The sequence below is a fragment of the Sciurus carolinensis genome, chromosome 11, assembly GCF_902686445.1.
Source record: "Sciurus carolinensis chromosome 11, mSciCar1.2, whole genome shotgun sequence".
NCBI classification, from domain to species: domain Eukaryota; kingdom Metazoa; phylum Chordata; class Mammalia; order Rodentia; family Sciuridae; genus Sciurus; species Sciurus carolinensis.
This window is the reverse complement of record NC_062223.1, coordinates 112170081-112242169: the sequence shown is the minus strand read 5'-3', so window position 1 is coordinate 112242169 and position 72089 is coordinate 112170081. Positions and strand designations below refer to the sequence as shown.

General features: G+C 40.0%; 1 long non-coding RNA gene across 1 annotated transcript; it reads left to right on the top strand.

Annotated features, from left to right (window-relative positions):
* The first annotated feature begins 34628 nt into the window (after positions 1-34628).
* On the top strand, positions 34629-69995 carry LOC124958228 (uncharacterized). The gene is made up of 3 exons (XR_007103849.1): positions 34629-34824; positions 68979-69098; positions 69716-69995. It is a non-coding gene; the product is annotated as an uncharacterized LOC124958228 (long non-coding RNA).
* The last annotated feature ends 2094 nt before the right edge of the window (positions 69996-72089 follow it).

The window sequence follows — 72089 nt, the reverse complement described above, 5'->3', positions numbered from 1 at the left end:
AGTATAATGAATCAGACATTATCATGCCATGTACATATATAACTATACAACTTGTGGGATTCTACATCATGTACAACCAGAAGAATGAGAAATTATACTCCATTATATATGATGTATTGAAGTGCATCCTATTATCATGTATAAATAATTAAAACAAATTTGAAATTTTTAAAAAGAAGAGCTTTGTCTTAGTCAGGGTTCTCTAGAGGAATAGAATCAACAGGAAGGATGATTATAAAATGAGGATTAGTTAGATTGGCTTATACAACCAAAAACTGGATAGTCCACAATGGCCATCTGCAGCTGCAGATCTGGAAGAACCAGCAGCTGCACAGTCCAAGATGCAGAAGTCCCCGAACAAGACAGATCAACAGTGCTACCCTAGTCTGAGACCAAGGTTTCTGGAAACAACCTGGAGAATCACTGGCAGAGTTCACTTTGGAAGAGTGAAGAAGCGAGAGTCCTCCTCGGATAATCAAAGCAACGATCAAGAACCTGTTTAAGAAGAGCAGAGCTTGCATCTGCATGTTTCCTTGCTCTTCCAACTTTTATTCCATCCTATTGGGCAGTGCTGCCCACACTTAGGGAGGGGCTCCACTTCAGTTCCTATCCCACATTCCAATCATTCCTAGACACGCCCTCATGGACACACCCAGAAGCCTCTTAATCATTGGCATCTCTTAATCCAATCAAGTTGACAATTCAAATTAACCATTACAAGCATCTAGCTCATGTATCATATTTCTCAACACAAGGAAAGGTCTTTTTTAATCATTGCATCACTAAGGTGCCAGATGACTAACAGCTGTTCAGTTACAGAGTGAACATCCAACCCTCTGAGGTCAACTGGGCTCTCAGGAGAGCTGGTTCTTTTCTGCTTCCTCATTTCTTCAGACTCTGTAGTGAATCAAAAGATAAGGCCACCTGGAAAGTGGCCTTTATGACCAGTCGTGCCTTGTCTTAGTGTGAATAAACGTAACATACTGATTCTTCATATAGAGAACCATTTTAATAGAGGAAAAGCTAAAGAATTTGGGGATCAGATTCTTAAAGGCTTAGAGATATGATAATATATTCTAGATTTTATAGTTCAGTTCTTCCACAAGTTTCTATGACTTTGGGCTCTAATGTCAATATTAACCAACATATTTAATGCTTTCCAGCATCCACTATGTGAACAATATTACTAAGTAATAAGTTCTAACTCAGCTAAACCTTATAACCACCCTGTGACATGGATCCTATTATTTAATAGATGTGTAAATTGAACCCCAGAAAGGTTAAGTAACTTGATAAAGGTCATATAGTCCATAAATAGTGAACTAGTATCTGAACTCAGCAGTTTGGAGCCAGAGGTCTTTCTTACAACTCCTTCCATACACCACCTCTTACTAGGGGTTTGAAACCAAGGAAAAACCTAAACGAACCTTGTAACCTCATTTGCTTTTATTAGTGCTTTCAGTTGGCTTTAAAAATCACTACCCTATGTAATGTATGATTATGCAAATGGTATGCTGTTACTCCATGTACAAACAGAAACAACATGTATCCCATTTGTTTACAATAAAAATAAATTAAAATAAAAAATATGTATAATCACATTATTGCAACTTTAAAAATCAACCATAAAACAAAGGGCAATTTTTAAGGCTAGATACTTATTACCAAACTACCATTCGGAAGAGCAGCTGTGAGTTCTCAACTCACCGCACCCTTGCCAGCCCTGGGTGCTGTGAGAAATGGATTTCTACAAGTAGTTCAACCTAAACACCAATAGCTGAACCTTAAATTCCAGGTTCACATGGTGAAAGGAGGCAGCCTTGGAAACACATTCTGCAGAAAACTCATCACAGGCCTCCTTGGGGATCAGGAAGTGTGAGACCTGTGCTGGGACAGCACCTGCACTTCAGGTCTCAGGACCGTTGTTGGGCCCCAAGTCAGCAATGGAGGATCCTAGAAATGGGGGGTGGTGAGTCCCCCAAGCCCTTGCTGGGTTAGAGCAGGTACAGCATGGGCCCAGGGAGCTCAGCCCCAGCATATCCTGTGCCCCTGTGGGCCTTGGTCAGAGGGGCAGATGAGAAAGGGCTTCCTTGGAACCTGGAGATTCCAGAAACAGTCTGACAGAAACAGAGAGAAAGATCATCAGGTGCTCCCTTCTGTGGTCAAGTTTGCCTGCCAACATATTCCCAGTGTAGCATTAAAGAGTTTTTCCTATTTGAGCTGAAACTCAGGGACTTACTGTCTTGCCTCTCCTCAGCCTATTCCCCTCCCACAATGACTCATTGGCCCCACATTCATTCAGGGACCTAGGATATTGGTGGAGTGAAAAAAAAAATCACTAATGGGGGGGGAGTCACAGAGCTGAGAAATGTGTTATTAGTCTCCTAGTTTTGCTGTAAGTAAGGCTTCTGTGATCTTTTCCTGGAAAAGGTCTATGCCTCCATGAACACACAGCCCTTGTTACTACTTAGGCAGTGTTTTTTCAAAGGTAGTAGCACCAAGTTGATTTCCCCAATCTCTGATTCTCCCTTCAAGGATGATGACACCAGAATAAGAGTAACTGAGATATTTTCAAGATTTACAGGGACATCATGACTGTGTACCAAATCAGGAGATCATCAGCACCCTGTTTTGCAATATGTCATTCCAGATCACCAGAGAGACACCAAGGACAAAGACAGTCACCAGTCATTTCATTACCTAAGCCCCACTTCTTCCCCTTGTCTAAAGATGAAAGGAGTGTTTGAGATTTGCACTGAGTTAAGAGGCCCTTCAGGATACCATTCCACCATCTTCTTAGTCTTGCTGGCTTGCAGAAGATACTTTTTTCCTTGCTCCAACAACTTGTCCTCTGTTGTTGGGCCCTTTTAGAGCCACAAGTAAATGGACTTGGGTTCAGTAACAGGTTCATGAGTCAAAGCTCCTGACAAAGGTGCCTGACTGTTCTCCAAGTCAGGCCAAAAAATACCTCGTAATAAAACCACATAATTCTTGTGCTCCTCAGAAACCACAAGAAACAGAAAATAAAATTGGACATAAGGAGGGAAATCATTATTTTTGCCACTATTGTAAGAATCAGAGAGAATCAGCTAAAAACATATCCCAAACAAGATTCTGATAACTTTTTTAAAATTAGTATATAAAAATCAATAGTTTTTCTATAAACAACCAATAACCAGAAAATACAACAGAAACTTCCATTTAGAATTGCAATTCAAAAGAAAAAATATCTAGAAAAGATTTATGTAAAACCCATATATAAAAAAATGTGTAAACCCATATGAAGTAAACTGAATAACCACCTAAAGGAAAAAAAGAAGAAATTATATAAATCAAAAGATAGTCCCTCTTTGGATATGGGGAAAAAAGGTACACTCATACACTGCTGGTAGGGTTGCAAATTAGCACAGTCACTCTGGAAAGCAGTGTGGAGATTCCTTAGAAAATTTGGAATGGAAACCACCATTTGACCCAGATATCCCACTTCTTGGCCTATACCCAAAGGACTTAAAATCCGCATATTACAGTGATGCAGCTACATCAATGTTCATAGCTGCTCAATTCACAAAAGCCTGATTGTGGAACCAACCTAGATACCCTTCAACTGATGAATGGATAAAGAAACTGTGGTATATATATACAATGGAATATTACTCAGCCATAAAGAATAACAAAATTATGGCATTTGCAGGTAAATGGATGAAATTGGAGAATATCATGCTAAGTGAGATAAACCAATCTCAAAAAACCAAAGGACAAATGATCTCACTGATAAGCAGATGATGACACATATAGGGGGTGTGAAGGGGGCAAGAATGGAGGAAGGAGGGACTGTATATAGGGAAAAGAGAGGTGGGAGGGGTGGGGGAGGAAAAAATAACAGAATGAATCAACACTACTACCCTACGTAAATGTATGATTACACAAATGGTATGCCTCTACTTCATGTACAAACAGAGAAACAAGATGTATCCCATTTGTTTACAATAAAAATAAATTTAAAAAAAAAGATAGTCCCTCTTCTTGAAGAGAAAGACTCCATTTTTCTGCATTAATCTATAAATTTAAGTCAATACAAAAAGAAAAAATTGGGGGAAAGTGTAGAGGGAGGATAAAATCATCAATTGGACTATTAAATTCTTTTAAAAATAAAATGCAAAATAATTCTATTAAATATGAACATGGAGAATGTATTAACCCTACCAGATCATACATTGTGTTATAAAATCATAGTTAAAATAAACTTATACTTGCACAACAATTAACAGTCAAATGGATGGAAGTAAATTTTAAAAAAACTTAAAGTAGACCCTATATAAATATTTGATTATGTAGAGATAGCTTTTCAACACAGTGGGGAAAGATGGATTATTCAATACATGATTTGTGATAACTGGCCTGTCCCTACGAAACAAAACAAACAAAATAAAATGCCATCTCCACTTCTTTATACCAAAATTAATTCCAGAAGGATAAAATATTCAAATGTAAAAAACCTAAATCATAAGAGTACTAAAAGAAAACATGAGAGTTTTTTTATATTAATAGGAAGGACTTAAGTATAAAACTAAACCCAGAAAACACACAAAAAAGTAGATAAAGCCCACCAACATAAAATTTAAAATGTCTTTATGAAAAAAATACCATAAACCATGGCAAAAGCAATCAATAAGAAGGAAAGATAATTGCAGAAGTATGACAAAGAATTTCCACAAAGAGTTCTAAACAAGTCAGTTGGAAAAAAGCCCAAACCCCAGTAGAAAAAAGTTAGTGAAAAACGTTACGGGGGTGGGGTGAGGGGAAGGCAGCTGATTTTTAATCATCAGAAAAGATATTCAGTTTCATTCATATTAAAAGAAATGTAAACTAAATTAAAATCACAAAGAGATTGTATTTTTTTCCTAGTAGGTTGACAGAGCAATAAGTTTGATAAGGCTCTCATTGGCTAAATGGGCATGTTATTGTATTATTGTTGGGAGCTCCAATAGCACAACCTCTTTGGATAGCAACTTCGCACTTCAACCAAAATTTAAATTTTACTTCTAAAAATTATTTACTAGCTAGTATACACAAGAATGTTCACTATTATATTATTTATAGGAGCAAAAGAAAAAATATGAATGTGTATTAACAGGAAACTGATTATATAAATTCTGATATATATGTATAAAGTGAAATATAAATTAGATATTAAGAAAAATAAAGCAGACCTACATATACTAATATAAAACATTCTCCAAAATGCTAAATACAAAATTAAAAAATGCCTAACTATGTGTATAATATTTTATAATTTATTTTTTAAAAGAAATATATGAATCCATATTTGTATATGCAGTAGACTGGCATTTTTCAAATTAGCAAATCATTCATAGGTTAAAAATCAATTTAGTGGATTAAGACCAATATTCCTTAATATTTGCATTTTGTTTTGAGATTTCTATGTTCATTAAAACATTGATCAAATATTTGATAACGATTTTTATTGTTTCTCCTAATCATATAGTAAAGGTAATAATTTCGTGCAGATTTTGTTACAGTTATGTATTGCATAGTGGGTGATAAGTATATTTTCTTACTCTGGGTTATAGACAAAAGGTTTGAAAAATCTTGATATTAACTATCTTTGGAAAGATAAACAAGTTGGTAAATAGCACTTACGGACTAAAACAAAGAACCAAAATCATGTCAGAGTGAAAGTAGACAGGTTTTGCCCATATATTGTTATATTATTTGTATTATCTATTCAAATTTTGTTTTGAAAAAGCAAAAGGAGAGATTATTAAATTTTAATTTTTTTTTTTTTTTTTTTTTTGCAGTGCTGGGGATCGAACCCAGGGCCTTATGCTTGCAAGGCAAGCACTCTACCGACTGAGCTATCTCCCCAGCCCTAAAGTTGTTTTTCATAGAAAGGAAATTGTTCACACTTCTATTAGGTACATGACAGGAAAGTTGAGATCTGGAGCCTATTATTATAGGCCCATAGTTTTACCCCTGACTCTGAAGACATTTTGCTCCATGATTATCAACGCATACATTCTCTCTTACTTACATTCATTATATTATATTGATATATTTCCAGGAAGAACATTATTTTAACTATGAACTCTGGAAAGTGGATTAAATCCTCAGTTTACATATGTCACTGTTGAACTATTTCCAATTTTGTGTCTATTACTTTAAACAAAAGTAATATTTATCAGAATTATTTTCCATATAACATTTTAAACAAATATCTGATTCATTAATCATGTTTTGACCCTATCAAGTAATGAAAAGTTATTATTTCTGCCATTAGGAAATTTCTTTACAACCATTTGAACAATCCCAGTTTCTTGAATCCAGTATCACATATCAAATTGTACTATGTGGCTCCCTACCAGTAAACCATTGTGGCTTTAGTTGCTGTCAGTTTTATTCTGTGTTGATTATTTCAACCACAGATATTCATTATGATTTGGCTAAAGTACTGTGTATCCAATCCATGAAAAAAATGGTAAACACTTTTTCAAGCTTACTCTGTGGTCCAAGAATGTTTTTTTAGATTTTTAAGCCAATTCTTTGGTGTTGTTTTGAATACTTTGAAAGATGTAAATTACTTCCAAGCCACTGAAAAAGCCAAGAACAAACTTCTGATCACACAGTGGTATCAACAGCTCTCAATTTGATTGATGGTGTCAAAACAATGTCTGACATCCAACAAAAGTGTCATTCATTACCATGGAATCAAAGTAGTAGGGTCGAAACATTGGAGCCAACACTATGCTAGGGCTTAGATTGTACAGATGGGAAGTCCAACTTCTTTCCGTCAAAACATTTATTGTCTTATGGAAATCCGATATATAAAAAATAGCCATACTGTAATGAGTGATGTGCTGAAATATCATAAAGGATGTTTGTGTCTTTGGGACTCTAAGAATAGGAATTAATTTTCACAGTGAGCTGATGGAGCTTGATGCTCCAAGCTCTGTCCTGATAGAAACTTTCCTTTGACTAATGAGCAAGTGTGCGGAAAGGAGGCAATAACATGTTGGTGATGGAATAAACAAATTGAAGCATCCAGAGTCTTTGGTGGAAAAATCAAAGTTATATTTCCTTCCATCTGTTTCTTCTCTTCGGCTGCCATTGGGACTTATATCTAGAAGTCAAATCCCCAGAGATTCTAGACCTGATTTTCCTTACTGTCCCTTTCATGGTCTGCATCCACCCTCCACCCTACTTCCATTGTGTCTGAGAAAAATACTTGCTGTACTAAGTAACAGTTGCCTCAGGGAGTTGAACTCCTAAGAGGACAAGGACCACAAGAGGAGGCTGGTGATCCACCCTGCTTCAGGAATTACAATGTGCCATTTTGAAAACCTGATTGAAATTCGACATTGTTCTTCCTTCCTCCAGGGGACTTTGGTTGACTTGACTCTTAAGCCATTTTTTTTTTTTAAACAATGAATTTGTGTCCTTGGCAAATACTAATGCTAATCACAGCATTAATTCCAGGGTTTATTTAAATGCATCATGTTGGGCTTTGGTCAAAATGTGCTTTTGTCTGCAAAGTTATAATATTAATTTTCCTCCTTGGACAGAATGTTTGACAAGATAGTAATTGTTTTAGCAGCAAATTCACTGCCTAGAAACAGTCAGATTGAAATGCCCACCACTGAGGCATACTGGCTTGCCAATCCTCTGGCTTGCTTCTTCAGAACTAACTTTGATTCCTGCAGCCCACTGCCTGGACAAATTAGGAAGGACAGAGGCCAAACAGGAGGGGAAAGCTCTCAGCAAGCATCCCTGCCAATCCCTTTTTGGCCTGGACCAAGGCCACACTCCTCAGCAGAAAAGGAGCTATGGAGCCAGAGGGAGCCCACATAGGCACCCAGTGGTCACACATCCAACACACACACAGGCCACTCCGGAAGAGAGAAGGCTGAGGAATCAAACGACACTTTGTAAGGAGCTGATTCCAGGCAGGAATTAATGCTGTGAAACATGGTATTATCGGATTGATTTTAAATAGATGTTTTACTTCACTTTAGTGATATAAATTGTGCACTGTTGAAGGGAGTCCAAAGAAATCAACGAAGAGAAGAAATAAGAAAAAAGAAAAACAACTCCAAAAAGTCTTCTTAGGTTATTGCTCTAAAGGATCTTTAAAATTCAGTTTTCGAATTGCTAGGTCTCTGACAGCACTATTGTGATAAACTGATGAATGTCTATTTATACCAAAACATAAAACATATGGATGGTTATTTAGAAGACAAATGCATTTTGACAGATATCTAATTTCATTCCACTGATAGGATGTACTTTGTCAGACTCCTCATTTCATTTGAGACACAGTTGCTTTTGGTTTCCAGCACCTTGCCATGGTGGAAACGCATTTGTCAGGCCCTCCAGACCCAAGATGGGCTTAAAATACTGCCATCACAACTCTGCTTGAAACCAAGGGAAATTGTAAATATCTCCTACACCCACTCGCACAAGAAATATCACCAAGTAAATACTTTTATGCACTCAATTGGATAACAGGGAGAATTATTCAAAAGTCTACAGCATAGATTGTTGGGAAATTTCAGCCATCCATGACATATTAAATCACTTATGAGCATAAGAAGAAAGGAGGTCAATTCCCTCAATGCTCAATGGACCAAAGATTGTACTGGAAAAGTTCTATTCCTCCTTCATGTTTTCAGTTCAAGAGTTCCCTTCCATGGGAAGCGTTTCCTAATGCATCTGTGGAGTCCTGAGCTTTCTTCATCTCCCACTGTACCTACCCACACCTGCATAGACCCGTACATCACTCTACATTTTAATTTTTCTGATAAAGAACTTGACTTCTCATTTTTGCATTCTCAGTCTCTAGAAGAGTGCCTATTACATACTAGGTATTCCCTAAGTCTTTGTTGGCTGAACAAATAAAAAGAATGATTATTTCTGTTACAGCATCTATCACCTGAAATTATTAACTCACCTACCATTGTCCTCCCCCCAATCGTAGGTTCCTGGAGTGTGGGAACTTAAATATTTATATCTCTTTCCTCATCTGTGAGCACAGTGTCTGGCATATAGCAGATACTCAATAAAACAGAATGAGTGGGTAGATGGATGATTGTTTGAAGCCAGGGGATACTCCAGTATTTCTCCAAGGTACCAGAATTCCCTTCTCTCGGATCCTAGTCTTTCAAGATTGAACTTTGAACTTCATTTTTCTAAGAATAGGAAACATTTTTTAAAAACTTGTTTCCTGAATATTTCAAGAACAAATGGGGAGTTTTTAAAAAATATTCTGGAGAAAATAGCTTGTGTGTCTGTTGGTGAAATCTCTTAGCCATTCCCAAATACGTGCTTCCCTACTCTTTCTTAGTGATAGAACCCCCACATTTTAGCACAGCACAAGCTGCCTGGAGTAATAAAATAACAGTGGTCCACCTCATGCTTTGAATATAAACCTTACTGCTGTGCCACTGAGTCTCATTTTAAAATGGACATTTCCTCCTCCTTCTTCTTCTTCTTCTTCTTCTCCTCCTCCTCCTCCTCCTCCTCCTCCTCCTCCTCCTCCTCCTCCTTCTTCCTCCCTCTTTCCTTTCTAACCTGGGGGCAGGAAAGAGGATTACCTTTTTCCTATCCTAGCCCAAATTATCTGTCTTTGAGCACACACCCACTGCAGGAACCAAGTAATTCAGACTTCAGGTATGGCACCAGAAGATCTAAGAAATGCCTATCTCCCAAATTAACAAGTGAATCACGAACCCCCAACAGGAAACACCTGTAATGAATCTCTTCTTTAAAAACCTTCTGTTCTCCCTGATGGACAGAATCACAGCCTCTGGAACAGGAGTCCCCTATACTTCTCCTTTGCTAGCAAAGTAATATAACTTCTTTTTCCTTATTCTCAAAATCCTGTCCTCTCTGTTAAATTGGCACTGGTGACAAGGACCAAGCTTTTGATAACAACAATATTTTCCAGCCTCCCTTGCAAATAGATGTGATTATGTGACCAAGTTCTGACCAATTAACTAGATTTAAATGGAGGGATATCATGTGTAACTTCCCAGAAGTGTCCTTGAAGAAAGGACTTCTACCCTTCTTCTGCTAAAATACAGATGTGATGGCTGGATCTCAGGCAGGCATCATGACTCATGCCACATGCTCAAGATGTCAGAATAGAAAGATACAGTGCAGGTTCCTGACCACTTTCCAACCTGCCCCATAAGCCCTAGATTCCCTGACTCTATTGGGGGTTTTCTGTGCAATCCTAATGAATAGAAGCATCTTAACAGGATAGAACATGAGAAATATCAAAAATCTGCTATAAAATTGAATGGAATTGAGTTGAATTGGACTGAACTGGTACTCAGTAGACTAAAGCAATGACCTTTTAGATAACAAAAACTTTTCTATAAGCTCAAAATAAGAAACACTGAACCAGACAGCACAACCAAGATTACAGTTAGCTCCATACTCCTTCTCACTCTGCTCTGGGGAGGTGCCTGACTGACACTCATTTCACCAATGGGAAGGAAAAAATCTACTATTGCTATGGTTACAAGAGTCCCTTTTCTTCTATCATACACAGTCCAACCTGCAACTGCAGATCAACCAATAAGAGAAATCCCACAGAGAGGACTTTTCACCTGGGGTTGAGAGTTCCCACTCCCGGCCTATAACTATGAAACATCTTGATTCAAATAGGCCAGAGCTCAATTTCCATCTCCATTTAGAGCACTTTGACTGTGGTCATTTTTCTGATAATGTCTGGAAATTTCATGGCTTTTTAAGCAAGATGAGGTAGAACGGTTGGATTTACTGCGGGTGAAATGCTGGCAGAAGAAACTTCAATTTAGCAACTGTTACCATGGACTACTAATCGGGGACTCCTTGGAAGAGTGATGCCACTGAAAACAGTTATTACTCAATGTTAATAAAAAAAATTATGGATCTAATAAAAGTTAATGGGGACATATCATGTGCCATAAAAACTGCAGTCAAAGCAAAGAATGCTGGGTTGGGGGAGAAGACTCCACTATCATTCTATTGTCTGGGAGCCAAAACTGGCCATGTCCATAATGCTTCTGAAGTGTTAATGGTTAAGCAAATCAAATTAAAGTGTAAAATACTTAGAAATGGGATCACCTCCTTTTGTCAAACTGGAAAGGAGTGAATGAGGTATTATCCAGCAAATCTAATTCTTTAACAACAAGGAAAATCTTGGTCCATGATTAGCTACTTTTTGTGGATAAGAGTAAATTGGCTTAAGAACTCTGTATGTTTCCCAGCTAGGACACAAGCTTGCTTCCTCCAATGGGGCACTGTCTTGAGTCAGAACAGAGTGTCTATGGTTCTCAGGGAGGTAAAGTATATACTGCCACCCGGATACCTATTGAGAGATGGAAGTCAGAGAGATCAAAACCTTCTCCCCACCCTTCAGCTGTCACCCTAGTCAAGCCACTACCGTCTTCCACCTGGACTTCCTTACAGACTCCTGGCTTCATTCTTTTGCCACCCAGTTGGTTCCATTTCCCACACAACAGCAAGAGTGATGTTTTCAATTTACAAATGTAATTTTACCACTCTTCTGTTTTAAATTCTTCAGAGGCTTCCCTTGGCTCCTAAGATAAAAAAACTGAAATCTTTATCAAAACTCAAAAGGCTGTTGCACAGTTTGAATCTGACCCAAGTCTCACTTTCATCATGAGACTCCCCTGCCCTCACCCCCTACATTCAGCCATAGAGATAAGTACACACTACACTGTGCCCTGTCACTTCTGAGAGTTTGCATTTGCTGCTCCCACTCTCAGCCTGAATCATTCCAACGCTTCCTTCATTTCATTTCCTCTGGAAGGGCTTCCCTGGCCCCAGATTAGACTAACTTCTACAGATACATGCTCAAAAGGCAATCTCTGCTTGTCCCTCTTATAAAACTTAGTCTATTATTAATTATGTGCACAATATCTGTTTTCCACACTACTTAAAGCCTCTTGATCATAGGTTCCAAATCCATCTTTTTCACCACTTTCCCCAGGACCTAGTACAGTACATGATAATTATAGACACTCAAATGTTAACTGTCTAAACAAAGAAATAAATAAAGGATCTATCCTCAAAACTCAAATACCAATTATAAGACAAAATGTCTATTCGTGACTCTATACAAAATAGAGATTAAGACACAGGTCCTAATAGAGATTTAAAACCCAAATCAGGAAGGTGAAGTACATTTGGACTGCAGGCCCAGGGAATATGAGCAGCCCCTGCCTAGTGATGAAGAAACAGGGGTCCCTTTCAATGGCCTTGAATTGCCTACCAAGGTTAAAAGTGAATTTTGCCGAGAAACAGGAAACCCCTTCCATAATCCTTTTTTTAAAGAGTCCCCCAAATGCTGATCATCATTGCAAAACTTTTAAAGACTAGTTCAGGAAAGAATGGTCATTGGAATAATGCCAAGTCTAGGGAGAAATTTTGATGCTTGCCTGGACTTCAATTGCTTAATAGCTGCAAAGGTTAAAATGGTGACTATACATTGGAGAAATTGAACAATACTTCAACCAGTTGATCAAACTTAAGAAGTGGCAGACTGACATTGTGTGACTCCAGAGACCATACTGTGAGAAGGACATGACATCATTTATGTAGCATTCTGGCCTGAAATGAAGACTCCAAATCCTTGACAAGGAAGTATAAGGTAAACAGCATGAAAGTCTGTCAGATGTTTCAGATTAAAGGAGAACTAAGAGACAAGACAATAAAATGTAATACATTATCCTACACTGGAAAGAAACATGTTCCAAAGGTCATTGTAGGGTTAATTGACAAAAAATGGAATGCATGAAATGGATTAGATAAAGATATTGTATCAATATTAAACTTGCTGAAATTGATAACTATCCCATGATTCTATAAGAGAAAGAAAAAAGAATATCTCTATTTTGGAGAAATATGCACTGAAATATTTTGGGGTAAAGGGCCATGATGAATCCAATTTATTTTTATGTGGCTAAGAAAAAACTTACACAGAGAGGATAAATTATAAAGCAAATGGATACACTATTAAAAATAGAAGAATCTGGACATACATTGTACTGCTCTTATTCTTGTAACTTTTCTGTAACTTTGAAATTATTTCCAAATTTTTAAAAAAATTGTAAAGGGCACTATAAAAAACCCACCCTCTTGCCCTCTGCCTAGGTGAGATCCTTCTGACCAACAGGAAAGGAGATAAAAAGCCCTGGCTCTCTTGATGCCCAATCTTGTGAGGCACAAGAATCTTCCTCTGATGTGTAGCATCGCTGCAGGTAAGGCAAAGATGGTGGAGAATCTGTGTTCCCACACACATAGCTCTCATCTACTGCCCTTAGAACTCTTGAGGGTCTCCAGAATCCATCCCAGGAATCTTAATATGCAAAGCACCACTCCGGAACAGCACAGGTGCCTTAGACTGTCTGGTTGCCTAGCAACCCAGACTCCCACTTGACAAGATGAAACAGAAGCTTTCCTTCTGGGGTCCGGGTGTTGATACACTCTAGAGGGAAAGTCTCTGTTGGTCAAGTTCCAGGTGAGACGTCAGCCAGAGACAAGTCTAGGTCCTGAGTCACAGAAAGCATCCACAGCTCTGAGGACTTGATCCAGCAACAAAGCCTGGGGATCCAGGAGCTATTCAAGTCACTCCAATTCTCCAAATCTTAGTTTCCTCAGAGTTGGAATACATGAGGGGTTCTTAAACCTAGTTGAATTTCAGGATGACCTGATGAGCCAGAACCTCCCTCTGTTATGAAAAGATCAGAATTCCTGCAGGTGGGGCCCAGGCACCTGTATTTTTATAAAGCTCTTCGGATGATTGAAATATGCAGGGTTAAGATTCAAAGAGTTAAAATGTTCCATGCTGTGATTTGAATGTATCCCTCCAAAATTTAGCTGTGTTAAAAGACTGGAACCTTCAAGAGGTAACTAGACCTGAGGGTTCCTACCTCATGAATGAGATTAGGTGCCCTTTAAAAAGGGATAAAAGATAAACATCTTTACCCTATGTACATGTATGATTATATGAATGATGTGAATCTACATCATGTACGACCATAGAATCAAAAAGTTGTACCCCATTTGTGTACAATGAATCAAAATGCTGTCTGTAAAAATATTTTTTTTAAAAAAGGGATTAACAGAGGAAGCTCAGCTCACCTTATCTTTCTGCTTTTCACCAAGTTGAGAGATAACATTCCTCTCCTTCAGAGGATGCAGCCCTCCCCAGACAACTCAACCTTACAGTGCCTTGATATTGAACTTCCCAGTCTCCAGTGCTATAAGAAAATATATTTCTGTCCTTGATAAATGGCCTCATTTTTGATATTCTGTTATAGACACCCAGACTAAAACAGCCTGTTAGGTCCCAAGTGTCTCTTTTAGAGCAGATAACTATCTGTATTGGCACTATAAGGCTATCTTGAATCCTAGCCTCTTCTTCCCTCATTTTCTCCTAAGTGGAACCACTTAACCCCCACACTTTAGGGTCAGCTCTGCCCCACCCCTAAACCAACCCCAACAGAGGATAGGTCACTCCTTTCAGGCTTAGTCATTTTTGCTGTACAGACACTTGCTTCTTGAGGCTCAGAACTACCTTGTGCCTATCAAGAGCGTGAAGAACCTGAAGTTTTACAATACTTGCAAAGTAAGAAGTTAGCCTACCACATGTTCATGGAGGCTGGTAAAATACATGAGATCCCTGGGTCAGAGATAAGAGACAGCTTATTACTTATAGTAACTGCAGTAGCTGGTGTATCATTATTTTTGCACAAGTATCCCAAGTTCTGATATCTACAAAGCATCATGAAGAGGGCAAGATGGCACTTGGAAAAACAATGGGTTGTATCATGGGGTCTGAACTCCAAGCTTAGGAAACCTAAATATTTTATAATGCTTAATAATTATAACTGTCATTTGCTCCAGAAAAAGGTAGAATCTATCTTCCAAGTTGTCCACTATATAAACATCCTTGGTAGTCAAAACAAAGAGAAGTTGGTGTCTTACCTCCAACATATGCAGAAATGTGAGAGACCTATGGAGAATTGCCTCGCATCAACACCCATCCCTAACACTATTCTGGAGTCCCTGACTTGCTCATCTTCTTTGAATCAGAGTCTCTGGGGCTATCCTTGCTAGTTCCCTCAGAACTAGTGTCCTATCTATGAACTCCAGTTCTGCAACTGGAACCTACTTCCCTAAAGACCAACTACCTATAGCCAACCACCTGAATTGTTCATCACCATGGTCCCTGGATTCTTCTCATACTAATGGGTACCCAAATCTCACCCTTGGTGGGAGCTCTCTGATCTAGGACAGAACCTGAGAAAGGGGCAGAATTGGCCTGAGGCTACAGAGCAAGGAGCCAGGGAAGGTAGGAGAAGCAGCACCCAGGAAAAAAGGGAGAATTGCAGGCTGATCACACACTCTCAGCCAGTAGTTCTCAAACTTCAGAATGCATCTGATTCACCTGGAGGGCTGGCTCAAACAAAAATTGCTGGATCCTGCTAAAGTAGACCATATACCCCAACCCAAAGAGCCTTGCCATAATTAAGTTTCTCCTCTTGTCAGAAAATTTTTTACAAAAATGTCAACAGAATGTCAGTGGAATTTCTGCAGAGAGCATTGTGGTTTGAAACTTCCTCTTTCTTGTAAATACCAGGTTTGCATACAAAAGGTATGATAGAGTTGAGTCTACAATCAAGCTTATTGTGCAAAAAAGATATTATCTCTGATTTCTTGGTAAAAACTTGTAAAACTTCTGTCAAATCTAAAAATATGGGACAAAGAATAACTGCTATATATTCACCCTCTGACATGTAACCACCCCACTAAGTATAAAGTTTAAAGTATTTCCAGTCTGGACATCCAGAGATTGTTAGGCATTATCCCCTCTAGACCACTGCAGCTAAATAAACCAGCTTTCTGAAAATTCCTCGGGTGTCCAGCCTCATCCGTTCTGTATCACTGCCCCAAACACCTCTGATTGAGTAGGACTGAGGCGGGGCCTGTGAATATGCTTTTCTAATGTGTTCTCAGGTGGTGCTGATGATAATCTGTTCTAAATTTTGTCAATACAAAACATCTGGACTAAGAATGCCATGAATGGAATGTCAAGTGGAGGAAGAAACAAGAAGGAAGATTTAGAAGAACCCAGAGGCAGTAATCTTTTTATAAAACTCCCTCCGCTTTGCTGTGGGTCAGGGAAGGTACTGTTCTAGGGACATTTAGAACAATGACAGGTTGGACTTCCTGGATATTGACCGATTGTTATCCTAGATACCATTCTGAGCTATTAAACATGCCTCCTCCCACGCTCTGCAGCTGGCTCTCTTTCTGGGTCTTGTCCTACCCCATGGGTAGATCCAGTTGGAGTTTTTTGGTCCTTCTAGTCTGCTTGGTCCTAATCAAGTTAACCCAGTCATGCTACTTGGTCTCTGTCTCCCCACAACCCCATTCCAATTATACATGCCCATTAAGTCCATTCTTCTCAACCTTTGCTCTGCACCCCAGGGCTGATGTCCAAAGAGACTGCAACATCTGGGCTACCTTGAAACCTGTTTCCAGTTCAGTGTGGCTAATGAGAAGAATTGGCAGGGGATCAAGGATGGGTTCCAGGTATTTCTTTCACACTCCTTCCTCCTCCTAACAGTCGTATCTCTTACAACACATTCATATGTCATGGAACAATAGTGATAGCTTTCTGAGAAATGTGTCCTATTGACAAGCAACTATCATAGAGTTTTCTCACAGAAAGCTGAATGGCATAGCCTTCTACACACCTAGACCACATCATATATGTGGTCAGGGGTTGATCAAAACATCATTATGCAGTGCATGACTATATTTGCATCCTACCCTGTCAACAACTTCTGAGTGGCCCCTGAATCATGGTTCCAGCATTAAAACTGGAAAGTTATTTCTGTAAAACTCTCCCGGAGGGTGAGAGTGGCTTCCCGCTGCTGTTATTTCCAGGTGCATTTGAACCTCTGAGATTGTTTCCTGCTGGGACTCCAACCCACACAGTTTTCTCACCTGGCCACACCCAGTTTTCTCACCTGGCCACACCCAAAGGTGTGCCACAGCTTCCTTCTGCCAGACAGAAGTACATGAAATGGGGTTTCTCAAGAATGGAATTGACAAACAGCTCCCTGCACCTTCTCATGCATCCATCCTGAACTCCATCCCACAGGGCTGATGTGGAGACAGCAGCAAAGGTAAAGTCACAGCAGATGTGACCGGGATCCTATCATCCAAGCAGTGGAGGGCTCTTCTCCCCAGGCAGCTTTCCTCAGACAGACAGGACTTTCTGACAGGACCAAATGGCAAGAGAGCAAGGCGGCCCCCAAGAGCGAGCGTGCTCCTGAGGCCCCAAGTCTAGTCAAGAGACTGGTATCCACAGCGCTCTGGAGTCTCTGATGATGTTGCCATGGTAGCAGTAGGGTCACTGCTTAGCAACAGGCCAGAGCTGCAGGAAGTTGCTAAGGTGTTTTCACATGTGTTAAAGCAAATGGATGTTTTTCTCAGTCTTGAGTATAAATACACTGTAGGGGAAGGAAAGAAAACATACACACACAAGCCACCTAGTGATCATGCGCAGAGCAGCGGAGCTGCTGGTATTTGAGGCCTGGAGAAGATGCCTTTTCTCTGGAAGAGGCAGACAGGGAAATGCATGACCCAATGAAGCACATCCTCTCCTACACCTAGAACAGCTGACATCTCACTCACCCGTCTTACAAGCTTCACCACCACTTAATTTCCAAAATAGTTTCTAAGTCTTTCTCCAAAATAGTTTTGAGAGGCCAAGCGGTATAGTAATTAAGTGAATGTACTCCAAAGTCAGACTACCTGGGTCCAAATCCAGACCCTGGTCCTTTCTTGCTCCGTTACTTTGACCACATCATTTCTCTGTGCCTCAAATTCTTCATCTGTAAAATGGAAATAATCATAAAATCTACCTTACAGAATTAAGTGAGAAATAAGTTATTCCATGGCAAGTACTTTGTATATAATGAGTTTTTTTATTCAGTATAACTATTACTAAAATTTTTTTTTAAAAAAGCATGGAAACTTTCCCATGTGCCGGGACATGCATATAGAATGCAGAACTTAAAAGTTAGAAAGTAGTTGGTCCTAAGGGGTCCTCATCAATCCCATTGCCAGTGTGGAAAGGGTTAAGACCTGATTCCTTGGTTGGTTGTTCAAGGCACCCCCAAATCTGGCTCTAGATTGGCTATGCCTAGTTAAGGGATAGTTGTGAGGATTAGATAAAAATAATGCACAAAGGAGATAGGAGGGGTGCTTGGAATACAGTAAGTGCTCAATAGAGGTTACTTATCGATTACCACTAAAATTATTTTTGCTATTCCTCCCACAAACCAGCTCCAAAATTGGCCTATGTTCCTGCCTCTGAATAAACCTCATGTCCTCCCATGTCTGGGTCCCTCTTTACCCTTGCCTTGACTACCTGGAATGCTCCCTGACCTTTCCACCTGTCTCATGTCTACATGATCTTCAAAACTGTGCCCAGTCTACCCATTGCTGAAGATTCCAGGTCACAGTCCTCTCCTCTACCTGGACCCCCATGAGCTCCCATGGTACCCAACTGCCTCTCCTGTCTGGTGTTTTTCAGATGTTTATATTTTGCTTTCTATTTCAGTCAGCTTTTCCACCACTGTGACCAAAAGACCCAAAAGGAGTCATTTTAGAGGAGAAAAATTTTGTCTGGGGTTAACGGTGTTAGGGATTTCAGTTCATAGATGTCTGATTCCATTGCTCCGGGCCCAAGGTGAGGTGAAACGTCATGGCGGAGGTGCTCCGTGGAGGAAAGCAGCTCAGGGCATGGCACTCAGGAAGCAGAGCGAGGCCTGCTCACCAGCGACAAAACACAAACCCAAGGCACACCCCCAGTCACCTCCTTCTTCCAACCACACCCTACCAGCCTACAGTTACCGCCTAGTTAATCTCTATCAGTGGATAACTGCACTGATTAGGTTAAGGCTCTCATAACCTAATCATTTCACCTCTAAATGTCCGTGCCTTGTCTCACACATGAGGTTTGGGGGGTACCTCATACCTAAATCATAACACTTTCTGAACTGGATTCCATACCCTCCCTTTTAGATACATCTGTTCACATCCTCCTGGCTTCATCTGTCTGGGGTCCTTTATCACTCACTGTTCCACCTGGGTTGTCATCCCTGTGACCAAGTCTGCATGGACTCCACCCAACTGCCACCCAGGAATGCTGGCTTCCAGGACCCTTTTACCTCAGCAAAAGAAACACAATGAAAGCATGACCATGGATGGGATTCACTGGTCTTCTCATGATGTACCATCACCCAGAAGCAGCAGTCTGAAAGAACAGCAGAATAAGCAACACCCTGAAGGGCTAGGACACTGGCATCTGGGATACAGTATCATACGTGGTGCTCTGTCCTGATCAGCAAGGGTACACTGTATGGGAACAAAGGAGTGATATAGAAGCTGTCCCTCTCTCCATCCCTCTCGCCAACTCATAGAATTTATGTTCTCTGCTTAAAGTCTAGACCCTGCCAGACCAGTGGCCTGGTTGTCATGGAAGAAATTCTAATGCTAAGTGAGGGTATCACTGAACTGGAAGCTCAGACAATGACTTAGCCACTTGATACCCCTCAGCTTGCAAAGGAGTTACTATACTGGTGGAATTAATAACCCTGGTTGTCAGAAGGAGCTAGTTATTGTTGTACAATGGGAACAGAAGGGATTGTTTCTAGAATCCTGGTATTGTTGGGGGGAGTGTTCAGTGAGTGGGACTTTTCTAGGTTCTTAAAACCCAGAAAAAAGTTGAAAGGTACAATAGTAGCAACCACAGTCCAGCAAGGATGTGGCAAAAAGAATAAATTTAGTCTAGGTCTTTGCTACCCAAGGTATCCCTGGACCAGTCACAGCAATATCACCTAAAAGTCTGTCAGAAATGCAGTGTCTTAGCCAGCTCCCCAGACCACTGATCAGACTGTACATTTTAAGTGATCCCTGCATGGTTCTTATGGAGTTAAAGCTGTGAAGCATACTATGCAACCCAGTAAGCCAGGAACCAAGAACTTCTAGCTGGAGGTAAGGAAATCTAGAATGAGTAATGAGGAGGGGCATGAATATTAGTTATGGGTTCAAACGAGTAGCAGGAATGGGAAGGGTAACTTCTTCCACTTACCCTCTTTTCAGAGAGTGGTTGGTTGCTACCTTGTTGGAGAATTAGTGACTAACTGCTGGTGAATGTCACTAGCCTGAACCTTGAAATTATTGACAGCCTGTTGTCCTGTCAACTACGCCCCTTCCTTATTAAGGTCGAAGCCTGGAGGATGATAAACACATGTTCCTACATTCATTGGTCACATTCCCAATCATGGAGTGCAGATGTCATGTTGACACCCCAGATGACCTTGAGCTCATGATAATCTCATTATAATGATTTTTTTTTTTTTTTTTTTTTTTTTTTTTGCGGTACTGGGGATTGAACCCAGGGCCTTGTGCTTGCAAGGCAAGCACTCTACCAACTGAGCTATCTCCCCAGCCCCATTATAATGATTAAAAAAAAAAAAAAAAACCTACTGGTGACACCAGACATCTGACCATGCCCGAATCAGGAAAGAAAAGAGGTGGCACCCTGGTCCCTGGAAATCTCCTCTCCTTCCCGTGAAAGACGGTTATGTCAGCTTACCTACCACACCCCTTCACCACCCACCCTGGTAAAGGCCCAAACCCCAGGCCTGCTCCTAGAAGATGACTTTAGACCATGAGCTCCCCTCTCCCTTCTTTGACATTTGAGTAAAATTTCCTGCCTGCTCCTAGAACTGTTTGGTTATTTGCGAACAGTACTGAGTAGGAAAAGAACCTGCAAATTTGGTAATAAATATGGGAAACCGTGCAGCCACTTTGGGAAACAGCTAGCAGTTCCCCAAATGGTAAGCACAGAATTACCAGATGACCCTGAAGTTCCACTCTTAGGACTATACCCCAGAGAAATGGAAACACAAGTTTCCACCCGATTGTCCATAGCATGTTTGTGAAAGGGATGGAGGAACGAGTCTTTTTCACCTGGAGATAGGTGATTGCATACGTGTGAGACACATCAGAAGGAGGAAAATGATTAACCAAATACAAATCCCAAAGGAGCGAATAAAGTAACTGACCCTGCTCTGGTCCCCAAAATGTTATCTTCCTCATCCACAATTACTGCCATCAATGAGGCAGGACATTGGTAATTTGGACAGTGAGTTTTAAAGAATCCTTCAATTGTTGATTGGTAGCTTGGCAAATAGCAACATAGAATTTTCTAGCTAGAAGAGTCCTCAGAGTTGTCTGAGCTATTGAAGGAAAGGAAGTCTGGAAGGAGAACTGTCATTTTGTAGGGAGTGTGACAAGTGGCTGGGTAATTTTCTGAGGATAAGCTGAGCCCAGAAAAGGAGTTCACATATCACCAGCAGTAAGATTAGCAAATCGACACAGTGTTACACATTATTTGAACTGATTACTCATTCTGAATAATTTGGTCCTGAAGATAATGTGAATATATGACCATGCTTTTACTCAAATGCATGATATAGGGGGGAAAAAAAGAAGAAACCTTCCCAAATGCCCTGATGCAGAAAAGAGAAAACAGCACAAAGACCGGGTGAACCCCAGTTTGACGGACCAGTGAAAACCACAGACCCAGCCCTTCCCCAGAACCAGCCCAGGAGAACATTCCCAGGCCGAACTTCAGAAACCTATTCACCTACAGCAAGTACCAGATGATAAGGGCAAACTGCTCCCAGAGAACTGTGCCCTTGGCAGAGCAGTAGAGCGAACTAATTTCTAATAATGAGGCTGTGAGCACAGGGTTTGTCTACAAAGCAGGCTTATTCATGAAGAGTAAATATGTCACTAATTCCAGAGGCATGCTAAATCTCCATTGTTTTCCTGAAGTTTCAGGGTTTCCTGCCTCTATAAAATGTGATGCCACGCCTTCATGTGTGCCGCGAATCTGTGAGATTGCAGATGCCACATTAAACTCAGAGCTCCTGGCTAATGAGGGTAAGTCCATTTTGCAGTAATGAATTGTTGGTAATAGCCCATCATGGAACAGATGTCTCATCCATCATTGCACCAGGAGTCCCACACTCCAGAGTGCCACCACAGCGCAGGGAGGTGGCACGGCCCAGGGAGGCCAGCCTCATCTCTGGATTCCCAAGGGCAGCCAACTCCATGAAGCAGAATGAGTTGGTGCCTACATAGAGTGATTTGATCCCCCAAATCCCAACTCAAAAATATGTCCCCATCACCTGGCACAGCACTTAAAATACCCTCCTTTGAATTGTCTTCTATTAAGATGTAAATATGTCACCTGGAAGAAGTACACATTAAATTATCATCCTTACCACTCATTTTCACATTATGGGGAGCTGGGCCTGAGGGAATTGGAAGATGACAGGTAGTCAGTGATAAAAGGTGGCTTTGGAAAAAGAACTGAGCGTGGTATCAGGTTGGTGGGGCAGCACCAAGCAGGTCTCACAGTGTGCCAGCAAGCAATCCTCACTCACCCCAGGCTACTCATGTGCTATTCTGGAGTTTTTCTTTTGTATTTGTTTCATTTGCTTGTTTTTTGGGAGAGTCTCACCAAACTCCACAGACAGGCCTCCAACTTGTACTTGCCATCCTCCTGCCTCAGCCTCCCTAGCAGCTGGGATACACCCAGCTTGAAATTGCTGTTTTCTAGAAGATTTCCCCAACTCTCTGAGAAACTTGAGGGGGGAGTCTAGTATTTATCTTTGCACATTATCGAACTTGGCATAATATTTAGAGAATTCCCAGTACCTCTCTACTGTTTGTTGAATAAGTGAATTTTAGCCTCACAAACCCTAAAGAAATAGTAGAGGTATCACCATGGTATTGATGTGGAGACAGACTCATTGAGACCCATGTACTCACTAGCACATGGGAACTTGGAGGGATAACGGGCAATGCCACATTGTCTAGGATAAGAGTGTATGGAGGAACTGACAGGAGGTGAACTAGACTAGATTAGGGCCAAATTTTGCATGCCTTTGAATGGTCAACCTGAGACTTTTGAGTGTTATTCTGGGAACTTCTGAGAGTTTTATTTGTTTAGTGATTAGAGTACAGGAGCAGAAGGATACAGATAAATGTGCAATGATATTTTAGGAAAATTATTGGCAGAGGGGAAAATGAGGATGTGGTTGGGAGAATCGAGAAATTAAAGACAATTTAAGAGAGTCCTGATTTTAAAACACAAAACAAAATGAGATTCTCATGTGAGTCAGGGTAAGTAGCAGGAAGGATGGAGAGGAGGATGTGTGTGAGACTTCACTGACAAGAGGAAACTGAGTGAGGACTAAGGGAACAGGAGAGCACTGACTACCTTCAAACCTCTACGAATGACAGAATATTGACGGCCATGGAGTGGTAAACCTGGGGGCTTTCCGACCAAGGATGTAAGTTCCATTGTCAACTAGGCAAGGACAGACAAATCTAATCTGATATACAATAAGAGCAGGTCATGAATAGCTGTGCAGGAAGAGAGTGGCTGGGGAGTGTGGGAGGGCCAAGTAGAAGCAGAGATGGGGGAATCTGGCTACAGGAAGAGCAAGAACAAATGGTGAGGCAAGTTCAGGCAAGGCCATCTTGCTGGAAAAAGTTGGAAAAATAATTTTCAGGTGTCAATCTAGCAAAAAAGAAATGAGACTGCCCACGGACAAGAAAGGGTCCCAAATGGCAAAGGATGAGAGTTGGTTGTAGCCAAGATTCATATCCAAAGTAGAAGAGGAGTGAACACTCTTTTCCAAGTTTGAATCTCATCTATCTAATGAAGTCTCTACCTAGAATTACAAAGCCATTGAACATCAGCACTAGAGAGGTCCTGACACAAGGTCTGATCCAACTCTCTCCACTTCACCAAGGAAAAAGTTCCCCAATAGGTGAAGTAAATTAACCAAGATCACACAGCTAAATAAGAGCTAACCCTAGACTAGAAGTTAATAACTCGTTGTTCCTGGTCAAGTGTAGGTCCCACCAATAGCAACTCTGTGTGATGGATTTCCTGGAATAATCCAATCATCTATAATTTCTTCTTTTCCAATAATGATGATTTATTTAGATGAATAATAAAGCATGATTTCATTTTGGTACCTTCATATGACTTTTCATATTGAAAATTTCAATAAAGCAATAAGTCAGGGGAAGAAAACCAATTTATGTCTTCCCATTTTTGGTTCTGCAAATAGTCACGGAGATTACATGGCAGAGTTATTAAAGTGTGGGCTCTGGAGTCAGAGAGGCCCAGCTGTGAATCCAGGAAAGCCCCACCACTTACTACTTGTGTGACATTGAATGACACATTTGACTTCTGCTGGAGAGGCGCCTCAGCCCTCTGAAGGTGGCAGAGAAGGGAGGGAGGCTGCAGCAATCTACCGTGCTGTCATCTTTGCCTGATCATGAGGAGAGAGGGGTGAGAGTCAGGGAGGGAAGCAGCCGGAACTGCCATTAATACCGGTTTCCCTCTGAATAATCCCAGTGTTTCGGCTGGAGATGATTGAAGGCTTTGGAGAGGCAGACCTGAAGAGAAAATGTACTTACTTTTTCCTGCACTTGAGTATCAAGGCGGTGTCCTTTCAAAATAAAAAAGGCACTTGAGGGGTGGGAAGGAGTCTGCAGGAAAAGAAATGAAGGGTGGAGAAGGACCATTCGTGCTAAAGCCTGTGACATTTCACCAAAGTGACTCCCTTTGGGAGCAGCTGGTGCAAATGTCATTCCACTGAGACAGTAGGGAGCAAGAACAAAGCTGGGGGCTCTTCGAGAAATAGCATGATCCCACTCTTATCCCACCAACTGCTCCTCCCCACCCCAAGGCCTGCCCCTCCAGGAAGGAGGGTAGGCCCAGTTAACTTATCTGAGGTCATCGGTTCAAGGACGTCTTGTAGCTACCACTGCAGTCATGAGCAAAGTTCACGATCCCAAGCCAGCGATGGAGGTGTATGTCCAGATGTGGCAAGCTCCTGAACCCCACATATCTCCTGCGAAGACTAGCAAACCGAGCAAGATAGTATCATATGGCTGCTTCCACCAGGGCACCCCCAGAAGAAAAGCAGCTGTTGATGGCTGAAGAGTAGACATTCTGGTACCAGCAACCTAGGGTTCCCCAAGGTGGTCATTTGGGAGCACGAAAGAAGGAAGAAGAGAGTTGAGCTGACCAGGGCCAAACCCAGCTCTGCCATTTGCTATGTTGACTTTAACACATTACCTAACTTTGTACCTGAGTTCTTCACCTGAAAAAGAGGAATAATATAGCTCACAGGGAAGGTGGTAAGATGAGCAACGAGCAGGTGACTGACAGCGTCTCAGACATATGGATATTTAAGGAAGTATCAAGTTCACATGCACTGACCAAAGAGCACAGGTCCCTGGCCAAGGTCTCCAAGCCATTGTGCAGGAGGACATTCATAAAACTCAAAAAGGCAGGTGAGGCTGTGATCTCAGGCCACTGATGTTCCCAGACAGTTGCTATATTTTCTCCAGAGATCAGTGAGATCTTCTGGACCCTTCTAAGGCCTGAAATACTAGACTCTTGGCAAAAACACTTACAAATCTCTTTTTGTGTTTCACTGATCCGTAATATGTGACCTATGCCTGCCCATACTTCCAAAACACTACTCACTGCAACTCAGTATGGATGTGAACACTACCTGGCAGCATCGCACTCCATACATGGTGAGCTCTGGTGCCCTCATTAGGTCCTCAGGTCATTCCGTAAGATGCCATGCCTTGTAACAAAATAGTGATGTCCACTACAGATCATGGCTTCCTAGCTGACCTACAGGGCTGGTTCCCATGAGACTGTAGCAGATAAATTCAAAGAAATAACCTCAAAAGACAAAGCTCAGAGTAAGTTCTCAAAAACCAACAAAAATAGTCACAAAGTCAGGCAGAGAGAAAACGTAGTGTACCAGTTGGAAATGAGTTTCTGGCCAAGGTTGATTTGTGCAGCTCTGTTTTAAACATAGAGAGGAAAAAATGTTCAACCAAGGCTTTCTCTTTGGCACTCAGGAGCCTCCACAAGATGGGTGGGATTGTAGAGAACACCTGGCTCTGTCTCCACAAGAGCAGGATTTCAAATCCTAGCCTAACACTTAAACTATGTATCTATTCATGCTTAGCCTTCCCAGCCCAGAAGTTTCTTATCTGCAAATGGAAATAATAAATGACCAGAACCCTAAAGCCATGTCCACAATCCAAAAGGATTTATATGAAAATTTAGGACAAATTGACAGATCCACTTTACCCAAGGCCCAATGATTGGGTTTCATTTCTTTTTTTTGTTTTGTTTTGTTTTGTTTTGTTTTGTTTTCATTGTGTGTTTTTCGTTTCTTTTAAGTCACAAACTTTTTTTTTTTTTTTAAGGAAGATTCTTTTATTGCAGCTACACATCTGTGGTAAGTTGAACACCTGGGACCTTTAGGCATAAACAAGGTCTCAGAATTGAAACTAAAATACTTAAGAGGGAATAAGCTGGTACCTGAGTGCTGATTGGTGGCCTAATGTTATGGTTTGGATGTGAGGTGTCCCCCAAAGCTCATGTGTGTGACAATGCAAGAAGGCTGAGAGAAGAAATGATTGGGTTTTGACAGCCTTCACCCAATCAGTGAACTGATCCGCTGATGGGATTAACCGACGGTCACTGAAGGCAGGAAGGATATGACTGGAGAAGGTGGGTCATTGGGAGTGTGCCTCTCTCTTTGCTTCTTGATCATCATGTCCTGAGTCACTTTCCTCCATCCCACTCTTCAGCCGTGATGTCCTTCCACACCTCAAGCCCCAAGGAATGGAGTTAGCCACTTATGCACTAAGACCTCTGAAACCATGAGCTCCCAAATAAATTTTTTCCTCCTCTAATTGTTCTTGTCAAGTCTTTTAATCACAGTGGTAAAAAAAAAAACTGACCAAAACACCTAACTATGCAAAGTCCAGTCTGAGAAGGAAATTTTGAGCAACTGAAATGTCCTGACAATGGAATGTGTTCTTTCCTAGTAAATTGAATGCCCTGCATCTCATCTGGGAGTCCTCTGGGACACTGAGAGAGGAATTCCGGACAAGGAAAGGTGACTGGTGTCCTTTCTTACTCACTTGTTACTGTTAATACTTAAAGTGAGTAGCCAAGAAGCCACCTACCACACAGAGACCAGTAAAGGAAATTCCGCCCAAGTACATTTTCTTGCAAACTAGGTGCTGTGACAACTCGGGCACTGAAACACACAGAAATGGTATCTGTGTTTAATTAAAAGCTGGAGAAAACAAATGCTAATAATTGATTAATGCATAAGATGAGGCATTGGGAAACACCCAGCAGAGCAGTGCCTGCTGGTTCTCCCTTTGAGGCAGAGATTAGCATTTCATAGCTTCCCTCAAAAATCTGCAGTAGGAAAGTACCCTTGACCCAGGAGGATGGAAGGAGTTGGGGCTATATTTCTTGATTGCTCTAATTATCTATTGAGCCTCTCTAGGTTTTGGAGGCAGCACAAAATCAGAACCCACAAGCTGGTCTGACCCATTTACCAAGAAACTGTAAGGCTGCAAATTTGGAAGAGTCCCAGAGAAGAAGCGGCCAGAGGCAAGCAGCTCTGCTGGGGTGCGGGGGCGGGGGAGGCCTTTGAACCAACAGAGCCCGCCTTGCTCTTCTGTGTGGTGACCAATCAGGAGGCTGCATGGAACCTCTGGAAGTTCAATAGGAGAATCACAGCACAGACCTCCAGGGTGTTGGAGCAGCCGTCCTCGCCCACTTGAATTCTTCTGATAAGAGGTTTCTGGGTTTCTATTTGCCCTTCGCAGACACGAAATGCCTACCCATGAGATATTGAGGTGACCATGAGACCCAAGTTGCACATCATGAACTGAGTGCTACCCAATCTTCTGAAATGACAAAACTGAACATTGACAGAAACAATTGGAAGGAACACATGTAAAACGCTGAAATCACAGTGGACCTGTCTAGCTGGAACCACAAATGAGAAGAGACTGTGCTGGAGATACTAATGGTCACTGTCATGTTCAAATCTAGGATCTCCACTCAATTCTCAAGCCCCACTCTAATAACAGATAAGTTACGCGAGGACCAGCAATCCTCACATAAATAGTAGGCAGTGGTTCTCAACTGGGCTGTTCACCCTGTGTCTGAAGATGTTTTTTTAGTGCCGTGTCTTTGAGTGACTAGTGGGAACTAGAGGCATCCAGTGGGCAGAGGCCAAAGATGATATGAAAAATCCTAGTGTGCAGGATACCACTTCACTACCGTAATAAAGAATCCTTCTCTGGTCCAAAGTCCCAACAGGATTAAACTGAGAAATCATGTTGTAAAGGAAGGGAAAGAGAAGAAGAGGAAAAAATAAATAAATAAAGGAAATCAGTGGTTAATATATACCCAATAAAAACCAGGCTTAGAAACAAATTTCTTTGTTTCTACCATGAATTTCAAGGTCATTGACACCCTTTTTACCACTCATCCCACATTTCCTCAGTGTACATTTTAATATTACTAGTCATGGGGATCATTCTTTACTCAGATTCTCAAAGAGTTCTATTGTCAGGAAGAGTTTAAGAATCCCTGCTATAAGTACCCATTTAGAGCTCCCTCTTCCGCCCCAGCTCCCAATCCTGAGAGAGGACAGACATAAGACACTCACAAAGTGTTTTCTCCTACCGCCCACCAATCTGCTCCAGAGAACCCAGAGGGGTGGATGTTTGATTCAAGGTCACTTTCATCCATGCAAAATAGTAAGGACTTCTTGCAATTCTTTACATTGCATACACAAGTATTAAAATATTAATGGTTTTTCTTCATATGTTCCACAAAAAATTCTTGAGTACTGCGATTGGTTAACAATGATAAAAACACCAACATTCTGCCTGTTTTTGGAGCTTACAGTCTCTAACTGTGAGACCAGCAGCATCATTTTCTTCATAGTTTACTGAAATGGAAGACCAGAAGAACTCACATGTCATCCAGTTCTTTTCTCAAGAATCTGCAATCCTCTCAGGGCATTTCCTGTCTTGCACCTAAGGTGAGACTAAACTGGCATGTTTAAGGGCCAGGACAGCTAAAGCAGACTAAGTCCAAGAGCATATTATGAAATGCAGTCAAAGACACAGGCAGGAGACAAATCACATCAAGTTCTATACACCATAGTAGAGTTTGGATCTCATTTTAAGTATGATGGAAAACATTAGAGGAATTTGAGCAAGAAAGAGACATGACCTGATTTACATTTTTGAAAAATCCCTCTTACCACTATGTGGAAAATCACATATAGGAAACAAAGAGGGAGGGTAAGGAGACCATTTGGGAGGTCACTACAAATGTGTAAGAGAGATGATGACACCTTTAAGTGCTAGACAAGTCAGATTTGGGGTATATTTCAAGAATATTCCTGATAGAACTTGCCAATAGTTAGAAGAAGAATGAAAGAGAAAATGAGCAGCATCGGGGACAGGTGCTAGGACTGACCCAAGCAACCAGGGGACTCATTAGTACAATGGAGAAATGGGTGGAAGGAGCAGATTACAGGCGGAGGGATGTGTAGGAATAGACTTGAGGGTTTGATTCCATTAGACAGACATCCAGGAGGGACAAACATTCAGAACTATAAAGAGATGTCGGCTGTTTAGAGACCGTTTCAAGAGTCATCAGAATATCCTCAATGTTTAAAGCCATGGAATGGACCCTCCAGTGAGGGTCTGTAGACTGAATGAGGTTGGAGAGTTTGAGACAGTTCAAAATTTACTGGTCAAGAGGCAAATGAGATGAAAGTGAGCTACCAGTAAAATGGAAGAAAAACTAGAAGCATGTGGTGTCCTAGAAAAAAAGAAAAACAGTAACTCAAGAGGGCAAGATGCAAAGGGCTTCAGCAGCATCAGTAATTTTTTCAGTCTTAAACAAGGTGCGGCATTCTAGTCTTTCCACCACGTTTGTGGGAATAAAATTTAAAAAGAATGTTTACAGTAAAGAAGGGAGTGATCAAACACTGCTAAGACCCAGTAAGACAGGAAAGAGAATGGACCCATTGTATTTGGTGAATGAAAATCTTTGGGAATCAGGACAAGAATGGTTTCACAGGAGGAACCTAGACAAGAGCTCTGTCTGGAATGGGGAAGGCAGAATGGAAGCTGGGGAAGTGTAGACACCAACAACAACTCTTGTGAGGCATTCTGCTATCAAGGGGAGCAGAGAACTGGAGCAGAAGCTAGGGGGGAGACTTGGGGACCAGAAAGTGTTTGGCTTCTGTTTACTTGTTTGTTTTGGGTTGTTGCTGGGGGTGAGATATTACAGTCTATATGGAAACTAGTAGGAAAGAAGTAATTATCCAGGGGGAAGGGATAAGTGAAGAAACAGTATGCTGGTGTGGACTGGAGAGAAGAGCATCTAGGCCACAGGCAGAGTCCCTGGCCTTCAGTAGAAGTAGGGACTGCTCATTCACTGTCCAACATGGCAGCCTACCACAGGGCTACTGAAGTAAGTCACTTAGTGGACATGGTGCGGGAAGACATGGTTCTGTTCTAGTTGTAATACAAGGCCCATCCCCCGCCCTTTCAGGTGCAGCCATTTTCCCCGCCTCCCAACCACTTGTCAATCTGATAAAGTTGCTCCGCCAGCCTCTTATGTTACAGGAATTTCCGGCCTACACTACAGCCATTTCCTGCTTCCCACATTACATCCTCGCTTGTCAGTCTGAACATGCTAGCTAGCTATTGGTTCATCAGTCAGCTTGCAAGTATTCTCCTCCGCTATTGGTTCCTTCCAGCCTGGGAGATTCCAATATCTGGGAGAAGCATCCACGCCATCTTTCTCTTTTCCCTTCTTTTCCAACCCTGGAGCTGACGCGCTAGTTGTCCACATAATAAAGTCTCTTGCATGAGGTCCTGTGTGCGTCGTGGATTTCTGGGAGCTATTGTTGAGCCGCAACTGAGACCTGGCACACGGAGCGCCATTTCCATCCGAGGGGCTGGAACTACCGCGGGTCCCGAGCTGAGCTGCATTTTTCCTTACACTAGTTGCTTCCATTTTCTTGGAAAAATGAAGGGTAGTATTTTTAGTTGACTAGACAAGGGAGAATTTTTGGAGAGAGAAATTAGAGACAAGAAGAATCTTAAAGACTTGAAGAATAAATTAGAATATTAGTAGGAATGTCAGATAGTGTTGAGATTCATCGAATAAGTTGAATGTGTGCTGAATATTCCAAGCGCTCAACACCATTCACAAGCAGATCAGGACTTGAGCAACAGTGCTGTTTAGCAGATGTGTAAAGAGGCTGGGGTTGAAAGGAGTTACATTGTGCTCAGTCCTTGGGTTGTGCACAGATGCTCAATTAGAGCCTTGAGGACTTTTCCTACCTTCTTGTCTAGGAATCTCAATCCAGGACTTACCTAAGCTCTCATAGTTCTGATACAGTTGAACTTCAGAAAGGAAGCATTTGGGGTCAAATCTCTTTTCCTAGAAAGCCCCATGGCAACCACCTCAACCCTAGGAACCTGTTCTCCTCACCAAGCAGAATGGGGAAGCACAAACTGCCACTTATCAAGGTCAGTTTATTCTTAAGTCCCCAAGCAAAATGGTTCCCTTGTTCCCCTAAGCAAACAAGAGTACTCCATGGAGTCTTTCTCTGTCCAGTCACAGTGGTTGAGACTTTGAGGTGGGCTAGAGGCCCTGTGTTAGCAGATAGAAGTATGAGCTACAGGGATAAAAATGCTCCATTTCTTTCCCCATCTGGTAGAGCCCATAGAGACTTGGGTTGCACTCATCACATTAATATAAGTCAAATAAACAGACTAGCCACTCTGTGATTTAATAAAATGATTTGGCCTTGGTTTGAGGATGCTGCTGTGCATGTGTGGAGAACAGCCAGAAGGACTGGCCCAAAGACAGCTGAGTCTTGGTTTGAGTAGAGGAGATGAAACAGATATGACAACTCCGTATAAAGTAAAGCATTGGTGGCATGCGTATGATTGATAGGTTGGTCCCTTTAAAAAAAACAAACCTGCATACAGGGTTGACTCTGGTGCCCTGGCTACTAGCTCTGTATGCACCTCATGCCCAGGGAGCCAGCTAGTGCCCTCCCCTGTGAGGACCCCGCCTGGCCTGCCTTCCCAGCTGGCCCCCTCAGCTCCCCTCCCCAGCCCCAATCAAAACCAATTTCATTTCTTCCGAGCACTCATAGGAGACTAGTGCTAACCTGATAAATTAATTCAAGCTAATGCAAATTATGGCTTAATATGTTACCCTTCCAGACAACATTTACATTTTCAAAAGTAGCTTCAGTTCCTTAAATCAAAATGAGTAAGTATTGTGGGAATGTCAACCCTTATGGCAGGCAGCTATGGAGGGCTTCAAGAAACAGTAGTACCTGTCTGGGGGCCTCTCAGGTCAAAGGTGGAGTGTCCCATCTGCTCCCTCCAACCCTCAAGTATCTCACGGGCCAAGAGTTACCAATGTCAAATCTTTGTCTAAAACCAGGAGGTTTCTATCTTGAGAAAACATGCTCTCGTACACTTGACTATTGCCTGTATTACTCTAATATATGCAGATGAGATTCTTCTGTGCAATCAAAATAAATCTATGATAGTGTTTTGCTTAATTTCCTCTTTTACACCAGGGAATGTGAGTTCCCTGAGGATAGAAAAAGAGAAAAGAAGAAGCACCTGCCCATCACTAGTCTTGTAGACCTCTGCCAGGGACTAGCAAGTTTCCCAGGCTTCTCCAGTACCTTTTATGCAGGTCCGGGTGCACAGGCAAGAGGGATCAGGAAAGGTCTGCTCCAGCTGCCTCTGTGCTCCTGGAATAAGTGGAGGAGAAAGGTCCAGAGGAACTAGCTACAAAAAGCAATTCCTCCATATGCCATGTAACTACCACCTCATCAGGAACTCTGTGGGGGAATATGAGACTGTGTGTTAGGGAACCAACTTATTGACATAGAGGTCTGTCCAAGAAGCCCAAAGCCTTAAGCAAAGATTGTAGTGAAAACACAAATAACAGCTTCTCTGACTTCTCTCAGCTTTCCTTATTCTGTGAATGAAACAAAATACAGTGTTCTGTTTTCCTAGGGACTCATCACTGTCCTTCCACACAAGGCATGGAGAGGAGCTGACCTCCCTGCTCCAGAGGAGGCAGACACAATGACAAAGGCACCCCTAAAGAACCTCGCAACCCAGATTGAGACCAAATACTCTGTGAGCATAAGGCAAGGAGTTGCTCATTCAATGAAGGTGTCCACCAGACTTATAGTAACCTCTGTGACTTCCATAAAAACTAATTCATCCATCTACCCATGCAGTCATGTGTTATTTTATGACCAAAAAACTGTAGACAGTCTTGCTCCAGGACACAAGTGATGACTTCCAAGAGGGGTGGGACACATCCATCCTTCAGGTGGATGCATTCCCTACTCAGTGGTATTACCAGGAGGAATATGCTTTTCCTGGTGGATCAACACAGAGCCCAGTATCTCCCTATGAGGACAAAAGCAAAGAGCTGTCCTCTGGTTCCCACTCAGGGGCTGGCAACCTGACCCACCTCTGACCAGTTATCCTTCTACAAACACAATGCTGCCCAGAGTTAATCTTCCAGTAAGTGTCTCCAAGCTTCTGGAATTTCAATTACAGCCCCCTCCTCCTTCAGGTAGATGCTGTCACTGTGCAAATTCAGTTTAAATCACCATAACATTTGCCTTGTGCTCCCTGGTGCTGAGGAGGAATCTTCCCACCCACTTCAAGAGGCTCTTTAAGCTTTTCTTGCTTTCCTTCTGCTCCAGATCAGTTCAGCACCCAGGTCCCCTCCAGGACACAGGCCCTCTGAAGGCCTTCTATAAAGGTTCTTCTCCTGAACACTATCATCTCAAAGATTCTCTTGGGTTTCTAGTTTCTACCTCACAGTTCTCAGCTACTAACATTTCAATTAATACCTTTCTTGTTTTCTGCTACTCCCTAATCCCTAGTCCACCCATTCCTCACCTTGTGCAAAACCCACACCTTGGCTCCTCTTGGCTCTGACTTCAGGGCTGACAAGCAGCTGGATTCCAGGGAGAGTATGTGAAGCTGCAGCCCCAGGCCCCAACTTCACCTGATCGGGGAGAGGGGACTCTCACGCACCTTTCACTCCCTTTTCTGGCTGGAAATAAAAGTTGGAACGTATGTACCTCTTACTTTCAAGTAGATAAGCCTCCAAACTGCTGATCACAGACTATTCTAAGAGCTTCTAAATTGTTACTGAATGCTCGAGAACACTTAGAGCAAGCAGTCAGTACATCTCAACTTTCATGGAGCCCAGGAATCCTGTGGGAGAGACAAGAACATTGGGGGTGAAACAGGTCTGCTTTAGAAACTCCTGCTAACAGAGTCTGGCAAGATCAGAGGAAGGTGACTTTACACAGGCCAGAGAGGACAAGGAGCCATGGAATTTGATATCCAGCAGAGGTAAGTGGTGATACACATGGGCAGCTTGAGGCTGTCCGCAGCATGAGGAGGCACAGCCAAAACTGGTGGAGCAGAAGGGTAATGAGAACTGCAGAGACTGACTCTGGTGAAACCAACACTAGGGAGCAACAAAGCTCCTGACTCTGGACTCAGGAACTAGCGGGGCCCAAGGGACACTGAGGCTGGACATGTAAGTGTCCCTGGGAATTCTCACCAATAATTGTCACAGGAGGGCTCTGATGAAACTCTGAGACTTCTGACAGCAAGTATGTTGGGGCACAGTGCATGGAAAATATGGGATACTCCTGCGAATGTAAGATGTCACTGGTAAGTAAAGCCTAGGGCTTAAGTATGAATTTTAAAAATGAGATTATTTTCTAGTCAATAAAATGGTTGCCAACAAACAATAGATAAAACTTTGCTAACCTCAGATTTCATTCCAACTCTGTCAAAAGAAAAAGGAATTTTTTTAAAACAAGAAAGTTTCTACATAATCCTATACCCAGCCAAATGTTCTTCAGTGTGTAAAGGAGACAAAAAGATGTTATGGATATGCAAAAATTCAGAAATATACTTCCAAATTTCCTTCCCTAAAAAGAATTTTAACTACATAAAGATAAATATCTGAGTTAAGAATGAGAAAGTTATATGTTGACTACTGTGGTCTGTATATAGAGCTAAATAACTACTATAAATATAATTGCAAATGCAAATAACCAAAAAATTGATAAAGAAGTTACATGGTATAAATAATACTTTAAAATTAACATTATAGATAAACTCCTGATATTTAAAAAAAAGATAGAAAATGAAGAGGAAAGGAGAGATTGCAGTAGTAATAGTGGAAGAAAGTAAAATGCATGACAAAATTCTCATATGTCCATAATCAAAAGCATTATTTTAATTGCTGCTTTTATCATACACACACACACACACAAACACTTGGACCCCAAAAGACTACATTTTCCAGATTAGAATGGACTAGAAGTAAACTTTATTTACTACCCCCATTTCATCTCTCACTACAACCACCCCAGGATACTAATAAGAAAGTTACTTTGATGATAATCAGAAAAGTTGGAGAAAGGTAAAAACAAAATCTACTAGAGAAGTTATCAACACAAGAGGCCCTTGAACAGATTGTAGCTCACAGTACTTGGTTAAGCAAAAAAAAAAAAAAAAAAAAAAAAAAAATCCCCTAGGAGTGCAGCAGAACTAAACACAGTCCCTCTTCAAAGAATTAAACACAACCTTCACAATGTGCCTCAAAAAAATCTCTAAAAAGAATATTTATGAGAGCAATGGCATTTGTGTAGTCAATCATAATAAAACAGATGAAGTAGAAGGAAAGAGAACTGAAGAAACAACAGCAAACCAAAACAGAGCTACCAAGACTTCAGACTAGAATTATCAGGCTGGGTTAAAATTCAATTGTAATTTTGTAATTTTCTTAAAGGACCGTTTAAAAAATATCTGCAACAAATCTCTGCAAGGAAGCTATCAAAAGTTACAGCATTTTAAAAATAAACAATGTCCTAGAATCCTTGGAATAAACAATAATGAATGGGTGTGACAGTCAACAAGCACAGCTATGTGAAAAATGAGTAAGCCACACAGGGCAGAAGAAATGACTCAGAGTATAAAACTGTTCCACAGCAAGAAGTAAGAGAAAATAGGGGGGCAGCAACATTTGAAATGAAAATGGTGAAGGATTTTCAAGAATTAATGAGACATCAATACTTGACACATTTGAGAAGCCAAACAAATCTCAAGAAAGATTAATAGAAAGATGCACAATGGAATATTACTCAGCCATAAAGAATGATAAAATTATGGCATTTGCAGGCAAATGGATGAAATTGGAGTGAGATAAGCCAATCTCAAAAAACCAAAGGACAAATGGTCTCACTGATAAGTGGATGATGACACATAATGGGGGGTGGGAGGAGTTAGTGTTAGGGTTAGAGTTAGGGTTAGGGAGGGGGGCAAGAATGGAGGAAGGAAGAACTGTATAGAGGGAAAAGAGGGGTGGGAGGGGAGGGGGAAGGGAAAAAATAACAGAATGAATCAAACAACATTACCCTATGTAAATTTATGATTACACAAATGGTATGCCTTTACTCCATGTACAAACAGAGAAACAACAAGTATCCCATTTGTTTACAATTAAAAAAATAGAAATATGCACACCCAGTTTCAGCATATACAAGTTCTAGAACAACAGATGAAAAATTCTAATCTTTAAACATAGATTACTTCAACAGAGCAATAGTTACATTGATTGCCAACTTCTCACCAGCAATGATGACACCCAGAAGTCAAAATGGTGTCCTCAATATACTGAAGGGAAATAAGTGCCAATCGAGAATTCCATTTTTGTTCAAAAATGAGGGTAAACTGAAGGCATGTTCGGACAAACAATATCTGAGAACTTCCATCAGCCGACTTTAACCAATGGGAATTCCAAAAGATGTACTTCATATGAAAAAAAAAAAAAAAAGGGAATCTCATAGAGAAAGACTAAGGTAAAAGAAATGAAGAACAAGGAACATAATAAATATTTGGGTAAATTTAAATAATGACTTTTAAAACAATAATCTTAAATGCCTCCAGGGACATAAAAACAATTAAAATATATAACAATAATGATATAGTCATGGGTCACATAACATTTGAGTCAATGGAGGAACATATATACAACACATTCCATGAGAGTATATCATCATCTAGTGACCTGATTGTCACCTCTGTTTTCATGGGTTCACTCCATGATGTTTGCACAGTAATAAAATTGCCTAACCATGCCTTTCTCAGAATGCATCCTTGCATTAAGCAACACATGACTGTATAAGCCTGGAGGGGAAGAAAGAAAATCAAAACAGTCTAAGGTCCTTATATTATCAGAAGGAGATTAAAGATCTCAATGTACTTCAGACTTCCCTAAGTTACATACAAATATAATAATTTTCAAGTAACCATCAAATGAGTAGCCATTTCTAAACTGGTTGAAAAAAATGAAATGATTATTTAAAATACTTCATAAATCCAAACAAATGCAAAAAAGCATCTAGAAACTTTAAAGCAGGTGCCACAGGTTTGCATGTGGGTAAACCCAGCTACTCAGGAGATGGAAGCAAGAAAAAAGGACAGGAATGTAGCTCAGTGGTAGAGTACTCCTGGTTCAATCAGAAAGGGAGGTGGGGAGAAAGGGAGGAAGGGAGAAAAGAAGGGAGGAAGGAAGGAAGGAAGGAAGGAAGGAAGGAAGGAAGGAAGGAAGGAAGGGAGGAAGGAAGGAAGGAATGAATTGGTCAAACAATTGGAAATCACCAAATAAGGTGGTAGATTTAAATGCAAACATATTAATTACATTAAATCTAAATGGACTGAAGTTTAAAAAAAGTCATGATGGATTAAAAATTAAAACCTCACAATATTTTTCTTGCAAGAAATACATCAAAACCATAAAGATACAGAAAGGTTGAAAGTAAAAGGTGATATTTATATGGGCATTTTACTTAATAATTATTCAATAACCTGAACATATGTATTTTATGCATTTTTGAAATTTTTATTTGTTTTTCAGTACTGGAGATTGAACCCAAGGGTGCTCTAGCACTGAGCTACATCTCCAGCCCTTTTGATTTTATTTTGATACAGGGTCTTGCTAAGTTGTCCAGGATGGCCTTGAATTGGCAATCCTTCTGCCCCAGTCTCTCAAGTCTCTGGAATTACAGGCATGCACCACTGTGCCTATACAAATTGTTTATTTTTTAATTGACAAATAAAAATTGTGTATACTTATGGTGTGCAAAATGATGTTTTGATATATATGTATATATTTTGGAATGGCCAAATAAAGCTAATTAACATATATATTATCTCAAATACTTATTCTTTTTATGTGGTGAAAACACAACCTACTCTCTTAGCAATTTTCAGATACACAGTACATTTTCTTTGCATGCCTTATATCACAATAAAAACTTTTTAAAGTACATTATTTAAGTGTTCCTAATACTTAAAGGTAATCCATAACATCATTTAAAATAGGACATGTTTTCCAAATCGCTGAAGAGTATAAAAGAATATAAAATATATTCCATACAGCTTAAGATAGAAAACAAAGGAGAAAAAACATAAAAATGGAAAGCATAAAATAGTCACAAATTAAAAGAAAACAAATAAATCAATCCTGAAATAAATATAAGGAGTTTAACTGCACTATTATAATAAAAATATTCTCCAATTGTACTATAAATTCAAATCCTACTCTATGTTGCCTACAAGAAATAGACATAAAACAAAATAGCAAAAAAGCGGTGTGAAATAAAAGAACAAATAAAGATTTTTCTGGCAAGTGCAAAACAATATAGCACAGGAGTAGCAAAGTTAAATTCTGAAAAGGTTTTATTCCAAGCAAAAAGCATTCAACAAAACATAAAATGTCACATTATATTTATGAAAGTTACAATCCACCATGAAAATATAATACTCATAAATTTTTATATGTCAAATAATTTAGCAAATAAAAACCAAAAATTATTGAACCACAGAGGAAGATTGATATACATAATCATTGTGGGGTACTAAAACACCCACTCTTTCTTGCTAGATTCTGGGTGGGAGGGGAGCAAAATTACAGAGGATTTGAATAATAAAGTTAATGGGATTGGATTAATAGAAATACATCAAACAACATGCCCTACAATCACCAAATACACCTTCTTTTCATATGCCCATGAAACGTTTACCGAAGTTGATACTGAGCTACAAAGGAAACTTCAATAAATTCCTAAATGCATACGTTGTGTAAGCCACCTCCTGTGACAACATAATCTAACTACTAATTCATAACAAAACCGTTCAGGTGAAAAAACCTGGAAAATTAAAAACACCTTCCTAAATTAAATATCTCAAAGACAGAAAATTAAAAGTAAATAATCAGACCTACACAGATGTATATATAAAGTGTCATTTATATTAATGAAAAATATGAATTAACTTAAAACTTGATAACAGAGTTATGGTAAAAAAAAATATTATGGTGCTGCTATTAAGTAGCTGACATGGAATTTTTCTAAGAATTTTAATTTCATAAGAAAACACTCATGATATAAAATGGTTAAAGAATGATACTGAATCATATGTATATGATCTCACATTATTTCATATTAATTATGAAATAAGTTCCATATATAGATAAATTATATGCAAAAATTATATGCCATAATAATATATATGTATGTATTTGATGTTATCTTAGTCATATGTATATATGGCATAACACAAAGCCTAGAATAAAACAATAAGATCTTGGCCCACTAGACATTTCCAGGTTCTAGAATTATAATGACTTCTTACATACTTTTCTCCATTTTCTTTTAATTTTTTATAACTTATTTATTTTTATGTGGTGCTGAGGATTGAACCCAGTGCCTCACATGTGCTAGGCAAGGGTTCTACCACTGAGCCACAACCCCAGACCCCTTTTTTTCCATTTTCTATTGTATATATGTGTGCGTGTATCTTTTGTAATCATGGTAAGAGGTATTTATGTGATCAAAACAAAAGAAAGAAAAATATTGTACTAACTATTGAGAAAGGGAAAGAAATCTACTTTCAAGATGAATCCCTCAATATAATCTTTCAGTTCACTAATTCTCTCTTCAACTTATTCAGGTTAGAATTTATCTTACTGCTGTTTTATATTAATTAAAACATTTTTTATTCATAGCATTTCTCTTAGATCCTTTTTATAACTGTTTTAATTTCATTTCTGTCTTCTTGTTTCAAATGTTCTTATACTTTTCAATGGTTCACATATTGTTCTTTATTTCTTTAAATAGACTTATTTTAAAACTGTGTTCATACTTTTCTAATGTTCTCATTTAAAAGGATCTCATTGACCACATGTTTTTGTTGTCGTCTGTTTCCCCATATTAGTCTTTGTGTGTTTTAGAATTTTTGTTTGTAAGCTCACTTTCAGTGGGAGTTTTCTCTCTCTCTCTCTCCCTCCTCCCCCTTCTCTTAGTCTCACCTTCTGAAGTGCTCCTTTCTACTCTTGACATGTTTTGGTTGCTCTGCAATCAGCCTCTCAGGTTCCTGGGACAGAATCTGCCATCCAGCGATAAGCCCTGGCCTGCAGTAATACTAGGATCACAGGTCTGGTCACTGTCCCAGTGTGAGGCTTTGTCCAGAGTCAGCCTTCCAGAATGTGCTTCCTTCAACCTCTCTAGGACTATTGCTCACTCTGAGGAGCTGGGTGTTCTCAAGCACACAGACCAGGGAGCCACACTCTCCAGGGGTAACCCTAGCTCTGTGTCTCACTGAGTGGTTTGAGTCAAGAAACATAATGATCTTTGTCTTCTCTCTAAAATGAAGATAATAACTGAATCTACCTTGTAGGGTTGTGATTATTAAATATGCTAATCCCAGACAAGAAGTTTAGAATAGTACCTAATACATGCTGAATGTTCAATATGTGATATGTGTCAGCTCTAATTCCAATGAGGCAGCCCCTTTCCCAGACAGGAAAACCCTACCTGGCTCCTTATCTCAAGCAGCAAGTCAAATTCTAGTCCCCTTTCTTGGGTGGAAGTATTTTAAACCCCTCAACCACACAAGACATGAGCAGCCAGGGTCAAGCTGCCTGACCCTGCTCAAGTCCTGGAGCCCAGTGTGCCTGCAACAGTGGCCGTGTGACTGCTTTGTTTTTCTGTACCATTTCTAGCCACAGAGGTTCTATCTTTTGTGGGAGTTTGGCCATATCTTTCCCACAGTCTCTTTTCTTTGTACACCTGTCACTAAGGCTGTGTCTATGCTCTCCTCCACCATGGGTTTGCAGTGATGCCTTGATCCTTCCAGTTCTGATGCTGAACCCACTCAGCTGCACTGTACCCCCCAGAACCATATCACTCCCTCCAATGACAGGTGAGCAGATCTAGAGAAAGCAAATCAAGTTTATTCCAATTGGGGGCTTTTCTTAAGCTCACGGGTTTGGTTCTGGCAGATGACTGATCCAATCCAAGCTGAGCTAATTAGACACATTTCACCCTGAAGGAAAGGTAGTTTCTGACTCCATTCTCCACCTTCTCTGCCTTCCTGCTTCACTTCTGTCAGAGGCCTGAGTTCCTTCAAAGATCCTGCCATCACATGGCCCACCCAAACCTGGCTGGTCATCAGCTAACTCTCCTAAAAACATAGTATTCCAGGCACCCTCAGAAGTTATTATGATTTAATAGGACAAGGATGGAAACCACGTTTTTTTCTTAAGTTCCAAATCTAAAAGGCCCACTATTTACCTATTAGAGTGGTTAAAATAAAAAAGACAATACCAAGTGTTGTGGGGATTTGGAGCAAATGCAATTCTAGCACACGTTTCTGATGGGATGTAAAAGGTCCAATGTACACCTACAGTGTGACCTGGCTATTTCACTCCTACATAGTTACACAAGCAAAATGAAAATGAAAGCAAAATAGGCATACCAAATATTCATAGTAGCAGTACTTGAATGGTCCAAAACTGCAAAGAACCCAAAGGTTCATCAACAGGCGAATAACCTAACAAATTTAGGTACAGCCATACAATTCACTACTACTCAGCAATAAAAAATAGGGGACCATTGATGCATACAGTAATATGGATGAATCTCAAAATAATTATACTCAGGAAAAAAGTCAGACCTCTCCACCAAAAGACTCGATACTATAGTATCTCATTAATGTGAAATTCAAGAGAACACCAACTAACCTATAATGACAAAAAGGAGAACATTTTTTGCCTAGGGAAAAAGTTGGAGAGGCAAGAGGGGGCAGATGGGAGGATTATAAAGGAACACCTTGAAACTTGGGGAAGGGGGATCATGGATATGTTCATTATCTTGATTGTGATGATGGTTCACAGATATGTATATATGTCAAAAATTATTCAATTGTACAGCATAAATATGTATGATTTATTGTACCTCAATTTTTAAAAATCTAATATGACCTACCAGGGAGGGATTGGCCTGATCTTAACTAGAAAGCCACTGGACTGAAGTCACCTACCACACAAACCACCTCATGCACCACCCCCACCAACCACCAGGTGGCACCAATCCCAGTTGTGCCCTTTAAGCTCTATGCTGATGCCCTCGGGTCACTTATTTAGCTAAAGATGTAAAATAAACAGATTTTTTAAAAAATAAAATTTATATCAATTATTTAAATTTTTCCTTTTTTGTTAATTCCCCAGGAACTAACTGATAACCAAAGAGTTTAGAGAAAACAATCTGTTGCAGCCATGTCCACACACATTTGTTGACCAACTATAAGCAAAGCACAGGGCTAGGTTCCCTGGAGTAGAGGGGGCACAGGAGAAAGAGACCAGGTAAAAATAAATATAACACAACCCTGCTGCAGAAGTCACACACCATAGTGGCTGGGAGATTGAGCTCAACATTCTGACAGCTAAATAAATAGCTTGGTGGTGGTAAGAAAGACAGCATGCTAACTGAATTTTTCACTTTTCAAATAACTAGATTGCTTTGAATGGACAGACAGAGGCTGGCATCGAAGACTAAATTAGTGTGGTGTTCTCCAGGAAAATAAGCAGAGAGGTAATAACACCCTAGACCTGGAGCCCATGGCAGGGAGGAGGGTGTGGAAAGGAAGCTCTCACAGGGAGACCACAGGGGGAGGTACCCCAGAGATATCTTATGGGGATGGGAAGAAACATCAGAAAATAACCCTGAAAGGAGCCTGGGGTTTTTGAACAGGAAAGGGGCATGATCACACAGTGTTTTAGAAAGATAAATGTAGGAGATGGATTGGATCTATATGAGACCAAGTTCCAGCTGATGATTAGGGGGTTTTTGCAATCTTCCAAGACACAGCTGATGAAGTACTGACCCTCGGGGAGGAAAAATTAATCATATGAAAAACTTTTAAAAAACAACAAAATGTGGTTAGTTTTTCTGGATTCCCTTTGAGGGACAAATGAAAATTGAATTCATATGATATTTTAGTTAAGAATAAGCACCAAATTTTATTCCATAAATGTGATGAACTGGGGAATGAGAAAGAAGAGGAAAAAATGGGGAAAGAAAACAGATAAAACAGAAGTAAGTTGCTCTAAGATCACAATGAGGGAAAGCAGGTTAAAGAAACTGGAATTATTCCTAGGAATAACATGGGAGGAAGGGACAGAAGGGCGTAAAGTAAAGAAATTACCTAAGCTGTGTGGTTACCTGACCCTGTTGCTTATGCAGAAGATCACTTTAAAAGAATAAGACTAGATAGATGGGGGAAGAGCACCAAGGTATTGCCACAAGGCAGATGAAAGATGAGGATTCAAACCAGATCACTGAGATTAAGAATGGAGAGACGGATGCAAGTTTGGAAAACTGTTTAGAAGATAAGTCTGATAGAACTTGATGAGATATTGAATAAGAAATATACTAACTATGGCAATCACAGTGTTTGCCATTCTGGCTTCTCCTGTAAAGGGTAAAGGTCCAGCACATGCCATTCAGGGGCAAACTGAAGAGATCTTATTTCATGTCATATTAACCTGCTGCTTGTAACAGGTGCTTGCAGTGGGTGGGCACCTGGTGTAAGGGAAGCCTTTCAATAGGCCAAAAGGCACTCTGCAGTGTGACCTGGCTGCCACGAGTCCACAACATAGGATCCAGAAAACAGGCTGCAAAGAGGAGGAGCAGAGGCCCAAATGAGGTCAAGTTGAGGCTCCATGAAGGGAAGTAGGGCTGCAACTATGTGAGGTCACAGCAAGCCAGAGTCATGATGGTAATCTAAGCATAGAAAAGAGATACAGGGTGGAAGAAAAGAATAAAAACGTTATGTGTCAGAGATGAGCAGAGCAAAGATTTTGGCATCACATTGATAGCAGGAAGTCCCACAGACTACAGGTCCTGAGATTTCTAGAGCTGCCTTGGATTCAGTTGTGCTTCTTTTAAGGCCTGACTCATTGCCATTAGATGCTCACCTTTATTTCTGGCCAAATAAGCTCCAGGAACAAAAGATAAATGGACTATGTCTCTGCCTCTTGACAACTGAAAAACGTAGCTAGAATAAGAAGGTGAGGAAAGGATTCGACAATGATTCCCAGATTTCTAGCTTGGGTGAACAGATAAATGCTAGTGTCATCTACTGAAACAGTAAATCCAAGAACAGCAAAGAAGTTAGACAGGAAGATGAGATGTTTATCCTCAGGCATCTTCAACTGGGAATGACAGTAGGCCTGTCCTGTAAAGGTATCCAGCAGAGTTGCTTTTAGAGTTGAAATTCGGGGAAGAGTTCTAGGTTGAAGATGGAGATTTCATTCCTGCCATAGGGTTAATAACTGATACCCTGGCTGAGGACAAGATCAACCAGGGAAAGTATATACAGTGAGAAATGCAGAGGGCTGTGGTCCAAACCCTGGGGAACGCCTTCATCCCAGGGAGAGAGAGGAAGGGAAGACCAAAGGACACTAGGAAAATATAGCACACAGATGCCAAATGAAAAGTTTCCAGAGGTTACAATCTGAAGTGTCAAATACCACAGAGAAGTTAAAAAGACAAGAACTGAAGGGTTTAGGAATTAGGAAACTATAGCAAAAATACTTTCAATCAAGAGATAAGGATGGAAGATTACAATAAATTGCAACAAGTTCGTGACTTCCTGCCAAAGCCCAGGAAGCTCTTATGATCAAGATCTTGGACCAGGTCTGGCTCAGTGGTAGAGTGCTTGCCTAGCATGCTTGAGGTACTGGGTTTGATTCTCAGCACTGCATATAAATAAATTAATTAAATAAATAAAAGGTCAATCAACAACTAAAATATATTTTTTAAAAAGGAGAGTGGGACCAGTATATTAAACCCATTATGTCCCATTGTTCTACTCATAGGACACATATAAAAACCTATAAAATTTTATAGGACACCTATAAACCTTTTATAGGTATTATGCATATAGGACAGTGGGTTTAATAGGTTGAGACCTATTCTCCTATAAACTCTAAATTTAGGGGGACATGTGATGTATGTGTGTGTGTTTGTTTCAAAACTCAAGATTAAAATTCTCTATGGAAATGGAGGAGAAACTGCAGTTTTTCACTCTCCCAATACTCCACCAAAATGAGAACAGAGAAATAAAAATGCTACGAACCCACAAGGATAAAGAGAATAGAAGATGAAAGATGGCACCAGATGATGGATGATGAGAAGAGAAGGCATTAACAGACCTAGAAAGCTGAATGCCAACTACATGCAGAGAAAGATATCAGTATCACACCAGGATGCAGCTCACTGGGAAGTCTCCATGTTCTCTACTAGCAACTACATTCAGATGGACTGAATGAAGTGAAAAAAATAGATCCCTACTACTCTCCCACATCTTGAGGAGCCAAGCAACAATGCTTTTCCAATCCAATATGAGATGAATGGTTCAATCTTTGGTGAAACCATATCAGACTCTCCATATGCAGAGAGACCTGGCCAACAAAGGAGTGGAGGACAGATGGCTAATTAAATCAGGATTTGATAAAGGTGAGACTACCAGCCTGCTTTCCTTGCAGAGCCCCAAGTTATAATCCTAGGTGAATAGATTCCAGACAGGAAATGAGTAATTATTCTCTGGGGAAATGGAATTTACAAAAGAACCAGACACTGACATTTGTGCATTTCAAAAATATAGCAACAAGGTCCTTGTTGGATCACCCACCAAAGCACCACTCAACAAGAGCCACCCATCATGGAGATCTCTAGGTGCCGCCTCCTTAACAAGAAGGGGTAACCAGGGATGTTAAGGTCTTTGAAGAAATCTTCCAAGATGAAAATGGAGACCTAATTAATCAGAGGGAAAATGGAGACAATGAAGAGGAGAATTTTTTTAAAAAATTGTAATAGTCTCAGAGAAATAAGTGAAGATTATATTCATGACACAAGAACAGACAAAAATAGGTTGCTATAAAAAGGAACATTCCAAGAATAATAAAAAGGTCTAGAAATTTTTAGTGCATATATGGCAACTAAGAAAAAGAAAATCAATAGAACAGTTGAAAAATCAAGTGGAAGAAATGTCACAGAAAACAGAACACAAGGACAAAGAAATTTAAAAAACAGAGAGAACAGATAAGATCAGTCCAGGAGGTACAACAATGAAATATCCAGGGGGAAAGAACAGGAAAACAGAAAGAAAATTATTTTAAATAATGTTTTTAAATCCCTCAAAATGCAGGATAGGAGTTTCCAGAAGAAAAAGTGGCAACCTGTATCTAGCAAAGATTTTTTTAATGCCATACTAATGCACATCTCTTTTGAAATTTTAGAATACCAATGGTAAAGAAAAATTGTCAAAAGCCTACAGAGAGGGGAAAAATGGGTCACATATAACCTATGAAGAATTCACTCCACTGGCAGCTAAAATGTCTTCACAAGTTAGAGGGAAAATTATGTCAGTCTAGAACCTCTCCTTGGACAAATCACCAGTCAAGCATGGAATTTAAAAAAAAATAGGATGAAGATGATTGCAGAAAGCAAGGTTTCAAATTCTTTATTTTCCATGAACCCTTTCTTAGGAAGTAACTTGAAATCTGTCAAAAAGAAGCAAATCAAGACAGGAATTCCCAAGATCTAGTAAACAGAGGCTCCTGCACAGGAAGTGGGCAAAGAGAAGGACTAACTGGGGGGAAAGTAGTGCAGAGGGCAATAGGGAAGGGAGAACCCCAACAGAGGGGAGAAGGGACTCACCTGGAGTGAGTTTTGCAACATTGGGGGGGGTGTTTAGATAGAATCAGCAATGTGTAACAGAGAACTAAATAAACAAAAATATTATTATACACATCTCAACTTGAATTATATTCAAAAATAAAATTTGGCTGAAAAGTCAACCATAGAATTATAAGTAGGATATAACAACTTTTATGTAAGTTTTAAAATACAAAAATATTATGTATCATTTATTTAACTGTAAATGAAAGCAAAGCTATTAAAAATGAACTGAAGGATATAAACTTTCATCATACTTGTCTATAAGTAAGAAATAAGGAAGAAAGGACTGGGAATCATGGACAAAGAATTCCTACTTGTCAATCTTATGCATTTCAGTCATTAAGAAAGGCAGCAGAATGCAGTGATTATTAGTTCAAATTCTGCACCCATACTCCCCAGATTCATATTCCTGCCCCACTTAATAGTTGTGTGACATTGAGCATACTAAACCACTCTGCTGCCACTTACCTCTTTCATACAACAGTGTCACTCATTTTGCTTAACTCATAGAATGGTTGTGCAGATTAAGTCAATATAGGTAAGACATTTAGGATAATGCTTGATATGTAGGAAATTTATATATTTAATATAATTATCATTAGGGAAAATAGATTTGGTGTAATTTAATGATATTAAATTCTAATATTAAATAGAGAAAGATTTGTAATTCTGGACTCTTTAAAATTTTTTTGTAGTTATAGATAGACAGCATGCCTTTATTTTATTTGCTTATTTTTGTATGAGGTGCTAAGGATCAAACCCAGTGCCTCACACATACTAGGCAAGCACTTTGCCACTGAGCCACAATTCCAGTCTCTAATTCTGGATTTTTAAAATTTGTTTACTCAAAGAATTTTTTTTTTTAAGATTTGAAATCAACAATGAGATACCACTATATGCCTATTTCAATAGTGAAAATCTAGAACACTGACAACATCAAATACTGGTGAGGATGTGGAGCAACAGGAACTCTCATCCATTACTGGAAGGAATATAAAATGTCATTCACTTTGGAAGACAATTTGACAGTTCCTCACAAAACTAAATATACTCTTTGCACACAATCCATCAATTGCAATCCTTAGTGTATGCTCCAAGGATTTTAAATTTTTTCCCACAAAAAACCCGTACACAGATGTTCAGAGCAGTCTTATTCATAATTGTCTCTAAAGGCAACCAGGGTGCCCTTTGTTATAGAAAAGTGAATAAACTGCAGTGCATCCAGACAATGGAATATTATTCAGTGCTAAAAAGAAATGAGCCATTAAGCCATGAAAATACATGGAGGAAATTTAAATGCATATTGCTAAGTGAAAGAAACCAAACTGAAAATGCTATATACTGTGAGTTTCCAACTATGTGCCCTTCTGGAAAGAGCGAAACTGTGGAGATAAGGAAAAGTTCTGTGGTTGCCAGGGTTAGGGAGGAGGGAGAAAGGATAGGCAGAGAGAGGATTTTTAAAGCAAAGAAAATACTTCATAATGTGCTACAATGAAGATATATATCATTATACATTTGCCCAAACCCATAGAATGTACACACCAAAAGTAAACCCTAATGTAAACTTTGGGCTGTAGGTGATAATGGTGTGTCAACACAAGCTCATCAATTGTAACAAACCTTGATGGGGGATGTTGATAACAGAGACTATCAATGTGGACAGACAGGAACAGGGAGCATATGGGAAACCTCCATCTTCATATCTGTGAATTCAAAATCACTCTAAATAACAGTTTATTTTTTTAAAAATATGAGAATTTGACTAAAAAGAGAAAATGTGCATATTTACCACAAAAAGACAAAAAATAATTATCTAAAAGTTTAAATAAGTACTTCTACTTCCAGACAGGATGTCATAACTGGGTCTATACTTACCTCTCACCCTTAAACAACTAGAAAATAGAATTAAGTATATCAGAATTTATCAGAGTGAACACTGGAGAGAGAGTGCCTGCAGAAAGAGAGAGAGAGAGTAGGGGGTTGGGGTAGCCAGAGTCTATTAGACCTAGGGACAGACAGGGAATCCATGGTCTAACAGAGGGAGACAGACATGAAAACAAATCAACACTACAGCATGTGATTTGCATGTGGGAAACTCTGGGTTCAATCTTCAGAACTGTGAATAAAAAATGTAAACCAGTGGAGTGGTCTTTGGGGTCAGCTAAATATGGGTGTGAATGCAAGGACTCTCTTGTTCCCTCTCACCTCACTGACTTTTTAATTCTTTGCTGGTTCCTCTTCATCTTCCCCACTCTTAAGCAGAAGAGAAACCAGGCTATAACCTTCTCTTTTCCATCCACATTTGCTCTCTATGAGGTCTCATGGCTTCAGATAGTCTCTACAGTGTGACTTTCATCTTTAAGCCTTAAAAAATTTATTTCTCAAACTCTGACCAATCCCCCAAACTCCCGACTCATCTATCCTAATGCCTACCTGTCATCTCCTTTTGGATGTTCCTATAGTTTGGCTGTGGTTTGTGCCCTTCAAAACTCACATTGAAATTTGTCCCCATTGTAATGGTGTTAAAAGTTGAAGACTTTAAGAGGTCACACAGAGAAATTAACATCTTTCTCACGGAAGTTAGATAACTCTTGTACAGTAGTGAGTTTGTTATCACAAGAGTAGATCGTTACAAAGCATTTCCACTTTTACATCATGAAATGAAGTAGCACAAGCCCCTCATCAGACATTAGCACCATGCTCTTTATCTTATCAGCTTCCAGAACCATGAGTCAAAATAAATTTCTGTTCATTATAAATTGTATAATTTAAATCTGAGAAAGAGAGAAGGGAGAAAGAAAAAAAACCTATCTGAAGAAATAAAAGCCTAGATATTTTCATGGTGGATGAAAAATGATAAATCCACAGATCCAAGAAGCTTTAAAACTTCCAAGTATAAACACACAAAGAACCTCCACCAAGGAACAGCATCATCAAAATCAAACATGAGAGTCAGAGATAAACAAAAACATCTTAAAAGCAACTGGGGGTTGGGAGAGAGCATTACAAATAAAGAAAAAAATTTAGAAAAATGCATAGATTTCTCATTAAAACTATGCAAGCCAGAAGGTGTGTGTCTTTCAAATAATAAAAAGAGAAAAAAAGAAAAACCTGTTGATTTACATTTCTATACCCAGCAAAAGTATCAACAAAGAAGGCAAATAAAGACTCTTTTAGAAAAGCATTGGATTTGGTAACAATTTCTTGGATATGACACCAAAAGCAACAAAAGTAAAATTAGATAAATTACATCAAAGTTTTAAAATTTGTTCATCAAAGGATACAAAAGAAATCTATATAATTAAAAAATCACAAATCATATTTCTGATTAAAATTTTTGTTATGGTTTGGATGTGAGATGTCCCCCAAATGCTCATGTGTGAGACAATGCAAGAAGGTTTAGAAGAGAAATGATTGGGTTATGTGAGCCTTAACCCAATCAGTGAATTAATCCCCTAGTGGGAATTAACTGAGTGGTACCGAAGGTGGGTAGGATGTCACTGGAGGAGGTAGACATCAGAGGCATGACTTTGGGGTATATATTTTGTATCTGGTGAGTGGAGTCTCTGTCTCTCTCTGCTGCCTGATCATGGCTGATGTGAGCCATTTCCCTCTGCCATATTCTTCCACCATGATGTTCTGCCTCACTTTAGTCCCAAGGAATGGAGCAACTGTCAATGGACTGAGACCTCTGAAATTGTGAGCCCTCAAATAAACTTTTCCTCCTCTACAGTTGTTCTGATCAGGTCTTTTAATCACAGCAGCGAAAAAACTGACTAAAACAAAGTTAGTACACAAAATATATAAAGAATTCCTACAACTCACCACAAAAAAAAAAAGGCCAATTTTAAAGTGGGCAAAGGAATTGAATAGATTTTTATCCAAAGATGAAATTTAAATGGAAAATAAGCACATGAAATGATGCTCTATATCAGTCATCATTACAGAAATGCAAATCAAAACCACAATGAGATACCACTTCATAACCATTAGAATAGCTACTATAAAAAATGAACAATAACAAGTATTGGTGAAGACATAGAAAACTGGAACTCATGTGCACTTTTGGTGGGAATTTAAAATGGTACAGCCACTATGGAAAACAGTATGGGAGTTCCTCAAAAAAATTAAACAGAACTATCATATCATCCAGCAATGCTACTTCTTGGTATATACCCCCAAAAATTGAAAGCAGGGTCTTGAAGACATATTTGTACACCTGTATTCATAGCAACATTATTCAGAGAAACCAAATTATGGAAATAGCCTGAGGTTCCTTTGATGGATGAATGCATAAACTAAATGGTATGTACATACAATGGAATATTACTCAGCATCAAAAAAGAAGGGAATTCTGTTATTTGCCAAACATGAATGAAATTTGAGGGCATTTGTTAAGTGAAATAAAGCAGTCACAAAACAAACACTGTATTTTTCCACTTACATAAGATATCTACAGAAGTTAAATTGATAGAAACATAGTAGAATGGTGGTGGCTAGGGGCTGAGCAAATGCAGAAATGGGACTTCTTGTTTAATGAATAGAGAGTTCTAGTTTTGCAAAAGGAAAAGAATTCTAGAGGTTAGTTGCTAAGACTGCAAATGTACTTAACACTACTGAATGGTATACTTAAAAATGGCTAAATGGTAAATTTTGTGTTATGTGTATTTTACCACAATAATAAATAAGAAAAAAGAAAAATGATTCCAAAAAGATGATCTGAAATCAAAGACTTGGAAGAAAAAGATTGATAAATATGCAATTAAATATAAATATTATCTCTATAAAACAATGTTAAAAGTTTATGAGCTTTTTAAAGTACTAAAATTTTGATAAAACAGCACTCCAGCAAAAGATTTTCATGGCAAAAAAAAATGTTCAAATGAGAAAAAAGATCGGGGACAATAACTAAAGAGAGATGTGCAGTTGAATGAGGGTGTTGGGGTTTTGGTTTAGGGCTGCTGCTTTGGGTTGGGAGTTTTGCTCTTGGGTTTTCTGTATTTGCTTGTTTTTCTTTATAGGAATAGAGGTTTGAATATGTTTATATGTTAAGAAAAAATAACCTCTTGAAAGGAAGATGTTGGAAATGTAAGAAAGAGAATGCAGATATAAAATTTCTGTATATACCATTCAGGAAGAATTTATACAAATAATATAGGCTCTTGATAAGAAATATTTAAGATGGACAGGGCCCTCCTATCTCCCAAACCATGCTCATTGTCAGAACACGGCTGTGTCTGGGGGAGAAAGCTGAAGCTGTACCTAGGTGACCCTGAGCAATTCCTCTGCCTGCAGCTTCTCTGCACCCCAAAGAGTTAATCCTCCTGGAGAACCACTACCTCTGATTTTGTACCATTTTATCTGAGTGAGTCTAATGGATTCGAGCTGAGAACCACTGTGACCAACTGATTTCTGCAAGTCCACCCTCTGACCCTTAGAAGTGACCATGCTTCCACTATGTGTATAACTTCTGTCATCTGGCACCATCAACTGACTTGCATCAGTACAATTCATTTTATTTGATCCATTTGAACCTCACCATAGACCTGAGGTGTTTCCTAACTTGTGTAATGCACCACCGCTATTTACTATTTTGAAATTGATAGTGTTGTAAGAGCTCAGATTTTCATTCCCCAAACACAGAATTGGCTATTCTCCAAGGAATATTTTGAGGACTATAGTAGCAGAGACCAGCATATGACTAGAAAAGCAGATTTTATTGTTTCACATGATTACATGAGGTAAACTAGTGACAGCAGAATAGAGATTTTTTTTCCCATAAAGTAGAATTCATGTTATTTTCAGTTGGCCTCTACTTCCAAGAATTTTTTAAAATCTTGCTTTAAATGTGCTATACCATGTCATATGTTCTAATGCCAAATCATTTGTCTAAATTACTTTCTTGCCCTCAGATTTAAATTTCCCATTTTCCTTTCTTCTTTTGATTTTTGGCTCCCACACTGAAACTGTCTCCAAAATATGTGCAGGTTTATTAGCTTCCCCTCATCAACACCATGCAAGCACTAACTATCTAAAAGGAAGCTGCAATCCCAATCACCCTCCAGAGAATTACCAAAAACAAACAAAAAAAATGCAAATGTTTAAGATACCTGGATTCTCAAAGGAATCTCAAGCAGTACGTAGCAATAGCAAAAAAAAAAAAAAAAAGTGAGATATAGATAAATACTGGATCCACAGTTTTTATTTTAAAATCTCCACTAACTGAGCACAGTGGCACAGGCCTGGAATTCCAACAACCTAGGAGGCTGAAGCAGGAGGATCATAAATCTGAAGCCATCCTGAGCAACTTAGCATGACCCTATCTCAAAATAAAATAAAAAAGGCTGGGGGTGTATCTCAGCAGTAGAATATTTGCCCAGCATATGCAAAACCTGGGTTCAATCCCTGGAGGTGCAAAAATAAATCTTATGTAACTCTTCATTCTCATGATCACCATAATCATTAATTTTTATCATAGCTTTAGTTTGTTGTATGGTTTTGTTTTTCATTTGTTTGTTTTTGGTATAGTGATTGAACCCAGGGGCACTTTACCACTGAGTCACATCCCCAGCCCACTTTAATATTTTATTTAGAGATAGAGTCTTGCTGAGTTGCTTAGAGCCTTGCTAAGTTGCTGAGACTGGCTTTGAACTTGCCATCCTCCTGCCTCAGCCTCCCGAGATAGCTTTAGTTTTGAACTATGATTTCCTTTGGATAAATAGGTATTCATTTTATGCGTTGTATGCCAATTCAACTATTTAAACTCCCATTTTTAAAAATATGAGAATGCAACTAAAATAAAATCAAGAATTATAACTGGCTTTTAATAATTTTCCCAAAAGTTCAGGTAGAACAATTCTATTAGAACCTTAACAGCTATGCATCACTGACTGGGATACTCAAGGGCAAAATCAAACAAAAGACACTTGAGATGGAACACACTTTAGTTCCAGCATTATATGCATATGACATTCTCATCACCCTCAGCATCAATTCCAGTAACAATCAAAATAAGTTTGAGTCAATTTGTCTTTGTAGCAAGAAACCTGCTTCCTCACATAGACCAACAATCGCCGTGATTGTAGTCCGCATTCTGCTATCACTGGCCAGCCACCAGAGGAATGTAGTCACTTTCTTCGGGTTAGGACTTATTGGAGTCACAAAGTGTGAGCTGTTTTGTCAAATCCAAGTAAATTGATCAGGTATTAAATTGCCTGCTTGGATTGGGGGAGACCAAATCCACTCTGCATTTAATTTTTTAAGAAAATATCCATAAATTTCTGGGAATTTAATTATTTAGGATAAAATATCTTCTGAAGAAACAATGATTATGGAGTGTCTCCTTTTGTATGATCAAGTAGCTATAGGTAAAGAGATGTCCTTGGCTATCTGTTTTGTGCATTTAATATGGCAGACACTAGCATATGTCACTTCCACAGGGAAACACCAGCCCCTCAGAGAGGAGGGGACCTGCTGGCCTGAACTGACTTCAGTCTAGCTGTGGGCAGAATTGGTCTGCCTCCCTTGTGAGATCCAGCTGTTTGAGCACTCCCTCATTTAATCCCACAGATTAATTAATTAATTAATCAATCCCAGATCTCTCTCTTTGCCTCTCTCTGCTCATCTGGGCCCGACTATGGCATGGCATGAGTCTGCTATGGGCCTGACAGAAACTGCCCAAGAGAGCCATTGTCCTTAGCAAGTTGCAGAAACTGTGGGCTTAAGTCAAAGTTCTAAAGTGATCCACATGAAGGAGAAGAGGCTGTGACCTTCCCTAAACCGCTGATCTTGGAGAGGAACTTTCCAATCCTAATTGTTCAAGCTGGGTCCATCACCTGCTGTTTTTCTTAGTTACATTTCAGAATAGTCATTTTTTTTTAAGTTATGGCCAAAGTTAGTTATTTAACGCTTTAGTTGAACTATCTTGAGACTATTTCAACTTGGCATTTTTCATATTTGACTTAATATTCACCTTCATGAAGCATATACTTATTTCTGACACTCTATCCCCTGAAAGCCATTTTTAAGAACTCATTTGACTTGCATGAACCAGTAAAAGCCAAGATCACAGTCTAAAAAGTTTTCTGTAACAACAAAGATTAGCTCACATATGTGAAAGTAATAACATCATACTAGATCTTCACTTTTCCTTTTGAAGTCAGCTTTCCTATCTTAAGCTGTTTCTACATCTCTCATGCAATGGTCTTGACTAAAATGTTCTCAGGTCTCCATTTTCATCTTCGTTCTTCTGATACTTCTTCCGAAATCCATACCTGGTGATATAAATTTGGTGCCAATCACATTTGCCCCAATTGCAGTTTTGTTTTGTGGACTCCAGATTAGCAGGAAGAAATCACAAACACAGTAAGGTTAGATTAAATTCTTAATATATTTAACCAGAATCTTATCAGAAGAGGCCACAAAGAGCCAGAGCAAGTGCAGCAAATCTCGGCATGGTTCTCCTTGTCCTCCAGAGCCCGTAATGAGTAGTGACATTAAACACAAAAGACTCGTCAAATCTGATCTTGTTTCTTGCATGCTTTAAGCAACTACGCTATATTGTAAAGTTTGTTCCTATTATTAAGCTCTTGTCTCTCAGTTCCACACCTGCCTTTCTATACTCCACACTAGGACTGGGACCCTGCAAAACATAACTCTGCTTTACCAGCCTGTCCTATTAGGCTTTGCCAATAGGGGGAGTCAGAGAGACTCTGGATGGTTCCAGGAAGGAGGCAATGCTCCTCCCTCTCCACTTCCATTTTCATTTGATGTCACCACTGTAATGGTGATGTTCCTCCCCCAGGCACTGGTAGCTAGTAACAATGGAAGTTGTTTCCATTTTCCACCTTCTTGTCACACTCCCAGAATCGGTCTCACTGCATTCCTCAAAGGTACCAGCACCATCCAGGTAGATCACCTTCCTCAGAAGTCTGACCCGCCAGATTCACATGGTTCAGGCACCTCCTATGTGCTCCTGGGGATTAGTGCCAGAAAGAGAAAGCCCCCTTCTCCAGGTCTGCATCCCAATAACATGGGGTCTTCCTCAGAGATTTTGGGTTCTGATAGTCCCAACCTCCTTCCTTTGTTTCTCCCAGTCCAAAGATGATCTCTCCTTCATGTAATTACTGCCTCTGTTACCTCAGGATTATCCTATTGCTTTTTCAGTCCCCCAACACCTGTTTAATCAATTCCCTACATCCAGTTCTCCTGGTAGAAGTAGTTTAGTTTCTGTTTTACCACCTCAACTCTGACATAAAAGTACATCCTTTCCTTGATTCTAAAACCACTGTTAAGCCTTGTGCCATTCACCATTCCATAGACTTCAGCTGGGAATCAATGGAGGAGGAAGAGAGAAATCCTTTCCACCCATCCAAGGACAGGGATGCTATACCTTGATCAGCTAGTAGGGAAATAATTGACCACGTATCTAAGAAAATACCACCAGAAATAAAAATACTAGCTGCCAAAGGACTCATGATATATTGAGAATCCTTCACAACCATGAAAAATATCCAGGTTTCCACAATTCCTCATGGAGACACCTTCTTTGCCATCTTGCTCCCTCCACATATACATCTATTTTCCCCACCAGCCCCGACGTGCCCATCTCAGAAAGGAGGCTGCAGTTACAACCACCCAGCGGGTATGTGCCTTCTGACTGAAATGAAATGAAATGCAGCATTTCTTTAAAAGCCAATTATTTCCAACCTGTTCCATTAGAGTCAAACATGCTAGACGAGCATGTAACATATTGACTTTTGTGCCCTGTGGCATCTGGGGCCATAAATGTCCTGCTTATCATAATACTCATCTCCATAGCTCTAGCAAATCAGGACCCTCCCCAGGAAAGCACTCATGGCCCATTCATAACTCAGGATGGCAAGGAGACAAGCTGCCTAGCGCAAGAGGAGCTGGTCTCTCCTGCCCTCACGCTTCTGCACACATGGTCGAACCTGCTGCACACACCCACCTGACCATGAGTCAGGATGCCTCTCCACCTGCATCCAAACAGATGGCAACCATTTCATCCAGCTAGTGCCATTTTCTGCAAGAGGGAAATCAGGTTGCCCCCAGCAGAAAGACAGTCGTAGGAGCCCTGAGAGAGCCCAGTATAAAAACTTGAGCTTTGCACTCAGACTGACCTGAGTTTGAACAGTAGGTCTACAATTTACTCACTTTCTAGGAAATATTGGACAAGTGACTTAACCTCTGTGAGTCTCAGTTTCCCTCCCTGAAAACATGGAACAGGTTGTAATGATGACTACATAATTCAACGTATATAGAGGTGCTTATACAATAGCCACCACATTGTAAGCACTTGAGAAAGAGTAGACATGATTATTATGTTCTGTTTTTTATAAACATTAACAACCTACTAGATGTCATATTGCTGTGAGACAGTGCATTCAATGCAGCACCTCACCATCTGTAGGTATAATAGAAGCAAAAAGGCAGGAAAGTAAATTTCCATGAATCTTTAAAATGATCACTGTATGGCTGAGACATGAGGCGTTCCCCAAAAGCTCATGTGTAAGACAATGCAAGAAAGTTTAGAGGTGAAATGATTGGGTTATGAGAACCTTATATTAATCAGTGCATTAATCCACTGATATGGATTAATTGTAGGGCAAGAACTGTAGGCACATAGTGTATGACTGGAGGAGGTAGGTAACTGGGGGTATGCCTTTGAGGTTTGTATTTTGTCTCTGGTGAGTAAATCTCTCTCTGCTTCCCAGTTACCATTTTCTGAGCTGCTTTTTTCCTCCATGCCCTTTTGCCATGATGTCCTGTCTCACCTTGGGCCCAGAGCAATGCAGTTGGTCATCTATAAACTGAGATCTCTGAAAATAAGAGCTAAGATAAACTTTTTCTCCTCTATATTGTTCTTTTTGGGTATTTTGGTCACAACAATGAAAAAACTGACTAAAACAATCACTTAACTATATCTCCCCTGGAAGATGCAAACCCACATACCTTCCTCTTTGTCTCCTAAACTCCCCACCATTCTTCCCAACCCTTCCCTCAATCCCTGCAGAACTCCAAAAAGCAGGTGGGAGTGATCTTCCTGAATTCCTCTATAGTGCTCTGTTCCTAACAAGCTTCCCCTATTTCCTGCTATCTGTTGGATGACTCCTAATGGGACTGCACCTGATGATCAGCCAAGTGCACAGGCACTGTTCTTCCCAGATCCAGCAGGGGAAACTGTGGGCATCCAGCAGAGGTGTGTACAATGCTCTCAGATCACACCCTGAACTTTTACACAGGTGTGGCATTTGGGATTCACCAGGGAAGCTACATAATTACTTAGAAAGAGTGCCATCTGATTGTTCCTTTCTCTGCAAGTGCAATCTCTCCTAATAACATCATCCAACTGAATGCCTCCTAATTCTGTCGGAATGCATTTTAATTATCACTGCTTCTTATGTTGGTGAGCTGTTGCTGGAGTTTTTGATTTGTGATGGAAAATAGGGAAGCCATAAAGTATTTTGGTGACAGCTCCCTGATTAGGCAGCATTGCAGCAAAACAAGTTGTCACAATAAAACTGATTAATCAAGTTGTCAGAGTAAAACAAATTAATGCCACAAAAACCTTTGCTGGAAATTACCTTCGTATCTGGAAGTATCTGACGAATGGATTACTTCTATTAGCGGAAACTTTCATCTCATGAGCAACTCTTCCAAGTTGCACTGGGAATTTGAGTTGGGCCAGTTGCCCTATAGTAGGGGAATAACTGAGAAGACCAAGGGATATCTGGAGAGAGCAGACACTGACTTGACTTTTAGAGATGCTTTGTTCCTAACTGCTTGGGAGACTATTAGTACCTGCAGCATAATCTAGTCACCATAAAATTTTAATGCAAAATAAATACAAAGGCCATTATTCAGCTCCTACTAGAGTCTAGATTTAGTTTTTAATTTATTAAAATGTTTAGTCACAGTCCTCTGGCCGGAAGGGCACTCTGCAGTTCTTATACATTTCTCTGTCTCAACAGCATCTGTACTGGAGATGACAAGGACAGGTTCTGCCTGCCACAGTTTGTCCTAACATAGATGGCAGTGTTTGGTGAAGCAGAGCCTCATGCCTCACAACCACAGCTGACTGGACAGAAGTGAGCATGGCCACTTATCTCAGAATTAATTATGAGCCAAGCTAATTTCATCTTAAGATTTTAACAGGAAATTCTGATAAAATGGGCCAATTAACTATGGGGGCTGAAGGAAGAAGAGTACCTTAAGGTAATTCAGTGCCCCTAAGCTTTGGTAAGACCCAGTTATAATTAAGTGAAAGCTCTGAGGTAGATAGATGTAGAGCAGGACAGGAAGAAGATGGTGAATAGCAAAAAGTACCAGACAATAGCCCGTAGGGAGCTGGGAATCAAAGTAATCACTGGGGGAGCTTCCAATTCAGAAGGATTCCTGGGCTCAATTTTAATGTGTATTTTTATAGCAAAATCTTTACTTGAGAAAACGGGGGTGGGTCTCTCTCTAGAAAATACCTTTGACAGGCTCAAGGGAGCAATATCAGGGGAATAGAGAAGAGGTAAAAAGGAATCCATATTAAAGTTAATGATAAACTATTCGGCAGAACATATACCACCCTGTATGCCTTACCAGACCATATTTCCTGCATACCATCACTGAACATATGCCTTCTGATGCCAGTCGACAATGCTAGACTCCTCAAATTACCTCAGCTTTAGAAGAAAGTGTTAAAGCACACACAAGTGCCTCCTAGGCATCCTCAAGAGGAGTTGATCAGAATGGAGTGGATAGATATTCATTGCAAAACCAGGGGTCCAGTAATAGGGTCCAGATTTTGAAGGCATTGAACACACCACCAATTCCTCCAATATTAAGAAACCTCTCTTGGAAGGCTTTAGCCATGCTGCTTTTGGGAAATGATAGAAAGGAAGTAAAGGTGTTATGATCAAGTCTACCCAAAATAAAATCCTAGAATCATACTTTGTTCTTTCCACTTTCTAAGGAATAAAAGGTCACACCTACAGAGATGTGTGCATACACACACACACACACACATGCATGCACACACACACAAATTTGTGGCTTGAATTATTTTTAAATGAAACATTTTATATAAATATATGAGTTCAAAAAGCTGAATTATCAAATACCAAATGCTCTGATCATTCTAAGCAACAGAATGATAGAAACCACAAAAAAGCAAGTAGGTTTTCAATGCTCAAGAGAATGAATATGTCATCCAGCTCAGTACTGCTGTGCAATTCAACACAAAGACAACCGATTCCTGAAAGGAGATTTGGCAACTGGAAAGTGCAAGGTTAACTCAAACTTAATTTCAAAGTCAGAGCATATACTCCACCTCCTTCAGAGAGGCAACGGGAGCATAGAGTGGAGAGGACCAAAGAGAGCGAAGTTTAAAATAACTCCAGTCTGCACAATTCTTTACAGCTCATTCTACTGTCTCACCCACAGAAGCTCATTTTGTTCCTCCTCAGTACAATCCCAGGAATCATTGTTACTGTCATCACCATCTCCTCTTCTTGGTAGAGAAAACAGGTTCCAAGAGATCAAAAACTTTCCATCAGAGAAGGGCATCTCTTGTGCCAGCTGGATCCTTCCAAGCCATATGAGCAGGGAACTTCTCAAAGCTCAATTCCTTCCGTGCAGAAGTCTCTCTCACACACACCAGCTGGGAACCTAAGCAAAAGCTGCCACCAGCAGCAGGACCACAGATCGGCAGCTCCCACTGCCTTTAACCCGCCTGGGGTGATGGCCTCTACTGGCCTAGGAAGCCAGTGTCACTGAATCCCACCCTCCCCATTCTATCCCTTCCCTATTCAGCTCTGACCAAAATGCAGCCCCTGATCATCCAGCCTCATCCCCACACTGCCTGTGCTTCCCATCCTTATCCTTCTTTTCTTGGTGGCCCTCCTAAGCTGCCATTCCACTATGGAAAAATCTGCCACCACATTCCCCACCATTTGGTGGAACTCCCTCAACCTCCTAGCCCTAACACCTAGGTGTGTTCCTCCTGGGTTCAGAAGCTTAGGCCCACATTCTTCACTCTGCAGGTTTCTGAACATAACCTGTTGCTTCACGCTGCCTTTCCTCTACCTACCATGCTCTTCCTGCCACCCTGCACCACTCTTCCTCCCTAATCCTATCTTCCTAGCAAACACAAAACTCATCTGTCAAGAGTAATTCATGTCTCTTCTCTGGGCAGCCATTTCTGACCACTTCCTTCTGTAACAACTGTGTTTTGTCTTTCATAGACAAAACATGTCGGCACAGTCATTTGTTCATATGACCATCTCCCCTATTATACTCAGAGTTTCTGGAAGGTGAAGATCACGTCTTGTTCATGTCCATGTTCTCTGTCAGTTCCAACACATAGTCAGTGCTTTATCAGTATTTACTAGATAACATGATCTTCCACCACTATCATTATGCTCAATGACAACTGTCAAATAAGCAAATGGAATGCCAGAAGTCACTGTGGCTGTTCTTGACCTCTTAGGTCCCTATCACATATATTGTGTATCAAGGATGAATTAGAGAATTACCTAGTATTCAAGAAGAGAAAAAGATGAAAAACGTAGAGGCCCAGAGAAATAAAGGAACTTGTGCCACTTGGCAACTTAGGGGTTGAGCCCAGACTCAAACCCAACCACCTGCCACCTGGTCCATTGCTCCATCTTCTGTACCCACAGCCTCTCATGATTTTGGAGGCAGGAGGTCTCTACCCTGCACATCATTAAATCCATAGTCTTGGACCAGGTGTGCCCACCAAGATGTCACAGGAAGGGAATTCTGCCTGTTTATTCCAGACCCAGATTTGGACTCACTCAGACTCAGGCTCATACCCAGTAGATAGCAGCTACTCAACAAGTGCAGTGCTACAGGGAGTTAACCTCTCTGCGCTCAGATTCTTCCCCTACATATATTAGGGATGACATCCTTCTCTCAGTGTTGGTGTGAAAGTAAGTAACATGGTCTATGTCTAAGACCTTAGCTAGGGTTTTTCTGGCATTAGATGCTTAATAGATAAACATCTTAATTTGGTTTGGAGTCACAAAATAGTCATTTTGAAAGGTTATTTTCTACAAAGGAAGTTTAAAGTCGTCCTTAAAATCATTCTTCCAAGAGATAGATCTCCTTGACTTGTGGACTCTATTGTTCCGGATGGTCTTCCACACCCTTGCCTAAGTAAAAAAAAAAAAAAAAAAAAATGCTGCTTTTTGGTTCGACATACCTCTTTCACAATCTCTTTTATAAACTATCATCCAAAATAATCTTCTCAGTTCAGGCAGGAAAAATATATTTCATGTGGAATGGAAGAGAGGCTTTTGGTTACCTTCATAGCTTTTTAGTATTTTCATTTTCCATGCTAAATCACTGTCCTGCTATTTATAAACTGATCCATCCTGTTCTTTTTCTGCCACCCGGTTTACTTCCCTATTTTCTTTTATTTTGTACTAATTTAATCTTTTTAATCAAAGATTTATATGCACATAGTTTAAAGAGCAAATAGTTCTATAAGTCTGATTATTATAAACAGCATGTCCTCTACCATTACCACAATCTCCATTCCTTTTCCCTCCCTAGAGGTAAACATTTTCAACTCTTTTACATGATTTTCTCTTTCTATGTCAGTAAATAACATACCTGCATTGCTACCAAAAAAATACATTTTTTATTCTCTGTTGGTCTATCTAGAAGATGAAAATTTTACTCCTTTTTCTCTTTTTCCTAGTTCTACCATTTAATGCCCCCTTTCCCATCTCCCTGTCCCCATTTGCCTCATAGACTCAGAAGGTGAATTTGGCAAGATCAATATATAATGTCTACTTTCTTTACTGCTATGTAGATATTCTTCAGAGCAAGCCACTGTATACTATTCTTGCTTTCCAGTCTTGCACATTTTATTTCCCCTGTACTTAACAAAGGTCCAGTTGGGCCAGGCAAAATAGTGCTCGCCTGTGATCCCACTACTTGGGTGGCTGCAACAGGAGGAAAACAATTTCTACTTAGCAGGGCAACTTAGCAGGACCCAATCTCCATACATAATAATGAAAGGACTGGGAATATAGCTCAGTGATGCAGCACTGGTTCAGATCCTGAGTTCATTCCCCAGTACCAAAATATAATAGTAATAATAATAATAATAATAATGGTCTTGTTTCTATGTGCCTATCACCAATTCAACTCCAAATACTTGTCCACTTGTGTGAATCTCTCAACATGTTCATACACACCAGCTATTCTATCGACTTCATGTTACTGAGAAAATCTCCCTGGAGCCTTTGGGCTTGCTTGGTCTGGATTGGTTGTTCACCAGGCCTGCTACTGCTGTCCTTTTGAGAAGTTCTTTTTCCCATTGTGCTGGGTATTTCCTCCACCTCAGTCTTGTGTTGGAGTCCTTTTCTCAGATTCTATGTCTTTTTTTTTTTTTCTTAGTTTATTTCCTCTTTCTTGGCACAATGGGCCCTTTAGTAGCTTCATAGGAAAAGGGACACAGAGGAAACAAATTCACAAATTTCTTGAGGCTTGAATGTCTTAAGATGTCTCTATCCTGCCTTAATATTTAAGTGACTGTTTGAATATAGAACTCTTGGTTGGAAATTACTTTCCCTTTAGATTTTCAAAGTATTGTTCCATTGTCTTTTAGCTTCCAGGATGGCTGTCTTAAATGTTCTAAAATTTTACCATGATATGCCTTCCATAGCTCTGTTTTCCTCCACTGTGCCGATTCCAGAAACTCATGTCATTAACTTCAATGAGCTTTTACTGCATGATATTTTTAACAATTTCCCCCCCTGACTTATCTGTTCTTCCTTCTGGAGTTCCCATTATTTGAATGTTGGATCTCCTACAGGCCCTTTGCTTTGATTTTCTTTACTTTTCCCCCTCCCATTTTTCATGTCTGTCTTTTTGCTCTGCTCCAGAAAGATTTACCCAACTTTACCATCATTTATTTATTCCATACGTTTTTGAATACCTACTATGTGCCAAGCAACATTAAAGGCACTGGAAGTGCCACTATGGGGGAAAAAAAATCCCTGTCATCTTTGATCATATAGTCTTTGGATTCTACTACTCTTTTGTTTCTACTACCAAATTTTAAATTTCCAGGAAGTATTTGTGATCTCCAAATGTTCCTTCTTCATAACATCATATTCTGGGTTTTAGCTCTCTAAGCAGTTTGATGAACTTCTTTGAAGTTTTCTTCTTCCTGCACAATTTCCATTTCCTTCCAATTATCTTTGCTCATTGTTTCTTTTGGTTGACATCTTTCATTTTACTTTCCTCAAATATCTGGGTATCTGCCTGCTATGGTTGGAGTGTGTCCCCCAAGGTTCTTTGCAAGAAGCTTAAGAGTGTGGTGATATTGAGAGGTGATGGAACATTTCAGAGGTAGGGTCTAGTACAAGGCAATTAGGTCACAGGGACATTGTCTTCAGAAGGGATTAATGACACTCTTGCAAAGTACACTAGCTCTTGGAAGAGCAAATTGTTATAAAAAAAAAAAGTGCAAATGTAGCCCCTGAATCCCCCCAGGTTTCCTGTCTCACCATGTGATCTCTTCCACACATACTCCTACCATTTTAATGCCATCTGCCATGAGACTTTCACCAGAAACCAAACAAGATGGAGCCACCTAATCTTTCAGCCTCTAAAACCATGGGCTAAATAAACCTCTTTAAAAAAAAATCAAGTACCCAACCTCAGATGCTTTGTTACAAGAACAGAAAATGAACTAATACACTGCTCATATTTAAAAGTGGCATGCCAAAGCACTAATAAGAAGCATTGTTCTTATGGCTGCGACCTGTAAACCTTGATCTTTATAACAGGTGTTTAGTTGATTTGGTATATTCTATTCTTGCAAAATCCCTGATGTTGGTCTCCTTAGGTATTTCCTTTTGAACTTGCTGATTTTTTAGGGCTACAACATTCAATATGTAAACTTTTACTTAATCCATTAAGTAAAGGACAGCTGATGGGATAGAAGTGAGCATGGCCACTTATCTTACTATTAATCATAAGCTGAGTCAATTATATTCCATCTTAAGATTTTAGCAAGAAATCCTGATAAAACGGGCCAGTTAACTATGGCTCATAATTAATACCACTCAATAAGGTGGTATTACTGAATTGAAAAAGGAACGTCTTTTTCATGTTTCAAGACCCACTTTTTTCTTTTTTTTTAATTTTTTAATTTGTTCTAATTTGTTGTACATGACAGTAGAATGCATTTATACATTTTGATAGATCATACATAAATGTAAGTTCTCGTTTTTCTGATTATACATATTGTAGGATCATATCAGTCATGCAGTCATATATGTACATGAGGTAATAACGTCTGTTTCACTCTACTATCCTTTCTACACACATACCCCCCCTTCCTTCACTTGCCTCTGCCTAATATAAAGTACTCTGTTCTTCCCTATCCCCCAGCCTTTATTGTGAATTAGTGTCCACATATCAGAGAAAACATTCAGCCTTTGGTTTGGGGGTTTGGCTTATTTCACTTAGCATGATATTTTCTAACTCTATCCATTTACCTGCAAATGCCAGAATTTTATTCTTCTTTAAAGCTGAGTAATACACACACACACACACACACACACACACACACACACACATACATATCTCACATTTTCTTTATCCATTCATCTGTTGAAGGGCACCTAGGTTGGTTCCATATTTTAGCTATTGTGAGTTGAGGGGCTATAAACATTGATTTGGCTGCATCTCTGTAGTATGTTGATTTAAGTTCTTTGGATATAAACCAACCAGTGGAATTGCTGGGTTAAATGGTAGCTCCATTCCAGGTTTTCTGAAGAATCTCCATACTGCTTTCCATAATGGTTGCACCATTTTGCATTCTCACCAATAATGTATGAGTGCACTTTTTTCCCCACATCCTCACCAACATTAATGGTTGCTTGTATTCTTGATAATTGTCATTCTGATTGGAGTGAAATGAAATCTTAAAGTAGTTTTGATTTACATTTCTCAAATTGCTAGAGATGTTGAATAGTTTTTCATATATTTGTTGATCAATTGTATATCTTCTTCTGTGAAGTGTCTGTTCAGTTCCTTAGCCCATTTATTGATTTAGGTTATTTGGTTTTTTGATGTTAAGTTTTTGAGTTTTTTAATATATATCCTAGAAATTAATGCTTTTTCTGAGGTGTATGTGATAAGGATTTTCTCCCAGTCTGTAGGCTCTCACTTCACATTATTGATTGTTTCTTTTGCTGAGATTTTTAGTTTGAATCCATTCCTTTACAATTCAGTAACACCACCTCAAACTGCCTCATGTTGTTGATATTGAGAGTCTGTTTGCCTTACCATAGTGAAAGATGAACATTCTTCTGTCTGCACAATTATATGATGAAGAAGATGATGATGATGATAGTATTAATTGTCTTTTGCTGCAGAATAAATCACCCCCAAAATTTTACAATTTAAAACAGCAAACACTATCTCATAGTCTGTGGTGTCAGTAATCTGGACACAGCTTAATTGTATATCTCTGCCTCAAGGTTCTCACAAGGACACAATAAAAAGTCCATTGAGGTTGCAGTCTTATCTGAAGGTTCAAGTGGCAGAAGGTCCCAGCAACGTCCTGAATTTGATCTGTGCTCAGAAGGCAATTCTGAAACTACAGCAGCATTTTTCATCTTAAGAAACTGAGGGTTTTCAAATTCCCCTTCTTCATAGCATCCTATTTGATTTGGGGCTGCCCTATCTTCCTTCTCTTAGCTCACCAAGTCCTGGTTCCTCTTCCTTTATCCATACTTCCTTCAGTTTATCTCTGTCCTCTTATATTTTACTAAAAGCAACATAATGACACTAGACAGCACCTTCAACCCTTTGCTGAGAAATATCATAGCTAGATTACCTAGATCATTAGGCAAAACATTTCCTATTTTCCAAATTCCATGGACAAAAATCTGAAGTCTCTGCCACCATCTAACAAAGATTCCCTCTCTCCAGTTCCATGTTTCTCGCCTCCTTTTGAGCCCTCAGTATGATTGCGGTTCCAATTTTTATTAGTAGTCTATTCAGCTTAACTTAGGTTTTCTCTAAATCTTCCCAGTCTTCATTTTCTGACCATTTAAAAGTCACTCTATATTTAGATGTCTTAATAGCATCACCCACCAATCATACCAAAACATATTAGGTATCTATTGCTGTATAAACTTCTTAAACTTAGCAACTTAAAACATTAAACATGTACTGTGTCACCATTTCTTTGGATCCAGAATTGTAGCTTAGCTACATGTCTGTGCCTCAAGTTCTTTCACAAGACTATAAGCCAGGGGCCAACTGAAGCTATTAGTCTCAAGGAATAGCTTGACTGTAGGAGGAACTATTCCCAAGCTCTCCCACAAGATTGTTGATAGAATTCCACATTTGACAGGCTGTTGGGTTAAAAGCCTCTGGTCTTTGCTTGCTACTGAGTGGGTGCATCCTTTGGTTCCCTGCTACATGGGAACCAAACATGGCAGTTTTGCCAGAGTAAGTGAATGCAAGAGTAAAAGAGGGAGGCCTAAGATACAACCACGATCTTTTCTTTTAATAACCTAACCTCATAAGTGTTATGTCATCACTTTTACCATATTCATTGGTTAGTAATAAGACAAAGTCTAGTCTTCTCTCAAGGGGAGGGGCCTATAGAAGATCATGAGTATTCAGAGGCAGGGATGAGGGAAGAATTTGCTGTAGGTTGTCTACTTCGATAATGAGAGGTAATGTAATGTAACATTAAAAAAAAACATAAGCCAAAACATTGAAAAGCCAAAATAACAGAAACACAGAATGGAAATCAAAGTCCTGCTTTTCAGGTATCTCCTATCTAGCTCTCTACCTTAGCAGTATATGCATCATCACACTGGACTGCTTTGTTGGCTGGTAACGCAAACTTTCCTAGCTCTTTAAAATCTGATTATGATTCTTATGCAACCATTTTCATGATATTAAATTTGTGTAAGTCAAGTATTATATAACCAGAGGAACTACTATAATTTGGAGGAGAGAAATATACACTGGGAAATGTAATCACAACATCCATGAAATTTGTGACATTAGAAAGACCCTCAATTTCCTGGAACAACCATGACAGCTCCTGCTGTGGCCCCTCCTGCTTCCCTGCTTGTTTCTCTCAGCTTCATACTGATATATGGTTGTAGAATTCATTACTGATTAGCCTCTAAGCCGCTCATCCATTCATTCCTCATCCACAAAGCACGAGTGAGTCCCTGCTGGGTGTTCTTCTGCCCTAGGCCCCCGAGAGAACTATCATGGTCTCTGCATTCTGGAGCATGAGGTTTGACACGGGGAGGTGAACAAAGGAAAGTCCACTCACGAAACCTTTGAGCTGAGTCTCAAAGGATGATTGGGAGCTCACTGAATGGATGGGGCTAGGGAAGGTGGTGCATGTGGCAAGTACTGCACCAGACCCTGAATAAGACCCCAGACTACTCAAATCTCTGTTTTGTTTCTTATTTAAAATTTCTGCCCAAAGATATGGAAATGGAAGAGTAAACTCCTAGATGGTGTATGTTTTAAAAAATCTTGTGAGGATTTTGTTTACCTTAGAGTATATGCATAGGTAGAAAAGTTAAAAGAATATATGTCAGGGAGAAACCCACAAAACAGAGTTGCTGCCATTAGCCTAGGAGCTCTCCCTGATCCAACACTCTTCACACCTGTTCAATGTCTCTCTTCCAGGTTGCCGAATTATAAGCTCCCTGAGGACAAGGGCATTGTTGGTCCTATTCACCTTCGAGTTTCCAGAACATAGTGGAGTCCAGAGTCCATGGCATTGGGTGAATGTGGGGTTCGTAACAGGTACATGGCTGAATGAATCAATAAGCAAAGCATTCTCTGTCCCTGAAAGTGGTTATATGGACTCTTGATGGGAATGTTACAGAGAAGATTCTGGAGAGGCAACAGGGACCAGAGTTGTAAAGTGATCTATATGAACATTTAGCTCTATTCCAACTCTATAATTTTAAGATACAGAAAGGAATAAAGCAATACAGTCTTTCCTCTAGAATAGACACATTCTCCAAATTCTAGTAGATAATAATAAAGCCCAATAATTAGTATATTAGATGTATATCTACTCCCTGAACAAGAAGCTGGACAGAAAAAATTTAAAAGTTAAAGGTTACTATGGTTTGTTTTGCTGTTTTCACTAACTCTTTGCAAAGGTAAGGAAGACTCCTGATTGAGAGAGAGAATCACTAAGAACCCATATCCAGAGCTGAATTTTGACTCTTTCCTAAGTGACAAGGCTACTCACCCACTGCCTTATTGATGGGGTAGTTGTTCTTGACATTATTAGGTTCACAGTCAATCTTGAGAATACAATGAAAGTTATGAGTCTTCTCCCTAAAATGCACATAGACACATTTATCCAGAAATTTACTAACCGTTTCTGTGGCTCCCCTTTCTCCTTACAGCTCGTATGCAGATGTCAAGTTGAGAAACTCTGGCCTGGCATGAAGTAGTAACTATGATTCCCAAACAGCTAAGTGGAAGATGTGCTCCCGAGGGCTTGGGCCATCAGATGCATTGTTCCCTTTTCCTTCTCAGATTCTTTTGGTGGCATGACAAAAGCCAACCTGACATTTGCCAGCTGCACCCAGCCACTGAGAGAGAATGAATGCTCTGGAAAGATCTGAGTGGTCCCAATTGTACATCCCTTGAGCTCAGAGCTTATATCTGCTCTATACTGCAAGATTTCAAATAAAGAACAAAGTAAGAGAACAAGGTTTGTGGAGATTTTAATTGAAAAAAAAAAAGAAGTCAGTGAATGAAGAGAAAGTCATGGGATTGCAAAAAAAAAAAAAAGTTAGCAGATGCAGAGAGAGAGTGAGAGAGACAGAAGAGTTATGGAGAGGTAGGACTAGGACAGGTTGTGTCACCTCAGGCTTGGCCTCCCTGTGATTAGCAGCACAGCAGCTCTGAGACAACTAAGCTAGCCAACTATAAAACTGTTTAACTTGCTAGGATTTTAATCAATAAGAACCAGTGTAACATTTGTGCTTCATGTTCCTCTTATTTACACAGAAGACAAACTAAAGAAAAACTCTATTCCTCCAGTCAAAAACATTTCCTTCAGGGAGTCAAGCTCCTTCAGAGTCAACAACAAAATGGTGAGAGGAAAAAATTAAGCACTTCAGCAAAGCTATATTTAAATCCAGACCAAAGAGTCTTTTAGTTTTCTCTTTCTTTCCAGCTGGTTCCAATCTCAGTAAACTCCTCAATTAAATTGCCACCAATCTGTAGTCTCCTGTTGAGGTTTCTGGTTGGAAAGAGGAGGGCAGCAGCTCTGGAAGCCAAGGTCAAGTCCAACCCCATCCCTCCCGAATGGTTAACCCCACTCTGCCAACACTAGGGTATTCCTCAGGAGCCCTGAAGCCCCCTCTTACCTGTCTAAACCTTTGAGGTCCAGATAGTTGAGAAATGCAATGTCATCAACAGACCTGGCTTTGAATCCCTGCTCTGCCTCTTACTACCTATGTGGCTTATCTGGATTCTTATCTTCTCTAAGCTCCAGCTTTGTGATCTGTGAAGTTGGGAGATTGACACCTTCCATACTGGGTTGTTGTGAGTATTCAGTATGACTGTTCAGGGTCTACATGCTCACATGATACCTGTCACATAGGTAGGAATTCAGTAAACATCAGCTGCTATGATTAAACCACCCCTCCCACCCCAGCTCCCACAAAATGCTGAGATATGCCTATTGTCACCTTCTATTGAGATAATTTGATAAAGTCTCATCTCACCACTTCACAGAAAAGCCTGGCCTCCATCTCTGCACCATGACCTCATGGGTGCTTGATAAGCATTTGGCAAATTAACACAGTTGGGAGTATACTATACATAGGGCCATGCTTTTCCCTATTAACAGGGCTCAGAAGAGGTCTTTGTAATCTATCCAGGCTTCTGGAAATTTCTCTCTTCATGTTATTCCTTGTGGTTTGTTCTCTCCTTGATGTCTATTCCTGTTTTGCTCTTTAAAATAAAGTCAGTCACTTAGGGGGAGGAGCCCATGTTCCACTTAGGGTCTGTGGACTTGGCAAACCCTCAGCAGTCCAGTGGAGGAGGAATTAACATTTGCAAGGGCAACGAGTCTCATGCCAGTGGTCCCGGGGCTGTCCTCATCTGCATGGGCGATAACACACCATGTGTTGTCTTCAAGGCAGAAACAGCCCAAAGAACCACTCAACTAGCTCCAGGAAATGGCTAAATGGCAGGTCAAATTGCCCATAACTTTGATGAGGAGGATGGCTGGATGATTCCAGCATCTCTCTAGGGAGGAATGAAATTCAGAATTCAAGCATCAAGAAAAGGACTCATAAAAAAAAAAAAAAAAAAAAAACCTATGCAGAATTTACACCCTGCCATAAAATGGGAAAGGACTTAGGATGCAAAGACACCCTTCTATTAGCAGAGCCTATTTGTTAGGAAACAACCTCCCCCAGCTGGACCAAGCTGTTCGCCTTCAGACGGTTCCTGTCAGGGCCAAAGAATCCAGACATTTGCAATTATAGTATATCAATTTGTTTTTAAATTATAAGGCTGCTGGGAAGAGTTGACCCCTTATCAGAAATATGCTACATGGTGCTCTGTGGCAGACACTGTAAGATGTGGTGAGACCACCAATCTGTCCAGACTCAGAAGGCAAAGGATTTATGTGCCTGCATGTACAGCCAAAGCCAAGCAGCAGGGCTGATATGCAAGCTCAGAGTTGGCCCCTCTCCCACTCCAGGAAGACGCTGGATCTGCCAGTGTCTCACATGGCCTCATCCCAGCACATGCACAAGT